This window comes from Spea bombifrons, chromosome 1 (genome assembly GCF_027358695.1).
Source record: "Spea bombifrons isolate aSpeBom1 chromosome 1, aSpeBom1.2.pri, whole genome shotgun sequence".
Classification (NCBI taxonomy): Eukaryota; Metazoa; Chordata; class Amphibia; order Anura; family Pelobatidae; genus Spea; species Spea bombifrons.
Window position 1 is genome coordinate 45,741,370 of NC_071087.1, and position 69,623 is coordinate 45,810,992.

Here is a 69,623-nt window from a genome sequence, read left to right on the forward strand (position 1 = left end):
AAGGGGGGTGAGAGAGGGGGGGGGAGAGAGAGTGTGTGTGTGTGTGTGTGTGTTAAATGGGGGCATAGGGCATTTCTGGAGTGGCGTTAAGGGGGCATTTAATAGAGCACTCTGCCTCCTGAAATGCCTTATACCTCCCTTTATGCCACTCTGCCCCATAATATGCCTTTTAACCCCCTAAATGCCAGAATGGGATATAGGGGAATAAGACATTTCTGGAGGCAGAGTGGCACATAGGGGGTCAAAAGGCATACCATGGGGCACAGTGGCATATAGAGGGTTAAAAGGCATATCATGGGCCACAGTGCCATATTGGAGTGGCAAGCCTGGGGCAGATGTGCGTAACTGGGGGACAGGTTGGAAAATACAAGAAATAAAAACAAAAAAAATATTTTTCTCAATCATAGCTTTTATTAAAAGAAATAGTTTACATGAATTAACATTTACTGGTAAAACTTTTTTCCTTTGGGGGTCGTCTTATATTCAGGCTTTTTCTTTTTTCCTAAGTTAATAATCAGATTTTGGGGAGTCGTCTTATAATCAGGGTCTTCTTATAATCGAGCAAATACGGTACTTTAAATTTGGGAAGAAATTCAGTGTCCTGTATGGCAGTGCTGGATATTTGCCAGTATATACCCACTTCCAGTGACCTGCTACTGCTTCTGCTTTATTACCTTCCTTACTTTGAGAAATCAATTAATCAAAATGGTCCAATATTTGGAGAAATAGCAGTCCCAAAGCATGCTGCTGGATGTGTGTATCCATTGGTACAGTGCCGCTGTTGCTGGTGGTGGTGGTGGTCCTGCAATGCAAAATCGAGTCCGGATCTCTTCCTAAGCATTAAGATGCTGCTGCTGTAAGGAAAAGGTCAGCCTAGAAGGTGTCAGGGTCCTCACTCTTTGGAATTACCCCCTGAATTTAATTTCCAAATAAAAACAGGTCTCAAAATTCCATCCAAACCGGAATGTAAAGCCAATTTCCACTGCACAGGGCAACCAACAAACCCCAGACGTACATTTTGGCTTTCATTGGCCTCATCAGTAGGGAACGGTTGGTGAAAGAAGTTGACTATACTCAATTAACCCTTATTCTAACAACAAACTAGAATGGGTGAATGGTTGTTATCTGCCATGACACGCACACTAACAAACACACAAACAAACCCATACACACACGCAATCTCCACACTAACAAATTTAGACACACACACAATCAGCACACAAACCCACACACACTAACACCCACACTAATATACCCTAACATACACAATAAGAACTAAAATACCTAGACACAGATACTGAGACACACACATACACACTAACAAACACACAAACTAACATACTGAGGTAACAATAACATATCCAGACACCCATACACAGTCACAACAAACCCACACACACATAAGCAGACATACACGAACATAACCCCCACACACTAACAGAAACACAGACTAACATACCCACACACAGACACCCACACAAAAATAACTAGACACACAGTAACATACCCGGTCACACACAGTCACACACACTAAGATATCCAAACAAACACAAACAACCATACAAACTAACAAACAGACACACAGTCAGCACACTAACATACCAAACACACACAGTCACATACAACAGTAGGGGCAAGCAAGCCTTTTCTCTGGTTTTGTAGAATGAATATTAAACTACTCACATCGTACTTCTCTGTACTTGAATATGCATTCATTTTTAGTGGGGCTGTCAGGGACATTAAACTATCCCTTTAAGAGGAATTACATTATGAAGAGCCATAAGTAATCGTAAGTTTGTTAGAGCTTAAAAAGAAGCCTTTTGTTCTTGACTTTATTAAAGTATATTCAAGGTCAATATGACATTGAGCATAAAACACCCATAGGGTGCGAGAATATCAAGAGCTCAATTAAGATCAAAGTAAAATTGGTTTTAGCTTGAGCAGGGAAGATATTCTTTGTAATGAGAGGACCTTATGAGATTCTGTCTGATCCACTACCGAAAGTAGTAATATCAGATAGAGTGATTATGTTTTAAGAAACGTGAGATACATTTGCTGGCATGGTAAGCACTAACCAATGGAAGTAAATCAACACGAGTCATAGAGATATACAAAGCCTTTTGAACTTATATGTAGTGGTTTTACAGAAGAAATAATACCTGGACAGCATTTAAGGCTGATATTTAGTTGGCAACAATGATGGTCTCCAAATAATTCTTGTAGCTATGAGCATTTTGTCCCTGTCTGCTGACAGTTTCTGTGTCTCTGCTTTGGTTTTGTCTGTCCTTAGACTGCTTTCCAAGAAAGATTGCAGTATCACTGGGTAAGTTTTGACAAAGGTAAGTCACGCCTTTTTATGTTCTGCTTTCAGCAGCGAGGTCTTCCTCGGCTTTTGCTCATAAAGCCCATCTTGGTTTAGTGTGCCGCACATGGCACGGGTTGAAACCATCAGTCTAGATTGTTCCAGGGCAGCCTTAAGCTACGGGGATGTCTTATGTGTTGTTTTTACCACAGTTCACACCAACCTTTGCAGACCTTTCTGATCAATTTCCTCTTGCCAACACAGCCCAGGTGGTTCTTGACAGTTCCATGATCATCAAACTTCTTCATAATAATGTTTCTGATGCTCTCAGACACTGGCGTAACTACAGGGGCCCATGCCTTTAGGGGGCCCGGTGCAACCCCTTCTTCTCCTCGTACCGGTATAAAATTGTTGAGAAAGGGCCCTTCTGACCAGGACTGCACCGATACAGGTCGGAAGGGCCTTTTCTAAACTATTTTGAGACAGAAACGTATCAGGGTCGCATGACGTCATGTGACCTCACAGTGAAACCGAGGCTGCCCGCACATATGTGTTTCTGTATGTATGTATGTATATATAGTGTACTTGTGTGTGAGAAAGCATGGGTGCGTAATTGTGTAAGTGGGGTGAGATGGAGTGTCTGCGAGTATGAGTGTGTGTGGTTTGTGTAAGTGTGTTTGAATATGTTGTATGTTGGAAGGGGGGGGCAAAGAAGGCACGGACCAATTGTCTGGGGGGCAATGATGGCACACACTAGCTGTTGAAGATGGGGGCCCGGGGCAGGGGCATAACTAGAAACCTCAGGGCCCCGGTGCGAGAATCTCTTAAGGGCCCCCCCAACCCATCTATCCCTTTCTCACAATCTCCCCTCTCCCTCCCTCCCTCCCTTCTCACGATCTACCCTCTCCCTCCCTACCCCCCCTTCTCACGATCTACCCACTCCCTCCCTACCCCCCCCTTTGTAGGTCACTTACCGTCAACTCCTGTGTTTGGAGTGTGAGGCGTTTGTCTCGGGTGCCGGCGCTTCACTGCTGAGGCGTTCAGCGTGAAGCGCCGGCAACCGAGACAAACGCCTCACGCTCCCAACACTGCACTATGTGCAGCACAGCGGCGGCGGCGGGGAGCAGAGGCACCCTGGATTTCTGTCAGTCAGGGGGGCCCAAGAGTTACCGAGCGGTCGTTTTCAGCAACCGCTCGGCACCCCTTGGGCCCCCCCTGACTGGCAGAACTCCAGGGCCCGGTCGCAGTTGACCCCGGTAGTTCCGCCACTGGCCCGGGGCATTTTTTTTGCACCGGGGCCCCGTGGTTTCTAGTAACGCCCCTGCTCTCATCTTCACCATTGTGAGAAAAGGGAATAAAAGTTTAAGCATTAAACATGTAGATCAAAGAGCACTATACATTGTAAATAATGCAACGTTATAAAGTTCAAAGAAGCTCCGCTCAGCCTGGAGCAACAAAGTAAGCATGAACCGACACTCGCATAATCCATTGTGTATAATGCTGAGGAACTCGTATATGAAACAAATTTATCTGCAGTCCACATATTAAAGTGATGGAATCAGCAACCCTCCAATTTATTATTTTTATCCTGTGCTGTTTTGTATCAATCCTATGAGTATACATAGACCAAAGCACGATGTACAAAATATTCAAAGGCGCCAGAACTAGTGTCGACCAGAACTTTGTATGCACGCTCAAAAAATAAATAAAAACAAATTTAAAAAAATCAAATCTGGTAAAAAATTCACTAATTTCTATCATCATTGAGACTGCATGAAAAGAAACTAAGTCTGACCACATTGGCATTGTTGGAATCTGTACTGCTGCTCCATGAAGAAAATGGGGTTGATTCCATGACTCACTTATAGAGCACCAGCAGATTCCGTAACGATACGGGACAGTGAAAAAGTTTGGATATGTAAGGTAGGAGGGGAACAAAAGAGCAGAAATAAGGCGGTGCAGAGTTTTCTTTAGCTCAGAGTCTTAAATTGGATTCTGGATAGTATGGGTGCGCCAGTGGAAGGACTGGCACACTGAGGTAGCAGATGAACGATGATGGCACAAGAAAAATAGTCTGGCAGCTGTGCTTAGAACGGATGCAGCGGTACAAAGCAGGAGAGGGGGAGGCTGATTTCTGCAATAATCCAGAAAGGATATCGCAAGGGAATGGGTTACTGTAAAATCTTACATATAATACACACAATTTAACCCCTTTTTCAAGAGTCTGGGGGGGGGGGTGTATTATATCCTTACCTTTTTTCGTTGCAATGCGGCCTGCATCTGGTCTCTTGCAGTCCTCACATGCAGACCGAGTCCGAGCTCCAGGAAAGAGCCATGTTGTGGATGCCATGAGAGTGACAGGCTTGCAAGAGAATGTGGTGGTACATATGTATCCGATTTAATAATTCTGTTCTGCACAATATTGCTTCAAGAGTAACCACATCACCAACTTTTTTGCATGTTTTTATAAATAATGAGTTTTCAGCATGAAGATTGACAGTCAGGCTAAGCAAAACTAATGAACGTCATGAGTTAAAAAGAAGAAAAAAAAAAAAAAAGATATCGTAACTGGGTATTTAACACTTTTTTTAAGAATAAATACTGGCCGTTATTAATGGATTAACCCCTTAAGGACAAGGATGTTTTTACATTTTTGTACCCTTTGCGACCATTTCATGGTGCTAGTTTTTAGCGGTAACTTTCTCCTCACCTATTTAGTGAACCCACACAAGTTATATGTTAGTTTTTTGCAGGACAAGAAGGGCTTTCTTCAGATATAGGATGAAAAATTTAAAAAAGCACGTTTTCTGAATTTGAAAACGTACAAAAGATAAAGAAAAAAAAAACCTGCTAAATAGATTCTAATATTAGTCCTGAATTTAGAAATACCCAATGTTTTTATGTTTTTTTTTTTTTTTTTGCAAGTTATTGGGCAATAAGTACATGCAGCGTTTTGCTATTTCAAAACCATTTTCTCCAAATCTGGTCATTCTGCCCCATGTGTTATTTGGGACATCTTTGAAGCCAGCCAATGCAATTAACCCCATCAAACCATATGTTTTTGAAAACTAGACACTCCAAATGCTGGTATTTTAACCAATTCCATGCGCTAATTCTATTACCACCCTTTGTCAACGGTGAAGATACAAATGTATTCTCTGCAAGACCAGGTGCAAAATGAAGTTGAAAATGAAATTTAACCAAACCAAATCTAACAACCACCCCTGATCTTAGTTATTCAAGAAGTCTAAAGTAGCATCATTAAAAGCTAATTTATCTAAATAAAAAATAAAATCCTCCATATTGAGCTCCCATATATTTATAAGTCTATAAAGCCCATTAAAGTAAATAGAAGATGCCATGGGAGCATCTAACACAGAGGGTCACTGGTGCGCAGGAGAATATAAACACACTCCCGTTCAACACAAACAATTGATAATTACGCTGGAAAAACTTGGCAAATCTAATTCCTTTCATGAAATCACTAGGTTTCAAAACAATATAATCAAAGAAATACGTCACAATAATAAAGAATGATCATTTGAGTTATTTTTTATTTAAACAAATATTTCTAGTCCACTTATCGTAATCTCTCCAATTATTCTTCACTTGATACAACCTGAAAAAGGGCAGATAAGAATTTGCTAATCAAGTCCCAGGAAACTATGATAAGTTTTAATATGACAAGCAAACTTATTCGGATTTTTGTTCCTCTAAAAACCTTTTAAAAACTGCCGCTCTGTATCAACTTTTAGAATCCTACCTGAGTGAATTGTCCCCAGAGAAGGAAGATGTGTTTTACAAAGGATTCATAAAAAGAAGATTGAATGTTTTGATTTTAAAAGCACACTAAATGTTTAATAAAGTTTAATACGGTTCAGAGGTTAGTTTACCTAAGCAAACTGGTTTGTTTGTATATGATGCCAGGATAAAGAGTCGATAAGGATACGCTGTAGTACTGTAACCGGCTGTAACGCACACCTTTATTTAAAACTTAGAAAATAAATTAACTTACTAGCATACAAATGTAATATTTTCAGAAGTTCTGCAGCATTCTACATGATAAATAAACTTTGATTTGCAAGGCTTTTCACAATGTGTTACATTTTACAAGTTTTTGTTTTTTTTAGGGGCACAATGCAAGACGCAGGATAAAATGTATATAAAACATGACATTAAACATGCTGGCTGGAAATTTGATGTCAGATGTCAAGACGTAACAAAACAAGCACCAGTGAATGAAGTCAACAAACCTGCTATTAACTCCAAAAACTGGACCTGCCAGTGACACACAGGGTGAAGCTTTAAATTTTTTCCTTTTCAGTTAACAAGTTCCAGCAAGTCATGGGTCTATACAGTTAGATGTTGGTTTCTAAAATAGATATTGCTCATATAAGTATAAAAACACATCATGAAGCAAAATATGTTTAATTAGTATGCAAGTCATAAATAAATCCACGTAACACATAACACAAAAAGTAAAACTGTTTCTGTGACGAACTTTGCAGTTACCCGCAAACCCCAATCAACTTCAAACAGTTCCACATTCATCACGGCTTCACACTTTAGCATTCATTTCCTGTAGTTACATTTTTACACATAGTTTACAAATGCATTACATAATGTACACATTATATTTGTATCCCTCTACTAAATATATGTAATTTCTAGTCTTCCAGGTCAAGAACGCCAAACGTTGCAAAGGATTCTGTTAAAATCTAGATATAAAGGTGTGTGTAACACTACTCTTTGGCATCTCATCATATCTGGAAGATACAATATAGGAGTAACAAAAGGTTTCTAATTGTTCTGAAAGCCAAGAACCTCTGAATCTGTTGTCCCACACACACACACACACACAACCACAACACCACACAAATACACACACAAACCTGCAGAAACCCTAAGCTATACAGGGTTGTTGCTTCTGTATATCTGCCTCCAACTGAAACATTGTTTAAAAAATGAACAAAAAGGTCAGTGCCCACTGTTATGTCATTATCTTTTTTAAATCCATCTTCATACTCAATGGTGTCAGAGTGTGGGAATGGGTGCAGTGTTTTGTCCTCCACGTCATTTGTTTTCTACTTGCAAACTTGTTGCTGAATGTGCAGCAAGAACTCATAATAGGAGAAGGCTGCCTCTGTCCGGTCTTCTACTAAATGCTGGAAAAATTCAGTCTTCGCTGAGCTATCGTCCCTGAAATAACAAAAAAAAATTAGCAATACCACACAATATTTTTACTTGAAACCAGCTGAATTCTTTTCTGTAGACAGGGTGTCACTACATATGCAGAGCAGAGGAAGGATAGAAAGAGAAAAAGGCACACCACACCATGTTAAGAATGCTCAACTCTGGAGACCTTCTCCAGCAAGAAGCAGAGAACCTGACAAATACAATACATTGAAGTAACTTCATGGAGGTTTGCAATTCAAAATGTTCTGTTAAGTTGAAATATTTCAACTCCCGTAGCAACAAAGTTTGGTTAAAAAACCCATAAGTGGTGTTGGGTATAGTGGGTTAGGAATGCAGCCGCATTTCAGAAACTAATACAGTACACATACAGACGATTGGTTTTATGGTTGGTTTTGTGACCAATCAATCACAGAAGCCTGTTTCATTCCCCATACTGGAATAGGTATATAGGTATAAATTATGCTGTGATTTATACATGGAATATAAATACAGAAAATATTGCATAACATCCTCCGTGCAGCTTGAAAAAGAACAACGAGTAATATACGGACACAACGAGTAATATAAAATATGAAATTAAATACTTACTTTATGACATAAAGAATGGGGTTTAAAGGGCTATCTTGTTTCAACCACGATATAAAGTTTCTCATTCTTTCTGAAGCCAGAGTATTCAACTCGGGAAGAGATGTCTATATAAAAGAAAAAAAAAAAGATACGGAAATAATGAAAAGTAAATCATTGCTATAAGCAACATATTGAATGTTTGAACCGGAAGAGGTCTTCAAAAGTATAACTAGAATGGCAACCCTTTACCTGAAAACTGGGAAGACTTTAACAAGCCTCCTCCTGCATTAAAGTAATTTAGCACATCCCTTATGGGTAAAACACACAACCTGTGAGCTCCCCAGGACTGGGCACACGAGGCTCGATGTTCTCCTCACTTAAGGCGACAGGAAGGGCATGTGAGAATGAGCAGGACTAATAAAATGATGTGTGCTTAACACCAATGCTGTCCCTGCCCTGAAAATGACGACATTAAACTGGAGAGCCTAAAAAGCACTGTTTCACCTGATGACTACATGGTGAAATGTCATCTACAAAGGGAGACCAGAAAAGTGAATTACAAGACACTTGGGTTGCCTTAAGGATGTTTCCTTCGAGGGGTGAATTCTCCAGAAATATTACTCTGGCTTATGTGCCAACAACATGGTAGAAACCATATTGTATTTCTTACAAACATTAATAATAGAGCTGGGTGCAAAGTTTACATAAAAAAGCCAAAAAGTGATTTACGCTCCAGCAGAAAAAAAGCAATTGCATTACAAGTCTAACAATATTATGCAAATGCTGGAATTGTCACAATAAACACAATGTTTCTGGAAAAGTTGCATATGCGCCAATATGACTGTTCCTAGCCTGTATTCACAAAATGTAACTATATTAAATTATTCAGCCTACTTACCATCCTTTGTGGCACTGATGCATAGTTGGGAAATCCTAGCACATCCATCAAAAAATTAGCATCACAATTTCTTCCAACCCAGAGATAGAGAGACTGTAAAAAAGGCAAAAGCCAAACACCACAGATTACTAGAAGTGATAAGACAAAGCCTGGGCGCAGCTTCTAACACCATCTTCAGTTTACATATTGGGCCACAGATAACATTTGCACTAAATACGAAAACCAAACATTTATCACTAGAGCATGATAGTATTCTTGCCTCGTCCTATAGCTATTTTTGTATTGTATTATTTATATTCTTGATGGCAAGCATTAACATTACATCATTGTAAAGTAAGAATCGTTGCATCACGAATGTGCTTTCATTGACATTATGTTATTTCCATATAAAACAGTGCATTTTAGAGAAAGAGTGGGTTATAATAAACGTACTGTGCCCGCATCCATCAGGAAGGCACCTTCTCTTGACAGTTTTTCTGCAGACAGGGACTGAAAGGAAGGCTGTGGTACGGCACAGTCATTGACAAGGATGGAAACCTATAAAACAAACAGATAAGGATCACCTCCTGCTCTGCCATTATGTGTAGCACAACAATATAACCACCACTTCTAACAAATACAGTTAAATACTGAATGCAGGTGTGTGTGTGTATATTATATATATATATATATATATATATATATATATATATATATATATATATATATATATGTTAATTAAATTTGTTGGAAGATGAAGTCATGCTTTGTTTTCCGAGGCAGGAAACTCTATGTAGTTGTAACGATCCACGAGATTAATACCTTTCATTGGGTCAGAGAAAGATCCGTAGAGTTACAACATAAGCTTTAAAGGCCACATAGGTCTCTGCTTCAAATAGAAAGAACAGAGCTTTTTATGAAAATAATGGGTTATAAGCACACATACAGAGCCACCATCCATCTGAAGTGGAGACCTCTCAGGTCCCAAAAGCATCTTTAATGCTATTTCCTTGTATGTGTTGGCCCAAAATAAGATATTGACTTTGACTAAAAAATTCCACTTTCTAAGGCAACAACAATTACCAAGCATGATTTCAAATAATTGTTGGTCAATTACTATATAAAATACATTTTTTAATAAGGGCTTTAAAGCAAATATATGCTGAAAAGTGCAGCAATGAAAATGTGGCATCAGGAAGTACCTGCATAAATAGTTATTATGGTACATCTCAAGGTCTAAAGGTGTGAACAAAGACAAGACCATTTAAGAAATACTGCTGGGAGGTTCATACCAGTTTGTTTTCTTAGTTTCTGAACGATCTAGAAAGTTTTGTAATTATGACTCGAATAGAATTATATTAAGCAATCCAATTAATGATCATATAGCTTCTGAAACATGCAAAATATGCACCAATACCAAGTCAGAATTGCGACATGGAGACACATCCAGAATTATGGTTTACTAAAATTGTATGCGAGATGCAGCGGCTTCACTGTGACAATAGATGAACTCATTTACCACAGCTGAGAGAGGACCGGGCTACCCACAAAGCAACATTTTAGAGAAAAGCTGTAATTGCAACTGAAACAACCAGATGGGGTATTTAAAAACAACCGTTATGCCACTGAGCGCTCATTCAGCATAGAATTGCCTCATTTTTCATGCAGATGTTTCCATACCTCGTGAGTGAGCCGGTCTACTCTGTAGAGATTTGGATGAATCATTTTCATTAGATGAACCAGAGGCTGATACTTCATCTGGCACATAGCAAAGACTCGATCATCCAGTCGTGTACTGGTACCGGTCCTGAAAGCTTTCTACATAGAGAGCATCGATAAGATTATATCATTCAATACTTTTAAAATACAGCAGGTATAAAGCAAACTTTTTTTTTTTTTTCAATAAACTCGAGATACGTGCATATCAAAAACTTGTTACTGTGCTTTCACATCATGTATGAAAGAAAAGTTAATAGAATAATGAAAGAATAATTACAGGAAACCAGTCACAAAACATTGTGCTTAAACAATACTCATTGTGCTTTTCATACTGCAGAAGGTTCACAAAACTTCTCCATGTGTATCTCCCAGCAACTCTAACAGATGAGATGTAGCTCCTCCTACAGGTAGGGCATTAAACCAATAAAAGTTACCCCCTCTCAACCTTCCGCAGGATAGGCTTCCTGGATTGTCTGAAATATACACCTGCTGATGGATCTCATAGAAATCTTAAGTCTCTTCTGGGGACAGTCAAACAAAACAAAGAGTTGTCCTTTCCACATAAATCAAGAGAGATTTAATATAATATAATATATATAATATAATTCAATATATTTAGCATTAGGAAAATCTCTTGGGATCGAGGCTTAAGTCTGGCTAATGCTGACATGAATTGCCGGACCAGGGGCCAAATCAAAGTCCAGAAAAGAGTTGAGGACCAAGTGTTGGGGGCACAGACCCTTGAAGTACCCCAAATGAAGAAAGTCCAGAACTTGGATAACTGATAGATGAAACGGGAGGAGTCCCTGAGGGAGTACCATTCTGGCATGTCTCTTCTTGGTGACTGCTTTCCAACATAAAGTCTACAGTCTATGATTCAGCAGGAGAGCCCCTTCAATCTCCTGGCCTTTAGCTGACGGAGTGCCAATGACGGATGGAAGATGGGGCACATGGATTTCTATTTAACTTTCCTGATGACTCTGAACAGAAGTGCTAATGGAGGAAAGCAGTCTACGGGACCAACTTTGGGAGAAAGGGGGTTTCTTTCCAAGAATAGGTTAATTCCTTATAGTCTATCCTTAGAGGTAGACTCAGCAGACCATGGTTTTAGCCAGAGAGCTCTGTGAGCCACATTAGTTAAGGCAGTCCTGGACCCCAATACTCGATTAGACTCAATAACTGAGTCACAAAGAAAGTTGTATGCAACTTCATGGGATACTACCCTGCAGTCAGTGCAGGATTTCAAATGAAGGTAGACACTCACCTACCATTTAAAGCAATTTGGAAATTAAGGTATCCCACTTATGCAAAACAAATGAAGCATGAAGCAAAAAGACTCAAAATTTGGGTTGTCAAGATGAATCCAGCTCTAACATTTAGAAACCACTCACCAGGCTGGACCTACACTTCTGGACAAAAAGTCCACACCAGCTGAAATATCTGCAAGTGTTTGGCCAACATCTTCCCTCCCTGGTACTAGGGTCAGGTCCTCTTCTACTTGCTGAACCCACAATTTAACAGAAAGAAAAACTAATGCAGAAGTGATCCCAGTACAGAAGCCAGCCACAGCAGACACAGATACTCTCCTTACTGCCCCCGTCCATGCTTCCTATCCATGGAATCAGAAAAGGTGAGAGGTGTGCTCCAGGGGAGTAGTGGATTTCCTTGTGGCCTTGGCCACAGCCGCATCACCTCTAAAGACTGGCCATATTTTGTCACATCTTCGAAGGGAAAAAGGAGTTCAATCCTTCTAGAGGTGGAAAGTCTCTTTTCAGGTTGACTCCACTGGTCCAAGATCATCTGCTAGAGAGCTTCATGTACAGGACATTTAGAATAGCTAGCAAAAACATATCCAATTTCTTGTCCTATCGATCATCCGCTACCCCGCTGACTCGCAGACTATGCTGCGATGCCTCACGCACGTGCGTCTGACAGGTGTTACACTGGCCATGAGTCTGTTCTGTCCTTCGTAAAGGACCTCCAAGCCTCATTTTCACCCCATTGGCGGGAATTGTTTTGGAGGGCTAGTTAAGCCCTCAGTAGATTGCCTGTGACAGTGCCTTGCGGCTTCCAGTTTATTCTGTGTGTTCGTTATTCTGACCTACTACCATCCTCTCTGTACTTCCTTCTGTTGTTTGAGAGACATTTACACTTGTCCATCATTAACCAACACAGACAACAAAGGGACGCCAATTGCAGTACAGGCTTCTATTTCCACATCTCTACCACTGTTTACGGATATCTGTGAGAATTGCTCAAACAACCTCTGGCCTCTCCCTACAGCTATCTTGTTACTGCCAATTGTCCTGTGGTACCGAGGGTGATTATTTCACCATCATCATATACACCCTCCCCAGGTTGCTGCATTGCTGGTCCGTCGAGCGTGATACAGCTATAGTTGGGGAAGCAAGAGGAATCTGGTTCCTGAAAACCACAAAAGGTGTTCTGGAGCTCAGAATGGAACATTTAAAAAAATGAAATGCCAACATCCTCTCCAGGTCTGGAACAGGAAGAACAGATCTTGGACTTGGATTTACTCGGGCAACTTCTTGCACAGGGAACATGACAAAGGCTTAGTTTTGGAAGAGGCCTTATTCCTTTCAGTTTGGCCAAATGGTTTAAAGAGGTTGGCTTCCAATATAAGGTTAATTGGTAACTAGGTTTTAATTGCCTTGTAACACAACTTGACATTCGTGTACGGCACAATGTTGTAATTCAAAGTGATAAACTATCACTTTTTCCACATTTCATAACCACTTCAAATACTAGCAGGAAACATGCTAGATACAATTCCATATAGTTTAATAATTAAAAAGAATATTATTTAATATTAAATGCAACACTACTTGCCCCTTCTCTATTGTGTGTGCTCACTGAATACTCTGTAGACTAAACCCCCCAATCTAATGTGTCTATTTTAATACTACGTCAGTGACAAGGAGGGCAGTTTATTTCACCTCTATTCCAAGCATAAAAAAAAAATAAAAAAAAAAAAATACTTTTTTAACTGAACATACCTGTTTCAGAAGAGCCAGAATGTAGAGAGGGAAAAGTCTCAGAGAATGTGGTGCTATCAGGGTAGTTTGCTGGAGGTTTGACAGTGTTGAATTGTAGGACGACAGAGAATCCACCACAGCGTTTACTAATGCATCCCTGGCATCTGAAAGGCTTGAGGCGACTGATCGATCTACAGCTGGAACGATAAAATACAGACAACTTAAAATCACTTTAGTATAAATAAATCAATTCTAACCATGCCCGGCAATTATGTTTCATTAGATAGGCGGGGGTAGCTTTCCAGGATTTGAGTCAGAAATCCATAGCATGCAACAAGGTACTTTGTGACATCTATTGTTGGAAACATGTTCTAAAGATATATATATATTTTTTTTTTTTAAACAATATGTTTGGCGTGCAGTGATTGCACATTATTTTCACATATGCTGAAATATATTTCTGCAAAGTTGGTCTACCTGTACAACCGTTACTGTAGAAACTCAGTCTTAATGATACTTCACGTATAGCTGAATAAAGTGTATTATAAAACTTTCAAAATTGGCTTGTGGGAGACAATGTTTTCATATAAAATTGCTCACATGCCAATGTTTTTATACTACAGTCAATATAACAAGATAGTTCACTTTAAGTAATCTTGTGTTAAATGTAGTACAATGGAATTGTTTAGCGGGCACTATGCATTTGGACAGCCAAAAACTTACTGAGAATCACAAAGGTTTTTAAGGTCTACATACCCATGTTGGCAAGAAGGCATGTCACAGCTTGGACGTCCGCTCCTGCAAAAACCTCAGGCAGTGAGTTTACTACAGGCAAGCACAACGTGTGCACCCGGATCCTCCTCTGACCTGTTAAATTAGGAGGAACATTTTGTTATGCCTCATATTTAATTTACTAAATGGCTGTAATATAAAAGTTTTGCTTACTTTAAAGTATATCAATAACTTAAGAATTACCTTTGCTAGAAGTGTACAGTAGTGCCACCTGAAAGCATGCCAGAGATGTGTCTGTTAAGCTTTCTTCAATAGACATTTGTACTGCAAAGCCAGCATCTTCATTAATGTTGGCGAGAGACAGGAGGTCCGTGGAACGTACAAACAAGTTCCCATAAAACGTGTGTATTGAGAGGCCTGAAAAAGGAAATTAAATAATGTACACATACTCAACACCAACAACATATAAACATACAATGTGCAGTATGATATATTTAACAGATGGTCAGTCATATCACTTATATCAGCCCTGAGGAAAGATCCCAAGCTTTGCTCGTTTCTCATTTTGGGTAAAAAGCCAAGAACCTATCGATTAAACCAAAGAACCGGTTTTCATTAAAAAGAAATTCTAGAATCTCCATGATTCTACCTCGAAGGATAGACAATGAGGAATTAACCTATTCTTGGAAAGAAACCCCCTTTCTCCCAAAGTTGGTCCATGGATTTCTACGGTGAGGTTAACTACTGTTATTTAGGTCACTGTCAAGTAAATTACTTTTCAAGTAGACTACCACATATATATAAAAGCACAAAATGAACCGCAGCCTTTGAAATGAGCACAGGCCACTTTCATCTTCCGACAGAAGGATTGCATACCTTTGGTGCACCGTATTCTCATTACAGCTTCAAATCCAATCTTTCGGGTGAGATAACGATCAAGATCATGCTTCAACTTTTCAGCAAGCACTGCATTGTGAGTGTGATGGAAGGATGGATAATAATACATACATCCTGCAGAGTACTTTGACACGCAAGCTGTGGAAAGCAAACACACGCATTAATACAAATATAAATCCAGAAAGGACTGTTAATTAGGTACCTAGAGTTACCAGTTATCTTTTAGAAAATGTTACTGAAACATTATTTTTAATGAAGGTACATATGTAACATTTCATACAGACATTTTGGTGCATGTTTCCAGGTTCTGACCAAACCTTAGGGTTGAGCAGACCCCACCTGCCACACAGATGCCTCATTAATGGTGTCCAGAGAGGGTTTTAAATTGCATGAGAGTCCCAGTGGGTTAAAATGCAGGCAGTCCCACTGATACTTTGGTAAGCAATATAGCCATATAGTGTGATGGTGTTTTTCGAATGGTATTCGCTGTTTTATTATTTTATGCTTTTATTATTTGAGCAGCAGCCCAGGAATCTGAATGTGTAGGCTTCTAAAACTTTGTAAGATGCTCCCCCTTTCTGTATATATTTATTTCTGTCATATACAGAATATTGAATATACTAATACAGCTGCACACAAAAGAACTGTGGGTGGGCAAACATGTTTTGTCTCCTGCCTGGGCAAGTTATCCAAATATGTTAAATAAGACTAGGCCCGGGATTTTGCATATCCCAACCGGTGACAAGGGAAAATGACTTATTTATACATACCTAGCGAAGCAAGGTCTGAATACTGAGAACTCAACAAAAACAAATCAACAGCGGTTTGCTGGCCGGAGCAATCCAAGGCCAACTTCTTATAAAAGTCTGTGGCGGGACCCAAATGCTGCACTCCCTGGAAGAAATGGAAGAAGCCAGGTAATCTTTATATCTATAACTTAAATGTAAAGTTAATATTTCTGGAATATAAAGAAAAAACAAATGTCTAAAACACATGCTTTGTAACTGGATAGGTTACATCCACACCCCATACATCCAAGACCTGCTAAGAAGCACAGTCGGTATAACTTTTGCTATCAATAACTAAACTTCTTTCATACGCTGTAGATAAGCGAATAACTGTTTTAAGGTGAAAACAAATCCAAAAAGGAAAAACTATGGATTGCTGCACCCGTCCATTTAAAAAAAAAATAATAATGTAATATCACTGTCTATGTCGAATGCAGTTTTATTTCTAAACATACTCAGATAAGTTGTATGGAGATTGTACCTTAGTGCTTGACCGTTGATTTGGATCTTCTCTAGACTGTAGAAGCCCTGCTCCCACAGATGGCAGCTGACTCTGAAACACTGAAATCCGTCCACCCGTGGATGACATTAGTTTAAAAGCTCCTTGAAGAGCAGGGCCCAGAGCGCTGTGGGTTTCTCTAGTATTGTTAAACATACTGGGCAGAGCAGTTAAAAGATCTTTGATGAGCTAAAAGAAAAAAAATGGAAACCATGTCTTGTGCAGTAAGAAGACTCTATGACAATAATATCCATACATGAAAGCAGTGCTTACACATGCATTCCTGAATGTGACTGTCCCTACCTGTAAGCAAAGCACACTTTACACATAAACCAATAAAATCATCTTGAAAATCAGCAATTTAAATATGAATAAACACATTAAAATGACATTCCAGCCATTACATGCACTTTAATATCTGTGCCGGCACTGGTAACGCAAACACTGCAGGAAGGGGGCTGTTCAGACCATAGTGTGCACGGAATCTTAAACCACCCATATAAGTTGTTCTAAGTAAACACACAAAACAGTTAAAATATTACCTCCATGCTTTCATGTAGGTTTACAAGTAAGCCATCAGGTGTAGGTAAGAAAATATCTGAAAGGAGAACAAAAAAAAAGTTATATTACTAAACACAGCAAAGTTATTATGATGTCCCAAATTTTCTGGTGATTTAAATAGACCTTGCTGAATTCCTTACATCAACTATATGTAAGACTAGGTGAAAGGCAGCCAATGTGAACATACATATGAAGCATCTTTGGTAACTACTGTATATTTATGATTATATGATATATTTTACATAGAATAGTTTGTTTTTTTAATATTTTGCATACAGGAACTGGCTTCCTTTGCCAATGTGGGGTCACAAGCCATGTTTCTTGGCACTTCATGTACTAACTTTGCACAGCAGTTGGCAGGAACGCAGTTGGCTCCTATTAAATATCCAAAATGGCTAAGAAATTGAATAGTTAAAACATAAGATATCCATCATAAGCAGGTGGATGTTACCCTAGCTAAAGGAGCTGCATTATTATTACAGTGATTTGTTATTTGAGAGGCACAACCGTCAGTCCAAGGCTTGGCACCGTATGCCAACAGATTGATTGCTTCAACAGATTTCCTGTTAAACATATGTTTCCTAAATAAAATGGGAACGCTCTTATTTTGTGTTTAGAGAACTTACCATCTATATCTGAAACAACCAGCATTTGGGGCTGAGAGAGGCCTTCTTGCAAATTGTAAAAGTGGACAGTGCTATCAAACGTAATGAAGCCCATCTTTGTTCGGGAATCTCCAGGCAACCTTAGGACATAAAAATAAATATATGTCATGCAGAGCTTCCATTTCACTGGCCTGCTGTCAAAGGCTTCCCAGTAGCTTTTAGTAGCTTTCAAGAAAGGAAGTTTCAGGCAGTAATTAAAACGTGTAACAATGAGGCCATTGGCTATAAACAGATTATGGCATTATTAGAGTCACCCTTAGTACAATTACGAGTAACATGGCAGCATAGACCAGATCAGGTAAAAAAAAAAAAAAAAAAAAAAAAAAAAATGAATTGCTATGTAAATTATAAAAAAACACACGCAAAATTATACTATTCAGAATAACCAATAATAAAGAAATATATATTTTCCCCTCTAAATACTGAGCACACTTACTCACTTACTAGTTTAAGGCACAGGGCTCATAAACCAGGATTACAAGTAAATAATAAGCCTATGCTGTATTTCTCTTCTCTTGTAGCTATGGTACATTGCTGCAAATGTCAGCACTATATTTATTAATCAGCAAAAAAAAGGACTGTAAACTGTAAACACAAAGCTTACTAAATTTAGTAAGAGCCGAGTTGTGGTCAAACGGAAATTTCAAACACTTGACATCTGCCTATACGGCATCAAAGATGGCAGTAGAGATAAAAATCCAGATAATGGCTGCCATATATTGGGAACATTTTTCAGCTAAAGATTGGCTGCTTCAAGCGGCCATTCAGTGACAATAGTCAGGAGCCTTTAAGGAGGGCAGCAGTTGCTGCAGAGCATCCTCAAGTTCAAATTAAATTATTTGTCATAAAAGTGAGCAAAGTGGCAGTCCTATTGAGGTCTTACTACGTTAAAACACCTTGAATACAAAGTGTAGACAAAATGAAGATTCTTTACGAGAGAAAATAAAATGCATACTTGTTTAGGTTATCCAGGAGCGCTTGAGAGAAAATCTTTAAATATCCAGACTCGACAGCATTGTAGGATACATCCAGAACAAAGAGATATACGGCTGGTGGAGGAGGCCTCAGCTTCACAACAAAGAAAAATAAAACAGAATTCAAAGTTATCTACTTGCAATGAACTATAAAAGTTACTTTGTGAAGACCTTTCTATCCAATACACTGCAATCTCATACTCTGGGTTTTGATTTTTTTTTTTTTTTTTTTATCTACCTAAAATGAACCGATATTCACAATTGTGCATAACGTTTTGGTTTAAATGGTATTAAAATGTTGAGGGATCAGAAAAAAAAAAAAGCATGAAGTTTTGATGGAGTGTAGTGAAATGATACTGGGGTCTGATTAAAAATATGAACACAATTATATCTAGAGGGGGATATAGTTATTCACACATATTACAAAGGAAAAGCCAAAACTAAAATAATAATATTTGAATTTTACCATGTAATCAGACGAAGCTATAAACTCCACAGAAGCATTCAGAACTTCCGGCCGCTTATGAGGCTCCCCATAAGAGCGCGTCACCGGATTATACATAAATTCCTCGGGTACTAGAAATGAAATTGGATTACAGTCAATAACAGTATATATGGAAGTCAAAACAAGCATTGAACTCATAACCTCTAAATATCCATTTTTTACCTTTACTTACAATGCTATCCAGTTAAAACAAGACAAAATGCCATAATAAGCTCATATAGATATATATATTCAAATATGAATACTGTATAAAAAGTGAAACATGTCAAAATGATACAGTAAATATTTCAATCAGCATAGAATCAGAAGCAATGCACCAACTTAAGATACATCACACAGTGCTCCTTATCTACAGAGGAGAACCCATGTGGGCGAATTTGTATTAAGAAAGAACATATGTATGACATACCATCGTTTACTCTGTAGCAAAGGTTGCATTTCCACCTCCTTTGGTCAATAAAAGAAACAAAGGGGTTTATGTATGTTCTGCAAGACCTACACCTTACAATACTGCTGGGAGATATCACAGGGATGTTCTGAAAGAAACGAAAACAGACATAGAAACATGGAATTTGAGTGGTAAGAACTATTCAGCCCACCTACTCTCCCCGTATTTCCCAATGTGAACTTCATCAGTCCTGGGTTTTGTTGTAAGTTCGGGATAGCTTTATGCCTAACCCTTGCATGTTTACATTCCCTCTCTGTATTGGCATCTACCACTTCTACTGGGAGGCAGTCCCACTTGTCTATCACCCTCTCATTAAGTGCATCTCACTTACATTCCATCTTAACCTCTGACCCTCTAGTTTTAGATTATGACCTCTTGTTCTAGCATTGCTCCTCCTTTGAAGTAAACTGCTCTTTTGTACTTTAATGTTTTTATTACATCTCCCCTCTCTGTTCCTTACTCCAGGCTACACATATTGAGATCTATATACCATTTTAGTAGACCCCCCATGCTCTGTCCAACATGACAATATTCTTCTGGAGATGGGTTCTCCAGAACCGTACACAAGTCTCTAGATAAGGTCTGCCAGAGACATGTATAGTGGCAGAACTCTCACTTCCCGCTACTAATGCCTCCCGCTATACAACCCAGCACCCTGTTTACCTTTTTCATATGCTTTTTGCATTGACTGGTTATCTTTAGATACTCAGAAATAAATACTCCCAAGTCTGGACAGAACAGTGCCCCAATGCTTACTTTGGGCAGGCCTATGTTTCGTATATGGGCCAAATTGGCTTAAATGTCATGTGATGTGATGTCATATAGCAACAATTATAATAGACAAAATAGGTAATTATATCCCCATATTCACAATCAATAGTAAGAACAAACATTACATTTCCATATTCTACAAAGTAAGCATCATAATACATACAATTAAATAGTTATGTCCTGTCTACCCACTGTACAGCACTATGGAATATATGGTCACAATATAAAACAGCCTTTCAAGATATATTCCCTTTAGTACACTTACTATTAAAGAAGGTGGGCAACAGACAAACAGAAACTGGCATACAGTGAACTTGTTCCCCTTACCGGTTTGCTTTGAAAGGGATGAAGTAGTAATCCTAAAGGAAGCTTAGCTTTGTTCAACAGCGCCTGGGTTTGTGGAATGTTAGTAAGCGTACACCGAAAAGCACTGGAGGGAAGAAAAAAAATCAATTAAAAGGACAGAAAACGTCATAATAAACATAGTAAACAATTCAGCTAAAAGGGTACAGCTGCCATTTTTGATTTTGTGGAGTTTATCAGTCATTCTTGGCATCTCTCAATTTCAACATACATCCTTCACATTCTGGAAGTGGTCTAAAGGCTTAGAATAAGACCAGTCCAGGGGTTAAATGCCACCCTTGCCAGCCCACCCATGGAAATTTTTGTGTGTGGGGATGGAATACTTCTTATGTGGGTTTAAAGCCAAAAAGGGCTTTTTACAAAAAACACTAGTTACATTTTAGCGTGTAGCAAATGTAAAGCCTACAAATAAACACTTATCAGAGCAGTGTTGTCCTAAAACTGGAAGTTTAAATGTGACGAGCTTTATAGCATTCAGAAGCTTAGCTACAACATATAGATTACAAAAGGGCTCATGAAGAAACCTTGAGGACCTCCAGCTGAGTAACAATGATTTGGAGGATTAACAAAATATATAATTAACTCCAGAAAACCATGCCCGCATGGGCAAAAACATGACATGTCCATATTCTTTCATCATTTCTATGTTCTGTAATTGATAGTTACAGCAACACTGTGTGCCGTGCACAATAATCCCACGAGGACAGAGAGAGATGAGCGCCAAAAAAGGATGCTAAAGGTGCTATATAGTATATCGGCGATCACATCACAACCCTTTATTAAAAATGAAAACCTACTCTGGGCTGCAATTTAATCTTCTAAGGTCTGAATTCAGGTTAGGAGCCGGGGCTGGCAGCGCAGTCGCAGGGAGGAGGTTTCTATCCTGTATCAGGTTCACAGGTCGTAGGCCTTCTGGCTGCTGTGCCTGATGAAGGCTTAATCCACCCAGGGAAGCTGGCAGTTGGTTGTAATGCTGTCACGCAGGAAGGGAGACAAAGAAGAATGAGCACACCAGCGAAAGATCCGAGGACATGCCAATGTCAGACCCCTTGGGAAAGATCTATCAATGAACGTCAAAGTAAAGGCACATAAAAGCAAACTAGGGAACAAACAGACACAACGCTTCCGTGAGATACTGTGCTTACTTTCTTATCCTAATAAAAGTAAAGACATTCCCTTACGCAGGGAATCGAATAATCAGGCAGAAGTGAAAAATAGTAGCGGCGGTAGTTGGCAAAATCAGATACAGAAACCCAAGTCTCGCAGATGCCTGTCTGCTATTTAAGGAGATTCATAGCTCAGCCTGGATAATCCATAACGAGGAAACAAAGCCATATGCCACTGTGCGAGATAATAAAGTGACAAGTTCCTTTTTAAATGACCTACTTTAGAGAAGATAGAAGGAAAACGCGTCGGGCTCAGGGCTGGGCTGCACAGGGAAGGCATATGTGGCTACACACATTTCCCAGGGGCTTGTAGCTGTCCAGGTTTTTTGTCTTGAATCTCCATACTGTCCTGTAGTTTTCAGTTGGCAAGACATAACACTAACTAATATCCTTGCACCAACAACACTATATTCATTTTCCTGTTATATTCTCAAGAATCTTCTACATGACATCCTAGGTTGGAAAATATTCTTCACCTTTGCATTTATTTAAAATTATTACATATACGAGAAACATTTTTGCACTATTTTTTTTAAATACTGTTGGATGCCAAACATTCCCCACAAATAATGAATCAAATAAAAAGTACAATGAAAGAAACACTTAATCTTCATATATCATACATAAGGAGGCATTTAAACATGAATAAAATATGTTTAAACTTTTGGGGTTATGTGATTTGGGGTTATGGTTAATATTCACATAAAATGACAGATCTGCTAAATTGTATTAGCTTAACATAGGAGAGGGTGCAATTAAAGTCGTGATCTAAGTAGAAAAGCACCTTTAAATGAATGATAAAGCTATCGTCATACAATTAAAACAGGTCAGGTAGTAAAGGAAATTCTATTAGTCAAGGAAAGCAGTGTTTTGTTTTTTTTGTCATTTTGAACAGAGTAATGTTTGAGGGCTGTGACTTCATTTCATAGATCATGGTAGAACGTTTTCTATCAACTAATACACGTAATGAATGTCTTTTGCCAACTTACTGAAGAATACTGTGAATAGCCAGGATGGTGTACGGGGGTGCTGGACTGGGAGCTCGGCTGGGGTGCAGAATTCTGGTAGCCAGGCTGAAGGCTTGGGTATCCGTGGCCAAAGGGCTTTGCAGGTTTGGAGCTTTGTGAAGTAGCGTTTATAAGAGCTGGGCTACTTGCTGGGGGCGTATCTAAAATATAAAACAAATATATATATCAGGAAATAACAGAAAGGAAATCAAAACGTATAAACACTTAAAATAGACTAATCTATGTGTATGCGATTACTTCATTCAACAGAGTGATTCCTGTGACAGTCCTCATTAACCATATACTGCCTCATTCCCAGTGGGCACCCTCTTCAACTTAAACGGGACACTTGCATTTCGTGACTCGTTTAGCAGCCATTGAGTTAGGGTTTCTTATGAAAACATTACTAAGTTAATAGGGGATGCAAAATGAATAATGTCACTAGTAAAACATATTTAGCCACCATATCACTATAGAGAACAAAATATCCCTGCAGGCAATGAATAAATAATGATTGCAACTTTCATGCAAATGGTACAATGATTTCAGATCTAGGAACAGACACCTGTATAGCCTCCCCCTTCCAGAACATCATAGTTTTTCGGCTCTGACGATGCACTACTGGTGGTAGAGGAGCTTTCGTCAATACCTAGGGATACAAGGACATCAAACGATTGAGTGTTGTATTCCAGTTATCAAGTTAACATATTTATAGAACATTTGGTTATTTTTTCCAATATGAAATGAGCCACAAGCTATGAAAAAAGAATTTGAGTAACACGCCTGCGCTGCGTGAAGTGATATAAGCCGATCTTACACAATAATGAAGATAACAGTGCTGATGAGCATTATCTTTACAGGTGAGTTTGTACACAATTATATATACTCTGAGACACAGGGTATGAAGGACCCTGCTTGCTGGAGGTGGTTGAACCAACTAAAGAGTGCCTGTGTCACTCACTGGATACCAAGGTCCCAAAACCCACAACAGGTGTAACCATCTTAGATGCACTCCTCTCATTCCGCGCAAGGTAGGATCATCAACTTCTAGCTACAGTTTACAATAAAGGTGCAACTCCCTCTCCTCTCCAGATTTATGAACTGCTATAAAATTAGTTACATAAAATAAAAGGATATTTAATCAGACAAGAGAAGGTGGTTAAGTGTGCTCTGTTACTAAGGGCAAAGAATGTGCAAACATGTACAACATGCAAATAGTGTGATGCAAACATTCATTCCCACACACCATCCTACGCTAAAATTATGAACTACAACCTTACCATAACTCATGGTAGAAGAAAGAACATCTATACAACATCACATGAGACGTATAGCCTAAAAGCCTTAAGGTTTAGCTATAGTACATATTATTCAAGTTACATGCACAAATAGAGCATCCCGCTCCCATGAACGGCTCATATCATGTTACATCATTACTGCTATAGAAGCAATGTAACTTTATATAAGATGTTCATGGGAGTGCGACGCCTTAACTACTGCTTAATCTCCCTTGAAATCACATTTAAATAATGAATGAACTGTAGTGTTGAACCATATCTTGGTCGGTTTGGGCCTGGGAGGACTACGATTCATTCATTACTTCAATCTGATTTTCAGTGTGAACTTTATAACACGCCTATTAGGTGTTTTATGGGGTTATGTGTCATTCTTTTGTTGGGTTATTGGCTTGTATTTTTGTAGGCAGCAGTTTATGTACTATTGTCACCTGTGTTGCAGGTGTCTACACTCTTCAGTGGCCACTCTTGGTCCCTCAGATACACTCGAAATGAAGAAAAACTCACTTGTGCACTGCTTAGTGGAGTAACATTTATTTATCCTCTCCCCCTAGACTGCATTAAAGTCTACATTACTCTTTTGCCGCTCTCATGCATCACAATCAGCACTCAAAATCCTTTTACTTTCAAACTGAATTACTTTCTCAGCCAAAGTGATGCGCACAAAGATGCAGCCAAAATGATGTACAAGCACACAAACCATTTAAATAAATGAATTAACTTATAGATGAATCATTAACATTTATGGTGTTTATTATTCTTACTCTAGAATTATCCAGGGGAAAAGAGGGTAAATGTATATGCAGGGATTCTTCAGAACACCCCATGCACTGAGCAATCATATGCAAAAAAAAAAAAAAGGCATTCAATGGCTGGTGTTTCCATTAGTAAAGGATTTCTCCAAGTATGAATCCAAATGGGAGTTTGATTGTTAGAAATGGCAACACTTACTAGGAGTTCAAAAATGCAATAATTACTTTAAGAAAAAAAGTAATTTAGTTAGAAAGTATCAGTTCCCAAGTGGCCACACTTATTATATTTAAATACTCGAGACTGTCAAAGCTCAAAGTCCCATCAGCAAAAACTAAATTTTACTAAGGCTCAGCGGGGCTACTGAAAAGGAGCTCAAAACATGAGAATTGATCTGCTCACTCACTATTTTTTTCTCATTACAGACTAGAATAAAATAAAAAGGAAAGCCTACTTTTCTCTCTAGAAATCTAAGATCTACAAGTCCAAAGAGGTCAAGGAGAAGCAGAATGCATTTTAGTAGCACATAGACAGACTGTAATGCCAGTAGGACAGCGAAGAAAGAGGGCATTGTTTGTGTAAGTACTGGTTATTTCTTTTGCTGCCCACTCATTCATAGAAATGCACAGGCCATGGTATTGTTGCCTCTTGGGTAACCAGCCTACTGTACTTGCAATTGTCTTAATCGCAATGTTAGCTTTTCATTTTCCAATATTTTCAGATCATCCAAAAATTAGTATTGTGGTTTTGTGAAAAAGAGAAGATGAGTGAATTAGAGAAAGGTCTGGTGTTCATAACTACCTTTTCCTGGACTGCATGGATTTAAAGAACAAAATAGAGAGATAATACCCAAGTAAAACACAAAAAAAGATTATATTTTTAGCGGAGTTAGCTAGTAATGCAGAAGGTTGGCTGCAACATCTGTCTTTTCTGTCTGTAGAAAAGAAGCAAGGTTAAGAGCAAAGATATACAGGGGAGTCATGCTAGCCACAGTAAAATAGCTAAAGCAGACCTGCTTCCTCATCATCCTCCTCCTCTTCCTCATCATCTGAGCTGGATGACAAGGGAGTTGGTGCAGAGTTAGCTTGATTATTGACATATCCAGCAAACTGCATGCCTGCAAATCATAGAAAGCACAAGAAACAAGAATAGTCAGGTTGACAGGAAAGCAGAGAAACCCGTGTTCGTACTCCATATGCTGAGTGAAGAATATGGATCATCACAAGCCACCCCCTGGCATGCAGCATTGAACAAAAGAACATACACTACCAGGTCAGCAACCTCATTTCAGAGGCTTCATGACATCATTAGAAACGCAAGCAAATACACAACACTACATTCCTCAGGATGCAATCTAATGGTTTATTTATTGGAAAGATTACAGTTTGGAAACCATGGCACAAGAGTTGGAGAAACTATGCTATAGAGGGGAAAATGTTGTTCAGCTTGCTCATGGGCCCACGGATATCACCTGGAGTAAAGAGAATAAGTAAAGAAAAACCAAGACAGAAAAAAAATGGGGAAACAATGAGTACTGGAAACGGCATTCACCTATTTTGTTTTAATCCTGGGAAAAATAATGGATGTAACAGTTAATACTAAGTTCACTACTTTTGTAAGTGGGTTTATAGTTTAACCTCAGATGATTTGCTTGGTTTTACATACTGCCAATATGTCTAGTTATAGAGCATCCTCATGAGAAACCATTACCTTACTTACTGTTAAAGTTTCACTCAAGCAACTGCAAGTGTCCTTTAATCAACTGATGCCTCTTCTCTTCAGTAGACCTATTGCTAATACTATACACCCAATTTCATAATCAGTTTATTAATAAAGATGGAAAGAACATCAACACACAGTCTTATTAAGCCAACCCTGGCGATGTGCTATACAGTCTGTTATATGTTATATTTATGCAATGCAAGTTGATATCTCAACATAAAATGGCATCATACTGCACAGCCTGTTCCCAGCTTGACTTGTGTAGGAGTAGAGATTTTACAGAGAGTTTATAGAACAACCGGGGCTGAGGGTATTGATCCAGCCGGCCACAAACGCAGTGTTTATATTACCTTCTCGCCCTGAAGGATTGGACGATTGCGCATGAGACATAACAGCTCCCGGCCCGTGTGACTGGTTATCGGGAAGAGGTTGCTGTGATAGGGAGGTAACAGAAGGTACTCCAACACCGGACTGCACATAGGTATTTGGTCCTTGCATATGGAACGCAGCAGACACTGAAAAAAGAAAGAAGCGCACAAAGAAATGATTTCAGAAGCCAACAGCAGCGCAGGTTCACATCGTTTCGGGGCATATAGATCAGCATTAAAGTGAATACGACTTCTGAATGATTTGCACCGAGAGACAAACTAAATAAGGATGGATAATGGCAGTCTCTCAGATATTTGGAGTACACAGAATAACAGGAGCTGTACAGATATAAACATAAAGGCAGGCAGAACTGAAACGACAACTCCCTAAAAACCTTCTATCTACCCTATTAAAGAGGTAGGAAAAGACCTGGCACTTGGCATGGATTTTATAATTAGTCTCATACTAGAATGTAGCTAAACAGATAAACAAAAACGGTTTTTTCTGTTCCCTTCCAATTATTTTGTAGCAGAATTTACAAATACAAGGACAGTTCTGGGTCACTCTTTCCTCCTGTCACCTGGTCAGTTGGGAATACAATCATTATCAGCGTGTAGTATTGCGTCCTAGAACCCCAGATATGCCATAGCATTGGTGAGGGCACACAGTGCTCGGCAAACGGAGGCATACCATGCCAGCTGAACTGAACGTGCCATGTTTCTGGTGCTTTTTATATTAAACACTTTTTATATACACCAACCGACTTTTTTTGTGGACAGTTGACTGATACAAAAGGCAAATGGATGAAAGCACCTCAGTGAATGAATGGGTACAATGGACAGTAAGGGACACTGGGAGAAAGGGACAGCTGGCAGAGGTTAGAAAGGTCAACATTAGTGGGTAACAGATGTGGACACATCAATGAGTGAATTTATAATAGAGATGTGAAGCCTCTTTCCACCTGAGCCCAAACGCGCACACGCACACAAGCACATGTAAAGATACCAGATAGTTTGTTTTCACAATCATATGGGTTCCTTCATTAGACTGTGCTGTTGGTGAGATTAAATAGTTTGTCCTATCAGTTTACCTACATATTATTGCAACCTCAATCTGGAACTCCTTTAAGGAGAAACAGAAGAACAGACGAGTTACAAAGATTACATTTTTCAACACATACTGTATGTCACAAAATGTCAGTTAAATACAATTATAAATAATGGAAGACTGAAAAACCCAACTAGGGCAGTGTGATCCACAGACAGGAATGAGAGTGTGTATACATAAATTATATATAAAAACAATCCTTAATATCTGCAAGTTAAACATACCTGTGGCAGACTGAATATGTTTTGGAGCCAAAGACATGCCATGGTTCTGTAGATGACCATCATTTGGATGTTGCTGTACTACAGCTGGCGTTGGGGTTGCGCTCTGCAGATGTAAATCCCGATGAAGCATTGAAGGGCCACCGGCTACATGCACTTTCTGCACACTGTTATTCACCTGAGGGATGGCCTGGAGGCTTTGAGAGGGCATAGTTTGTCCATAGTTACTGTTGACGGGCATGGACGAGTATGTTGATCCTGGATATGGAGGGCTACATTTTGCAGAAGAATATTGACCAGAAGGAGTAGATAATCCCTGAGGTGGACATGAAGAGGCAGGATATGACATGTAAGCATATTCAGCAAATGAAGGGTATGGCTGCTGAAGACCAGAAGGAACGTGAGCTGCGGAAGGACCCATAGTTGTACCTGGTCCTTGTGACCCTGCGATATGATGACCTTGAGGGTGGCTCTGGTACAAGGGTTGTGAATCTTGATTTGTGTTCACAACAGAAGCTTGCATGGGTTGCGGCAGTGGGTTTTGCGAAGATGCTGCATAGCTGCTGGAGTAATAATCTGCTCCATATTGGCTATTTGAGTATGTTGGAGCGACTTTACTCGGCACTTGGGAGTAGAAAGCAGGGTGTGCAGTGTGAGCTGATGGATATAGCCTGTATCCGGGTGATGGCTGAGGCTGGGGTGGTCCTAAAACAAAAAAAAAAATCAGATGCTTTTAGTCCAACTAGTCAATATGAAACATGAAAGACACAACAACAAGCAATACATGCATACTGCATGCAACTGCATTACAGCTAGATATTATAAATGAGAAATCTTTATATTATAGCAATAAATGTACAAAACAGTATGCTTATGCCACTCAAAGAGGTCTCAAAGTAACAAATTAGATGACACATATTAATGATATACAAAATGCGCTAGAATGAATATCTAGAACAATCTAGAACGTCAAAACAGCCCAGGTAACGGTGGTGAGATGATTGCGTCTCAAGGTAACCCTTTAAATTTAGAGAGAAAACTAGAAGCTTTGACATATTTCTTCGTTCCATCATTTAAACATTTTATACAAATTATGTACACGCCAGCAGGCCAAATACAAATAGTTACTTTTCACAACGTTGCCATTGTGACAATTTTGCATAATGTCTCTGGCTCCAACCAAAAAACCTAATTTCCTTGACAACCGCACTCGGCCCCGGATTTCACAACCACAAACTGGCCCTTTACACTCGAGGTAACTATGATGTTTGGACTAGCCCTTCATTAAATAATAATAATAAGTTTTGTATCTGTATATAACAAAAAACAACAGACAAGCTATACAAAATAGTTACTATTAAATATATGCCAAACAGGATGTGACAGTACGACTCAAGACCCCACAACTAATTTCCTTTACTCTGATTTTAAATATAAATCTTGAAATTAATTATAGTAAATTGTAGTTATCGCAAGTGCTAAAGGGATAAAAGCTAAGAAGGGACAAATGCTTATTTTCAAGAACTACACTAACATCTGAATGATATAACACATACATCACAGATCTATACGTTACATAAACTATTCCCGACAACAAGTGAAGTAGCTTGATTTTTTTTTCCAGATTTTCCCTAGAATTTGGAACAATGGGCACACAGCTGCTGCCTCCAAAAACAGGATACAAAAAATGCTGTGTTTCAGAACAATTTATTAACGTAACCAAAGCAACTTCTAATGTGTCAGATAAAACATTGGCCCAAGATACTACATTTTTTTTAAGTTGTTCTTCAAATTTGGCTAAGAAACGATATTATAAAAGGAATTAAAAGATACATATACACTATATGGGCTCCCCTTTGTACTCCACTACAAGCTTAATCCTTCTCCATGGATAATATATATTATATATGTGCCGGGAGGTAACGCACACAGGGATAAGGCACTTCTGCTATAAGGAGCTTACACTGTGTAATATTATTTAAAGACACCAGTGGGGTATGAGGGCCGGTCTGCGTGTGGCAGGGATGCACCATATGTATAAAGACAGCTCAGCTGGCTGTCAGGGCCTCTATGCCCGTCTGCGCCCGGTCTTACCGTTGTGCTGTGCTGTCGGGGGCCCTTGGGCGGACATAGCGTCTTTGTGCGGGTCACTGACTTCGTTGCGTCACACACAATCTTTAGCCCCCTGGTCCGGGATACCCCTAGCGTCACCACCGCAACCACCGGCTTGTGGGCGGTAACCCCCTAGAGCCGCGAAGGGTTCTGGAACCTCACGTGACCGGCAGCAGCCTATCCCCTGGACAAAATTTGGGACATTGATAGACCGGGGGTGGGTGAGGAGAGCGCCCTCTAACGCTCGGAGGGAGGAATTGATGAAAACAACGTACACTCTGATTTCTGTCAATATGTTGCGTCATTTGCGTTGCGTTACCGGAGTATGTCGCGGTTCCAGTGGAACTCGGCTCTGTAGTGCAAGTCCTGGTTACCTTGCACTTCGTATCTAGTGCTTGTTATGGAAGACTTAAAAAATATCATGAGCTTTATAAGCTCTATATATTACTTAACGTTAACAATAATTATGTTGCATGCTATGACAAACAACGCTCTATTTTTTCGGCATAAACTATTTCGCTTTGCTGCCGTTTCAATTGATTCAGCACAGTTATTAAAAAGTCACTCCCAAATGAGAGCATTACTTGCATGAGTAGGGGATGTAGCTCAGTGGTAGAGCGCATGCTTTGCATGTATGAGGCCCCGGGTTCAATCCCCGGCATCTCCACTCCCTTTTTTTTTTTTTTTTTTCTAAAAAATGACAATTTACAATTTGATTTTTTTCATATAATCATATTAAGCACCACAGAATAGTCACGTACTAAATTATTTAATGTGTGGTGAGGAGCAGGAAAGTAATTAGACTAATTGAGCGCACTCTTAAAAGGTAAAACCAACACACAGCACTTGCACAGAGGAGTCCAAAGACTTTTTTTTAATCACAGTTAAATTAATTTCATTAAATTATTGCCAGCAAAAATGTAATATATGTTTTTTTAACAATTGAACACACATTATATTCCGGTTCCCATAAACCCCTGCAATGCTAAGTAGACAAGGTAGGCTAGAGGCAGTGGGAAGGGACCAGGGAGATTAGCTAGGAGATATTACTGAAGACAAACACGAAGATTCTTTTTCGTCTCTGTGTACGTTTACCCGCCATATTAGTTTCGGCATTCGGTTTGAACAACGAAAAAGCACCATTTGCGTTGATTTCCATGTTCTCCAGAATACGAATGCACAAGTCTAATTTGTATACTGTAAAAAACCTACAGTATACCTAAACCAGAAAGTCAAGCAAAATACAGACAAGCGTCAGTAATCACATCACACATTTAAGATTTTTCCAGGGGCACAGAGATGACTTTGCAGCAGGTGTAACACCTGAGGATGAGGATCAGGAGAGGGAGGACTGGGGATTAACCCTCCTTCTGGAGACTGTCAATAATCGAGCTGTTCCTGGCAAACAATAAAGCTTACTTAACACAACACATTAGGGACCACCCTTCTTCAATGGCAACTTCTGTGTGAGTTCCTGGAAAGAGTTCATACCAAACCGAATAGTAGGAGCGGAAGTTCCTTTCCAGTGAGTCTTTAAGCTTATTTTCCAAGGTTCTCAGTAAAGCCTGTTCAAAAGGACACTACCAGAACAAGTTTAGCGAGTTCTCCTCTGCTATGATGCACTGTGGGCAGTGTCTGAACCTACATAGTCTCTTAGCATGAATGTCTGTTATTGGCCATCGATGCCATGTCTTTATATCTATGGTCAGCCTGCTCAATGCCACATTTGTCCAAACTATCTCTGCTGTGGCACTGGGGAGCCCTGGAATCTGCTCCATTGTGTCCTTGGCCCTGATGAGTTTTTAGATCTTACTAGAAGTTCGGTATACCTCCCTTCAGTTGGTGTTCTTTCACAAACCTAGAAACATCCTGGTAAAACCAGGGTATGTGCCAGTTGTAAGGGATAAAGCTATCCTGCGTCAGGCTCCTCTAAAGGGGTAGCAAGTAAAAGCAGGACATGGAGTTACCAACAGAACCATTTGTATTCTCTTTCAAGGTCCTACACACACAGTTGCACACAAAGTATGCTCTTAGCAAGGTTGGTATATCATGCACTCTTTTGCTACTGTTGGAAGGGTCCTTGTACATGACTGTGAGCTTTACTCTGCTCTGTTTATTTTGAAGCCCCAGATGAAGGTGAAAGCTGTCCTGGTGATGGCTCGATTGACCGTGGCCAGGGGGAACATGTCTGAGCCATATACTGAAGCACAGGAAGAATCTCGTTGCACAAGATCAGAACTTTCCCCTTAATAGTAAGGCTTCTGAGGCTCCATTGTTCAATTTACTCAAAGGGTCCAATATCCGAAGAGTATGGTCTCTGACTTTACTCAGCTGACCTTTGTGCCTGAAGCTTTACCAAAGTATTTACTTGGCCTACAGGTTTGATGGTGTTGGCGACCCCTGCCAAAAATCTGTCTTGAACTGTTGGATCTGTAGCTTTAGCAGAATAGAGGTACTAGTAGCTATTATGACAGGAGTGACACCTGTGGTCGAGGAGATCAGATGAACATTAGTGTGAAGCTTAGTCTTCCTCTTTGAGACTGCCAATTATAGAGTACTCTTTAAGCAAGCTGTGGATCAACCTGCGACAGCTTCGGACAGTTTCTAGCAAACCACAAAGAGTCCTTAAGACAGCACATTAGGTGAGATGCTTGTTCAATGACACCCTCTGTGTGTTCCTAGAAACCTCCTCTCCACACAGTATTTGAGGTTTTTCTAGAATCCCAAGAAAGTCTGTGCAGAAGGATACTGCCATAACAAATGTAGGCTCCTCATCTAAAAATCTCTCATCGCATGCACTGTGGGCAGTTTCTATATCTGCCTAGTCCCATAGCATGCATGAATGTCCTTAAGTGGAAGCCTTCTTTGATGACCATCAATGCAATATCCTTGTGTCTATTAGTCAACCTGCTTGATGCCATAAAAAGTCTTTAATACCCTTTGAATATATGTACTGAAAGAAATGCTTTGTAAATTGTTGGTGCTGTATAAATGATATATAACAATAATAATAAAATAATATACAAATGTAAAATTTTAATGCAGAAGATATCATTAAATTAATACACAACTGTAACCACTAGATGGTGCTATTACTTTGCATGTAATAATACAGGTAAAGCCAATTTGAAACATTAAGGACAGGGGGGGGCATGGCCACTAGACATGTGCAAATGGGCCAAAAATGATTTGGACCACTTTTTTTGTTAGTTTGTGACCCAGGAATATGCAAGACACGGAAGCGAAGATGCGAGACATGGGAGCAGAAGTGGTCGGCAGAGAAGGCAGAGACATTTAGAGAACATGAGAGAGTGGTAGTGAAAGGGCTTTGAATTTCTAATGAAAATTGCTGAGCAAGTCCTATGGATGCTGGGCAGCCCTGTGGATGCAATCTTCATACTGGGTCAAGTCCTATGTGTGCCATCTGGGTGCTGAGCAAGTCCTATGTGTGCAATATGGGTGCCAGGCCTGCAACCAGTGATCTATGTCTGCAATGTAGGAGTCATCAAGGGACAGGGGTCATGTGTATGATGAGTTCATATGACTCCACCCCCAAGGGGGGTATACAAGGGAGCAGCAAAATTTGCTAGACTTGTGCATTAGTTTTTGGACAAATGCGTTTTTGTGCCAAATTTTACCGTTTTGTCCATTCATCCGAATAACGAATGAGTAAATGTTACATTGGACGAAAGAAAAGAATGTGCACAATATAAAAATCTTCGTTCAGAGAAGGAGAATCTCGGCATTTTGCCTGCACTAAGAGGAGGGACATTGAGTGAGCTGATCTTCGTTTGTCTAATCAGCTCACTCCTGTCACATCATGCTTAGGGCTTGTCCAATGGCTGTGCTGCATCTTTCAAAGAAAAATAAAAAAGCAGACTAGTAATGAGCCTATATAAGAGCAGAGCAGACAGGGGATCCGTTCATTTCACTATGACTGCTTTATATGACACTGCTGTGCTGCATTTGAGCATTTTACAGAGTGAGATTCTTCTGTGTCAGATACATTACTGCAAGATGTGCCAATTGACTCCTTCACCTCTGGCTCATAATCTAAATCCAGGTCATTGTCATCAACAACATTGTCGTTTCTTTTCCAGTTTGGCAGAATATGGAATAAGGCCCACTCTTGCTGCAACAGCAGACCTTCCCTCTTCTTCCTCATTTTCTTCCGGACCAAAAATAGATCTTTCAGCATCATCTGACAGTGTCAGTCTGTCTTTGCTCTGGAGAGTGCTGGCAGTGTTTGTGGTAGTGGTTGACCCAATGGCAGTTGAGGTGGCACTGGTAGCAGTTTTATTCCGTGCTTCACTATAGAATAGCTTACAAACAATCTTCGCCCTGGATTCCACCCAGGCACCAGCACATGACCCCCCCATGAGTCCTTGGTAGTAACTAATTTCGGGCCAGTGGCGGAACTTCCGGGGTCGCAGGGGTCGCGACTGCGACCGGGCCCTGGCGGCAGGGGGGCCCAAGCCAAGGGGCCGCCCGAAATCAGGCAGGGGCGTCCAACATGCGGCCCGTGTAAGATCGGCAGCCAGGGCAACCGATCTTACGCGAGCCGCACCTCAAGCCCTGCTACTTACTTGTGGGAGGGTCTTCTGGACTGCACAGAGGAAGCGGAGTTCACGTGACATCCTACTTCCTCTGTGCTTTAGCAGAGAAGGCAGAGGGAGGCCGTGCCCCCTGCTGAAGTCTGTGAGTGGCATCGAGGAGCTGCAGTGCAGGTAAGGGGGTGGGGAGGGTGTTTGAATGAGTGTGTGTGATTGAGGGAATGAATCTATGAATGAATGATTATATGAATAAATGAGTGTGTGTGTGATCGCATGGATGTGTAAGTGCTGGAACCTAGGCATGATGGGACTGTGATTGCTGTTAGCAATCACACTCCTATCATGCCAAGTCAGCCAGTACATGCTGAAACCTGGCCAGCTGCCCCCCTTGTGTAGTGATGCTGCCAGCAGTATGGGGTCTGCACTTACAGCCACCCTGTACCAGCATGTACTGGCTGACTTGGCATGATAGGAGTGTGATTGCTAACAGCAATCACAGTCCCATAATGCCTAGGTTCCAGCATTTACTGGATGGATGTGTAAGTGCTGGAACCTAGGCATGATGGGACTGTGATTGCTGTTAGCAATCACACTCCTATCATGCCAAGTCAGCCAGTACATGCTGAAACCTGGCTAGCTGCCCCCCTTGTGTATTGAGGCTGCCAGCAGTATGGGGTCTGCACATCACTTACAGCCACCCTGTACCAGCGTGTATTGGCTGACTTGGCATGATAGGAGTGTGATTGCTAAGAGCAATCACAGTCCCATCATGCCTAGGTTCCAGCATTTACTGGATGGATGTGTAAGTGCTGGAACCTAGGCATGATGGGACTGTGACTACTGTTAGCAATCACACTCCTATCATGCCAAGTCAGCCAGTACATGCTGAAACCTAGCTAGCTGCCCCCCTTGTGTAGTGATGCTGCCAGCAGTATGGGGTCTGCACATCACTTACAGCCACCCTGTACCAGCATGTACTGGCTGACTTGGCATGATAGGAGTGTGATTGCTAACAGCAATCACAGCGAGCACAGTCCCATCATGCCTAGGTACCAGCATTTACTGGTTGCCTGGGTATGTTAGGAGTGTGATTGCTGTTAGCAATCACACTCCTATCATGCCAAGTCATATTGCTAATTTTGTCCAATTGTGTGTTACCTACTTTTATTAAAAATGTGAGTTTTTATTATTATTTTTAAAGGTGTGGGTCATTTTCGGTTTTGGCTAAGTGAACCCTGAATGTTTTGGTCCAGAATTTTCATTTTAGTTCATCCCTAGAATAAATCTAGGGAATCCTGAATTTGTAGTCGCAAAAGTTTCTAGGCCCAGAAATCAGTGAGAGGAAGAGTAAAGGTTTTGTGTCATTTTACTTTATTTTAATCTGCATATTTTATTAAAGGCCATATTTTTTTGTCACAGTGAAAAATGAGTACGGCCCGCGCACGTATACAATTCTGATGAAGTGGCCCACTGCAGAAAAAACTTGGACACCCCTGGATTATGCCCTTTGTACATGCGCCCCTTTTTTTGATTTTTTTACAGATATGATTTAATATGTAAATTGAATTTGTTGAATTTGTTGAAAAAAAATTGTTGGGTAAAAATCATGTTTTTTTGGGGGGGGTGAGGGGGTGTTTGGGCCCTTAACAGATTCTCGCACCCAGGCCCTGAGGCGTCTAGTTACGCCCCTGTTTCGGGCCTTACTTTGGTAGGTGGGGTGAACAAGATTTCAGCACTGCTAGAGCGAGGATGTTCAAAACCATTTGTGCTGCATATGGCTTGTGGTACTTCTGGCTCCAAACAAGGGGGATTCAGCCTACTTTGGGCTAGTATCCCAGGGATCACCTCACTTGTTCGTGCACATCTGCTGCAAGCTCTACCTGAGCCATGAAAACTGGAATCACTCCTTCTCACAGACATTTCCAAATGTACACGACAGTAAAAATGGGGAAAACATTTAAATGTATAGCTGTACTCAGGAACAGTATTTCACACAGTCCAACACTTAATTTTGTCACCAATATTTATAAATAATTTGTTTTGTGTGGTCCACAAACTAGAGGTTCTGCTGGTTGTATAAATGTGCAACTGTCAAGAACTGCAACACACTCCGCACTGCTGCAGTCCCTGTGAATCAATAATGAACTAATACTAAATAAACTAAAGCTTCTTCATCCCACCCCACTCCAATACTTTCTCTGCACTACATTATTGACACTTGCAGTATGGGTTGATCAGCCTCAACACTGTCACTGACTGTCTCACACCCCAACTCTCATCAGTCTGTACCTGCTACAATGGCGTCAGAACCTTTATATATCTAATGCTTCCCCTTGTAAGCATTGACTGGCCAGAGTGAAAAAGGTAAGGAAAAACCCACACAAGTTGTTGGACCCATCAATCGCAGACATCAATGAGACCCCCGTATCAAAGCATGGCAAACTAATGAACAAATCTTAACGAAATTTCAGAGATTTTGCCTTTTATTGACGAAATTGGCAAATTGCATTAAAAATAAAGTTCACATGAATCTGAATGCAGACGTCTAATATGGATACATAAGATGATTGTTTCAGATCGTACACTTTGTTGGAAAGAATTTCATTCCAGTATGTTAATTCAATCCAGGGGACAGAATGAAAGTTACAGTAAGTGCAGTAGACTTTCATCCACATTAGTTGCACAAAAAGAGCAACATTGATGCATGCAATAGGTGTGAAGACCCCCCTTCGGAAAGAGCTTACAGCCTAAATGGATGCTGTAATGACAGTTCCAAAATAACTGTGTAAAAAACCTCTTGGAACTGAATATTTTGTTGCTAGTGGTAAGACGCTCAACGGTAAGCGGTTCCTTGTATTTTTACATTGTTTTTTTAAGACGCAGCTGTCGGTGGACAGACGTGTTCACACTCCAGCGACCTCACACAGCCCCTAAACATTTGAAATTTGAGCATGTGACAAAATGTAGTGTACAAATATGCAGTGAAATAATAGATATCCATTCTAGTTCCCTAGATGGAATTTTCTTTCAAATATTCATATCTGAGATGTAGAAAACAGCAATGTTCTCACCATTTCCAAATACCAGTAGCAACATAAGCATACCAATAAATATACATAGCCTCTTAATAGCTCAACAATAAACCTGTGGGTAGGGAGATCAAAATAATGCTTTGTTTAGTTCCTTATTATAGATTCATGTGGGTACTATGTATCGTAACCGCTACTGATCATATACATTTATGGATAGGCAACAAAATCATAGATTATTGTAAACAGACAAATGTTAACCCCTTAAGGACAATAGGGGTTTTTACTCGTAGTATATTGCGGGACAATGGCTCTTTTAACGTTTTTCAGTGTTACTGTTTAGCTGTGATTTTCTTCTCTCTCATTTCATGCTCCCACACCTATTATATATTGTTTTTTTCAGGATAAACAGGGCTTTCTTTAGATACCATTCATTTTATCATATCATCTAATTTACTATAAAAAAATGATAAAATATGGGGATTTTTTGTTAAAAAATTAGTTTTTCTCACTTTTTAAAAAGAAAACTTTTACTCATCTGCAAAAACTAATGAAAAAACCTGCTAAATAGATTCTACTATTTGTCCTGAGTTTAGAAATACCCAATGTTTTTATGTTTTTTTGCTTTTTTCTACACATTATGGGGCAATAAGTACAGGTAGCGTTTTGCCATTTCAAAACCTTTTTTTCCAAATCTGGTAATTCTTCCCCCCATGTGCCATTTCGGGTATCTTTGAAGCCGGCCAATGCAATTTACCCCATCAAATCATATATTTTTAAAAACTAGACACCCCAAGGTATTTGAAATGCTGGTATTTTAACCCTTTCAATGCACTAATTTTACCACTACCCTTTGTGAAACTTTATGGTAGTAAATTTTTTTGTATTTTTTTCACACATGTTGTACTTCAGTTATAAATTTATCGCTCCTGGTATATGTCCGTGTCACACAACACCACAATATGTGTTCAGTAACATCTCCTGAGCGCAGCGATACCCCCCATGCATGGGTTTGTAGGGCTATTTGGGAGGTAAAAGGCCGCCTTTGTGAGGTGTGTATTTTTTTGCCATTTACACATCTGCCCCATGTCCCATATATGGGACATCTTTGAACCCGGCCAATTCAATTTACCCCATCAACTCATATATTTTTTAATACTAGACACCCTATGGGCATTTGTAATGCCAATATTTTAACTCTTTCCATGATGGAATTTTTGTAAAGATAAAAAATTTTAGGACTTGCTTATTAAAAACTTTTTTTTTTTTCTTTGCTGACAGTGGGGATTTTTACATGTTACCATATTTTTAACATTTTTTTTTAAACATTTTTGACCATTTTTTTTTTAAACATTTTTGACCATTTTTTTTTTTTTTAATTTTTTTTTTTTACACTAGTCACTCGTTAGTAAGCTGAGCTCCATTGACCTTGCATGGTTGGATGCAGTACCTGCATTCAACCTGCAGGAGGAGCTCGAGAGTTCTCAAGAGGGTCTGGATAGACCCTCTGTGAACTCAAATCTCTTGTTAATGCCATCCTGTGAATGACGGCAACATCATTCACAGGATGGCACTTGTGGTTGCTCCTCGGAGCAATCACAAGGCGATCGGGGGTCGGGGGGTTGTGTTGCTACATGCCTCGATACTGAGGCATGTCAGCAACACAGTTTATGCTTAGGAAGCGATTCCGATCGCTTCCTAAGCAGTTTTAGCCGGGCGCCGCCGCGATCTTTGATGATCGGTGCGGCGGCGGCCATTTTTCCTCCGGGGAGGGCTGCCGAGGGCTGCCCTCCCCGGATCCACGGTCAGCCTCACTTGTGAGGCTTCCGTGGATGCTGCAAAGCCGCCGATCGCGGCGAAAACGATGCAGCTATTTAACGGCAGCCCGTACATGTACGGGCATTGTCGTTAACCCGTTGCACGGCAACCCCGTACATGTACGGGGATTGTCGTTAAGGGGTTAAGCACAGAAATAGCTTTTATTGACAATAGAGTATTTAGGTCATGATCAAAGGGTTATTTTTTGTTTTCTTTGTCACCTAACTTGGAGTTCTCACATTTTTTTATGCTAGGGATATCTTTTATACAGACAATGGACCTCAAAGACCACCTACCTGTGTGTGTGCTTCTTAAATAAAATATAACCTAAAGATCAATTAAACCTGAAAACGGTGTCCTAATACTTGTGCGAAGTCCACTTACTTGCAGAGGTACTTGAAGTATCCCACTAAATCAAGAATGTAAATTACATTACAATACATTGTAAGTACTTTAATATGAATTATTCAACCTGTGGGGAAAAAATAAGTACTTTCCCTGTGGGGACGTATGGTCACCGTTACTCACCACTTCTGGCTGCTTGAAGCAGGCAATCAGTGACAGGAATGTGGTCCCATTTTTGCACATGTCTGCAAGGGGTTTTAGTAGACCCATTGGCACTCTTTGCAAGCCAGCTCCAAACACGTCTCCAACAAGTATTTGCCACTGTTTAGACCCCAATGAGCATGCGCAAAGTCTTTCCACTAGTTTCAAGGGGAACACTTTCCTTCCACTGATTGGCTGCCTCGGCATAAATAGTAACGCTCCCGTTGATTACATTTCAAGTACATTACTTCTACTGATTGACAGCTTAAGCAGCCAATCAGTGGCAAGAAATTTCAGGTAAGGATTTTTTGGGGGGGTTTGGATGAATAGATATTAACAGGTTAAAGCACTCACAAAGGGTTCGGGTTACTCACAGAGTACTTTAGTATGTATTCTTCTATAGTAGGAATGTCAGGGACATTAAAGTGTCCCTTTAAGTATTTTTTTTAGTATTTTTCATTGTTCTTTAGTCAAGGCAGTTAAATAAAGCTTCCATTTCCATAAAAAACGATTACATTTTTTTATCAATGCTGATATCATCTCCATATGTAAAGCTAATGATATATTTTCCCTTCCGTGCGTTAAACTTAAATTGGATTCATCTACGCAGCTGTGAGATACAGTTTTAATTGGTGTCAGAGCCAGAAAGTCTGGCAGTTTCATTTGATTTGTGGGTAAGGAAATATCTTTGTCCATAATTCCAAGGATGACGGTTTTTCCCTTGTCAGAATGAGTTTCATGTTAAAAATGTTAATTTAGCATTTAACGTTTTCCTAAAATACATTCGCTATGCTGCAATTATCTGAAGTGTGTAAGTTCTGTGTCCGGAGACTTATATTAACAGCAATCGGTTCACGAGAATGTTTGTGACATGACACACGTGTTGTGTAAAGGCCTGTAAAGCCTGATGGAAGTAGATAATATCTGAGATTTGCATTTCCTTTGAAATGGAGGCAATATTTTGACTAGAGCTGTCTGCAAGGAAATGCTTTGTACGCAGTTTAGCCCATTACAATGGAAATATTTTTATATATTAAGGAGGCTAAAGATTGTGTATTTATGTCATGAAATTGAGTAATGGCGTAACATTTCTTGACAAATTGTTGCTGTGTTGACATATTTATCTTGCGATGTGATGTGATTTGTGCTCAGGTCCTACCAAGTTTCTATGCATGGAGGTTGTGATGTGATGAACTTTGATGCATAAGAGCACCTAGATGTGAATCACAGTCCACGAAACAAGTCTAATTAGGGTTTATTAACTAGGATTTAGAAAGCCTTGCCTACAATCCAAGTTTGGACTGCTCACTATTTTCATATCTTATAATATAACTTATATAGAGCAAGCTCTTGAGTTACATAAGACTATAGATCATAATCCAAAGTATAGTAAATTGATCCCTGTTCTTTAAACGGTTTCTTGGTTTAGGATTCTTTTACTTCAAACGTTAACTGTGTGCAACCAGAGATGTAGCTAGGTGGAGGGGGACTCCATCTCTGCGCCTGATTCCTGCCGTAGCTCCGGTTTCAGTTCTTGTCCCAGCAGTGGTTAGAAGATGTAGCTCAGAGATCTAAGCCACCAGTGGAAAGAAGAGGCGTGTGGATGTAGAGTTGCTGCTAGTGTGACAGATCCCATCGTTTAGTGTCCTGCCACCAGCTAGTGTAAGAACGTAGCATGTGTCCATGTGTATCAAGCAGGTGGCTGGATTGATTTAAGGCCTCGGTATGGCTCTGACATGATAGATGTAGCTTTGAATTATGGGCCAGGCTCAGCCCAGTTACCAAAGTGAATAAAAACACAACCACAAAATATGGGTTTGAAAAGGTCCAGAGCCATTTTATTTAACACTCGCAGTAATTGTCATGTAAAACCTGAAATAGTAAACATAGATGGGTTAACCAAGACAATTACTACCAACATACTAAGGTAAGTATATACTGTATATACACACAGCAAAACCTGCCTAGCTTCCCAATTTATCCAGGTACTATGCCACACACCAATTTTGGGAAGAGACTTACCCAGATGCCCCAAACAACCTTCCACCGCATTAACCCCTTGGAAACCTGGCAAGCTACCCCCCACGACTGTGATAAACACAGTAACGCTCACCCAAAATTCAAGCACATAAGGGAAGGGTGGGACAAACAACACAGGTAAGGTTATACAAAAGTGGCTCCTTAACCCTGTGACCACCAACTTTAAATAACCCGCCCCCAAAATGCCTCCCCTAAATCCCCCAATTACCGCCTAAACTTAGCCCTGCTCTGCATTCTTTGACGACCCACTCTAGCCCATTCTGGCCCCTGTCATTACTATAACTGGGTTATGGTACTAAGCCAGTAACTATTAATATGGAAATATTTCTATTAAATTACTTTTATTTGTCAATGGATAGTTATGTTTCTGTGTGTTCCAGGTGACCAAAAACGTGTTGCACCCAAAAGAATATCTTGGTGAATAACTATGCACAAAAAAATATACAGAAAGCAGAGTACAAAAGTACTAAAGTAATAATGACCAAAAAGTACACAAAACGGTGCATACCCAACAAAAACCAAATATGTAAGGCATAATTATTAGACATTATGTCACACTATATTGCCATATATTGCTTAGCCCACCACCATGTGACTAACCGCAATCATACACGTGCAGGACAACACACATACTAACCCAGCAGAATAGTTGGTCAGAGTATATTATACACAGCATTGTATACACCGAGACCAGCACAATTAATTAAGCACTAAAAGATTAGCATTGGCTTAACGTCCAGGTCAAATATCTCACAGCATTACACTAAAGGATCCCAAAACATGAGCTGTGGGCTGTCACATACAGTTAATGCAACAAGCCAAACCTGGACAGACTGCCAGTTTTGTAAAGCTGCCAAATTGGCTTAACTTGGCTAATATTGCATTTTTCTGTGGAATAAGCAAATTGTACGCTCTGCATTCTATTCTTCGCGATTGATGGTAGGGTAAAGTCTTTTTCCTTACACTAAATTGTTTCTCAGAAAATCTAATACGTGTTTTATTAAATGTCTATGATGTAGGTTATTCTCCAAGCCTTATTCTCTGTTATTTCTAGATCGCCTGCATGATAATACCCCCGACTTCCTGAAGATTTTGCTTGTCTAGCAAATTCAAACAGAATTTCTAAACCAGAAATTGGAATAACAATACTTGAAAATTGTGCACTGCTCTATATAAGGATAAGATACATTGAATATATCCAGACACAGATCACTATTTCTGAAAAGTATATGTATAGCTTGGAGGAGAGAAGAGAGAGGGGTGATGTAATACAAACATTTAAATACCAAAATGATCTAACAAAGATACAGAAGGGAGAAATGATAGAACAGGAAGCCATAGTCTAAAACTAGAGCGTCAGAGATTTAGATGTAATGTAAAAAAGTTTCATTTTCCTGAGTGGATGGTCAATAAATGGAACAGCTTCCTATCAGATGTGGCAGAGGCTTAAATAGTGAGGGACAGTCATAGAAACGTAGAAAGTGACGGCAGATAAGAACCATTCTGCCCATCTCGTCTGCCCATCAAGTCATAGGGCTGGCCTACATCTAAGACAAGACCGAGGAATAATTAAGATCTGAGTCTCTTCGTCTGGGAATGAGTCTTATCTCCCGTCAAATTCTATTCATCTATGTATGTTTACTACAAGGCCACTAGGGGGCGCTCCTGTGTCAACATTACTCTGCATCAACACAATTTCCATCTGTGGATGACGCATGTAAACTAATATGCTATAATGGTACAGTATCTTTTTATTGCAAACAATAATATGTCACTTTTGCTTAATTGTTTCCCCAAGACAACTGAGCCTTGGCTGATGTGATCTCCATAAAAGATGATGTTGGATCTGAGTCCTGTGCTTCTGTCTGCTAAATTATAAAACAAAATTAGTTACGAGTAATTGAAGACCGTTCAGTACAGTAGCTCCAAGAGGCAAGCAATCATTCACCCATTAAACTGAGGCATTCCTTCATGGGAAATGTAGAGTTTTTGTACTGGAGGAGATTGTCCGTGGCCTTGATCCAAGTCTGCTTGGCTAGATGACATGAGTTGAACTTTGCGTTAATGGTTAAGGATCTTTGTGGTGTCATTTCCTTTATTTTAATGAATAAGATTGCTCTTGTGGCTCAGTTTTGATTTTATTTCACAGCGAGCCCAGCAAACTAGATTTCCTGCTGGTTTTATACAGTATATTTCCATTAACTATTTCATATATGTTCATGAGCGGATAATTCTGTAGCTTTTAAGAATCTGATTCCATGCAGTAACCAATAAACATCTGAACCTAGCCTAAAACCCCCCCAGATGTCCTGTGCACGCCACTAACTTTTGGAGATGTACCAACAAAAAGCTACCTTGAGCTAGTCAAGGTAGGCAAGTGTCACATTTTAAGGTGTTCACAGTTTTTGGACTTGACAAAACTTTAGCTCTGTATGTCACTGAACTAAAATCTTTTTGTAGAGATCTTTATAGCAATTCAATGTTTTCTTTTAGTTCCATCTACGTTTTTAATAAAGAGATGATAATGGGAGATGCCTGCAGGGATAAAATGTGTCAACCCAGACCTGAGTACATCTATTGATTCAGCCATTTCAGTCTAGAACATTTATTTTCTTCCGATACTTTAGTAATATGTTAATGTTTATTTCTAAATAAGGCTCAGTTCTGAGGTTGCAGAAGGGACCAGAGGCATCTTTAATGATCATGGGGCCCTGGACAACCTCCCCCTCCAGATCAGTCGTAACAGCTGCCGGCAGTCCACTATCACGATCACCCGGCCACCAGGCACACCAGAAGAATACCAGAAAAATTACAGAGCATCTGTTGATGGGTAAAGACTAGAGCTGCCACCCATCATGAAATTTGCAATAAATTTTGCACAGTACTCTCAGCCACAAAAATCATACTCTACCATTAACACCACCATCAGCCATACTAACCATACTCGACCATGCTCGCCACTCTTAGCCGCACATATCATACTCAACCAAACACCACTCTTGGCCACACAAATCACAATCAGTCACAATCAGTCATACACACCACTCACATCTACACATACAGTCACACAAACCACAAATCAGACTCAGTGACATAGACACTACTCACAGACACCCTTCACAGCCTCAAAGATCCCACTACTACACACTGTACATAGCCACACATATCACAATCGGCCGCACAGATAACATTCAGCCACTCATGTGACATACACATATTTAACTGTTTGGGGGTCTTTTTGTAGAAAATGTTTTTAATACAAAACATTATAACATTATATTATACATACATACATGTATAAAAAAGGATTGTAGAAATTTGGTACAAATTGACTCTCTCTGATGACCATCTGACCATCCAGATGGTATAAAGTAGCAAAAATGTCTATAATTTGCTCCCTCTCTTAGCTGCACTGGGCAGAACCATGGATATGCCATCATGTCCTGGTGCACAGAACTGGCTACCCACCAAAAGGAGCGGAGAGGTTAGTGGTCGTGCAAACTCACAAGGAAACCAATGTAAATTACAGCGACCTCACATACTTTGAAGTGAAGAGTGTTTTTGGGGTGTCACTTGGTCCCCCTATTTGAAGTCATACCTTGTTTGCAGATCTAAATACATTCTTGCATTGAGGTTAAGAAGGTACTATTACTACTAGATCTCCAGTACAGATCTCGGTCAAACCTAAGGATCTTACTTTGAGCTAATTTACCTTTTCCTTTTTTGGGGGCATTATTAACAACAATCTGACATATTCTGCAGAGGAATGGGTAAAGAAGTAGATGTGGACAACTGGTTACGTGTCCTGATTTTCCTAATTTAAGACAAGCTATGGAGAATGACTTTTTTCAGTTTACATTATGTATGTTTTCAAGGAGCTTTGGTTTGGGGATCACTGTCCTTGTGATGTCACCAGTGATTGATGGTTCTCCTTTTACATTAACTACTCCACGCTGGTCCTCACTATAATGAATAGAATAAAATAATATTCATAAAGTAACCAAGCTAGACATTGTTACTAAACCCTCTTTTGAGATGGCTGAGTAAGCAAAACCTCTCTTATAGTAATCTTAGTGTATTCCCCAAACAATAAAGACATTTCAGTTCAGTGGCTACATTTGTAGGGAACTCTCGAATGTAGTCAGCAACATATGTTCAGAAACACATATAGATGTGCAGTAAGGCAAAACTGGTCTACAGTTTAAGCTCAAGCTAAAGCTTTGTGCAAACTCTACCAGGGAAACAGAGGGTAATCACTACCAGTGTCTAGACAGAGATACGTTTCTCTGCTTCTGAAATCACTGCGTTGAGTACCAAAAATTAGAAAACGAATTGGTTTATATTTGTCTAGGTTACCTCTATTACTCCGCTGTCACTACAAGTTAAACTTAAGAGGAGATTATGGCATCTTGTTTACTCCTACCAGAAAGACTTCAGATACCACTCAACGTGACATAATCTGGTTGCTGTTACCAGCTAGAGTGCAACAGAAGTTAGTTGTCATTCACACTCTGCTTGAGCCAACCAGACAGATATATGGTTTATATCTTAATGTTTCCTGCTTATTTTTGTCTTCGCTTCCAGAGACACCTCTGGTTAATTTCTACATGTCCTTGCTTATTGTAGCTGACGCTTTCAGTTTATTTGTAGGTTACCTTTGATTGGCTGCCACGAGGTAATGATGACTTTAGGGGGTCCTTTGGGTGTGTGCAGCAGTTACTTCTAAATAAGGGGGATGAGCAGACTGGAGCTGATGAACTTTCAAATTTTTATCTAAGCATCTAGAAAATTGCCTTATAAGGTCACACTCTGCACAAACAGGCAAAATGTATAAGCGCAGTGTCATGCCACAAGCGAGCTGAGAATAATTCACCTTTAAATTTACCCATAAGCCCTCCATACTTTTTGTTTCTATAGGTCCAAACAGTTATGCATTACCTATTATGCCCTGTGTACCAATTGTATCATGCTGTAGAATATGATAAATAAACCAATAAGTAATAATTAAAGTCAACATAGGGTGTTTGGAGAGGACTACTCACAGTTTTCCTTCAAGACCCTAAAAACACGTGGGTACAGTATATCTTACACTCGTAATCCAGCAAGACAAATGTTCTTGCTTGAGCAAATCACAGAGGAGAAAAATGTATGCAAGACAGGACTTTACTGATGTCATCTCGGCTTTAGATTTCTCGCGTAACTGTTTTGCTTGCAGGCACTGGTATGATGTATATTTCAGCCTGTCAGCAAATAACATATTTTATCCTGTTTTTTTTTTTTTTTAGAACACTTTTGGGGAAGCTATAACACCTTTTTTTAGAAATGCAATGTGTTCTTTTATTAAGTGCGTGTTTGGCTTCACACTCTGAACTCTAAGTGCTCTGTATATCCCCCTTATGGGAACATGCTACTAATTCTAGTATAGTTTATATACCTAGTCTATTATAATACGGATTTCATCTCCGGAAAATAAGTTGTTCCGAAAAATGACCACGCTCTGTTTCAAGTTTCAAAAAGTAATCTGCTGTCCGGAATATAGTTTTTAATCGAAAAGCTTTCGTATATGTCCATTACTAAGCCTTCATTTGCACCTGGGAAGACCCTTCATCTTCAGCCTCCCCTAGTTGCATAGAGGCCAACGCTGCCTAGTTCGTCAAGAAAGGATAAACATTTAAAAAACAGATATATTTCTTATACTAGATACTTTTAAATATCGTTATTTTGCATCATTCGACAACACACGTGCTTGTCCAAGCTGCTCATCACTTGAAAGTACAAATTTTTGGATTAATGCCTAGAATTCTGTTGGAATTAGTTTAATTAAATATACATTTCGGTGTCTGCTACAGGGGATTAAAAACATAAAAGCTAGTAATTGTGTGTACTATGTCTATGCTTATGTTTAAACAGGTGTGAAAAGGGACGTGTATATTTTTAAGTTGTCTGGCCCCAGACGTTCTGGTTTAGATTGAAACGCCATATCATTGTGTATGCCATTTGTTAGTATTGTGGGCATCTTTCAAAGAACTCTGTGGTTTGCTGCTTTGGCTCCCATCCAAAATGAATGTAAATGTAGAATTCCCTACCTGAGGATTCAAAGCATGATGTTAGCTCTCCGTCCACATCGCTCAGTTCTGTGATACTATTCTGGCTTTGTGGCTAGAGAATCTGATCACACATACCGTCACATGCGTCTTTGTAAACTATCTCGCATCTCAGTTCATTATCCCTTCTGCACCTGCCCTGGAGCCCATTACTCACTTTTTGTACAGTGAAGAGATTACGGAACAGGTGCAAATTAAACACATTCGTGCGATCCTGACATTTTAATCACACTGGAGTTTTATTTAGATGTGCGCTCATCCCAGTTAGCAGTTCAGTTTCATTTTTAAAAAAAATGTTTTTGTATTATAATATTATCTAATAATCCATAATAACGCTAACAAAATTGCATGTGTTATAAATGAACAAACCCCCAAAACATGTCTCACAAACAGTGATCCAGCTCTGCTCTGGATAACCATTGTTGGGTAGCTGGTAGGACTTTTATTCTATTCCCCCAAACTGTGTCTTTATTTTTTAATGCAAGTTGGAGTTGATTTTGTATATGGACTTTCATGTATTATAACAAAATTATAGTTCACAATTGAGTAATTTGAGTTAGGAAATTAAACTTCCATGTCATTTTCCAACTCCTTTGACTGATTCAATGGAAACCAGGAACTATTAGTAGTTTTCTTGCACATGCTCAGTAGCACTGAAGTCACAGAACAATCAGCCAATCACACAAATGCTAGCAAAAGATCAGCGTGCGGATTGTATACATGTGATTAACTGCCGCAGCTCGCATTGATTTCAATTGACTACAATGGATGTGCTACTGAGCGTGTGCAAAAAGCATACCTCCCCGCTTTCAGTGTAGGCAGCTGGATGAGAAGTCAAAGCAGAAAGTCTCATATTTTAACTCCAATGGCTGAAGAAGGCCTGCACCAATGTGTGTAAGAGCCTTGCTAGCTTTTACGAAGGCAAGGTCAAATTTGCCTTTTGGTAAAGCATTGAAACACTGTAGCAAGTGTTACTTTAACAAGCGTTTAACAATAATTCCATTGTCTTGGGGGCACAACTAGGCACAACAGAACAGCCATCTGACTGGTACCTATGTGATCAGGATGTAGAGGCAGGTCTTCACCAGGGTGACCACATTTCCTAATTGCCATTCAACAACTTTCTTACTTTGACACGTGCATTGCATTAAAGTTATTCATCCATCTTGGAAACTGTTAGCACCAGTTGTGTGATTCAGGTCACAGATGCGTGATCCTATGGTGCTGATAGGACAACCAGTTTGTATCTGCCATTTCTGCCCCAAGCAGCTTGTCACTTGCCAATGCCATCATGGGCTACAAACAGCTTATCAGTGCCATCTTTACACCCATGCAGCTTATTAGTGCCATCATTGTTCAAAAAAAAAACCCAGCTTGCCTCTTCCATCTTTGTCCCCAAACAGCTTAACAGTGCCATCTTTGTCCCCAGCTTCCCAGTGCCATATTTGTCCCTTTCAGTGTCCCATCGTCAACTTTGTACCCAGTTTCCCATTGCTAACCTTGGCCCAAAAAACTGTGTTCAGCAGAGTTACATAACATCATGTTGCGTGACCCTGTGGTAGTAGTAAAGCTGCTCTCACTCTGTGCAAGCTGCATCGAAGAGAATCTTCATGCAGGGTGAGTGAGTGTCTGGGTGTGTGTGGATATGTGTGAGTGTCAGGGTGTGTGTAAGTGACTGTGTGTGTATGTATTAATGTGAGTGTCTTTGTGTTATTGTGTGTGTTAGTATGAGTGTCTGTGTCTCACTTGTCTCTCCCCTCCTGTCATTTTTCTCTATTCTGTCTTTTTCTCTTCCCTTCTTTCTTCTTTTCTCTCATTCTACCCATCTCCGTTTTCTCTTCTCTTTCTTTATCTCATGTCCCCTTCTTTTTTTGCTTGTTTGTCTCTCTTTAATTTCATCCCATTTCTTCTTACTCTTATCTCATTCTCTTCACTTGTCCCTCTCTTCTTTCTTTTCTTTCTTTTCCATCTCATCTTCTTTATTTTTTGTAATTATTTTTTTCTCTTGCTGTCTCTTTTCTCTCCAATTAACAAAATGCATTTTTTGTAGTGAATTACAAAACCACTCCCTTGGCCACACCCAACCACACCATGACCACACCCTGATTGCACCCTGGTCACTTTCCTGGGAGCAACCCTTAAACAATGTCTATGAAATGGCTCAGTAAAGGTTGGCAACCCTACTCTGGATGGATCCCTTCCTAGCTCCTTCCAAAAAGGACTCCCAAATATATATATATATATATATTATCTCTGGCTTCTAAGTTCTGCATAGAATTGCCCTGCGCTGGCATAACACTTAAAAGTACAGAACTAATGGACTGGTGCAAGTTGTTAATTTGGACCAGGAAAATTGATGTGTTTCTGAGGTCCTCCTCCAGGCGTCATGGTGGTCAGGTAGGGGCCATCAGCCACCGGCCAACTGGGTATGACTAGTCCATAGAATACATTTTCATGATCAGTAATGATCATTTATTGACATCTATGCATTTTTTAAATATTATAATGCCCATTTAAATTTCAAAGAAGCCACATTATTTTGTTGCAGACAGATAAATTGGAAATATGATGGTGTTATGCGTAAGATGAGTAACTTCTGTTGTCAATTAACAATACCTAGTAAATAAAAAATACATTACCACAGCTGCTGCCTTTGTATTGTGGTTTGAATTCCAACCACAAAACATTTGCATCAAGTCCATTAGATGTTGCATTCTGGAGTAAGTCCAGTTAATTCCATTTTTACAGCTCTAGTTTCCAAGAGCAGGCAAGATTTTGCAGTAGGAGACTGACAAGAGAGACAGGTGTATTAGCTCTGACATAGTGACAAGTTTGTAGGCTTAGTAATACTTTGACAGTGGCAATACAACAACTGGCAGCTAAAGGACTGTTTCAAAGAAAGACAAGTCACATGCTGGTGTAGCCATAATAGTTTCTAAGTGCTTCATGGGTGAAAAAGGTGAAATTTATTTAACCACTAGCATATGTGTCTGTCATTAAAATTATGTGCCAAAAGAACAACTTTTCCTGTTAAATGTTTCCCCTCTTACCCATTATTCCCTAGGATGTGTGTCTGTTTTTCTCTCTCTCTTTCTCTTTCATTATAAACTGACCCCCTCCCCTTCTCCTCTCTTGTTACACACTCTCCATATCTCCATTACAAACTTTCCATACCTCCCATGATACCACCTTTTCCGTTGACCATGAACCAGCTTCATTGAGTGGGAACTGAAATGATGAGCGGGTCTATCCTTCATGACTTACCATTCCCATGTTCTCAGCTTTAATATGCATAGAGGTGTGCAGAAATATACAGTGGCAGACTGATCTAGTTTTGAGGCCATAACTTAAAATGTTCTCTTTAAGTCATGAAGCAGTCATATTGGATTGTGTTAGGAACGTCAGTAACTTAACCAACCAAGCAGTTCTAGATGATTGATAGATCCTGACATACACCTAAGTGATGCCACACTATGGGCAGGCAGCAGATGACTTCCTAACAATCTGTTCTCCTATCTTTGTATCACTGAACAATACCACTGTTGAACCAAAAATGCATTTGAGTGACCTGGGATGTTTTTTTAGGTCATTTAATCACTTATGTGTATATACTGTATTAATTATCTTTTAAAAAAGTTTGCTTCCTAGCAAAAGAGCAATATACATGGCATTTAATTATTAGGGTGAAAATTGAAGTTCAAAAACGAAACATAAGAGAGGTTATCATCACGCATCTTGGTAAAGACTGAAAAATAACTTAATGTGTTGCTTACAAAGAAGCTATTATAAAAATAATAAAGACAGTGTATGGAAACACAGACTGCCTTATTCAGATAGGTGTTTAATGTTAGGCAGACAAAAAAAATCATATGTGCTAAATCAAAACAAAATAGCCCAGAACTTCTTTTAGTTCTAGCACTTAAAAGGCAAAATGGCACACGTCCACATAGGTAAGTTTATAGAGGTCCAATTATACTGTATATTTTTTGCTGCACTGTTGCTTTTTTAAAATGGAAATTAAGATTTATATTTGGAAAAAGAATAAATAAAGAGTTGATGTAATTATTTTAGGTTTTAATACCTCATGTGTGGGTGGGCCAGATAGAGTGTGGTACTAACAAGACCAGACCTCCAGCCTGGTTCACTACGCCTTTAGATAAATTGCAATGGACTAACACACATACACAGATTCTTTAGGAGTCCTTCCAGATACCCGGAGATGGAAAAAGAGGATGCATTTTAGCCAGCTCAACTCCAGCTCACAATCCTCATGAATGGGTTCTTGGACCACACCAGCAGAGACACATTGGGCTCTATTAAATGGACCTGACTAGTCGAAGTCAGAAAATACAGAACAGTCATTCTATACACAGTATGAAGATAACAATTTAATGCCCCTGACCAATGTTCCCTCTAATTTTTCTTAGGTGGTGTGCGCAGAAAATTTCTCTTGTGCAAAATTTTTCCCAGAGCCATAATTTTGTGCGCACAATATGCTTCTGCAAATGTTAAATTTAAATTGTTATTCTATATTTTTGGTATAGCTCGCTCATGGTTAATAACACTACATTATAGTGTGAGAATGTAGTATTAGTTATACAACAGTATTACTTACTGTAATGTTTTTTTAAAGGTGAAATTCTCACTGCATAAGTAAATTATGAGCGAATCACAAGTGGAGGCTCCAGGCCGCATAAAGGATAAAAAAAATTGAGAATTACTGTTGTCCGCAGGGGCGTACCTAGAGTATTTGGCACCTGGGGCGGGTTCCTGTACGTGGGACCCCCACACACACACTTTAAAACTGCATAGCTTCTATCATTAGGCAAACATTGACAGGGATACAGCATAACTGTTTTCATTATTTACTAAGGCAGACATTGACGGTGGTACAACAAAACACCTATCACTATATACTGAGGCAGACATTGACGGTGTTACAGCATAACTGCTATCATTATATACTGAGGCAAACACTGACAGCGGTACAGCAGAACATCTATCACTATATACTGAGGCACACACTGACGGTGGTACAACATATCACTATACATTGACCCAGACATTGACAATAATGCAGCATAACCCCAATCACTATATACTAAGCCAAACATTGATGTGGTGTAGGCCTACCACTTCAGTGTCTGGCCTAGTATCTATATATACATATATATATATATATACCGTATTGGCTCGAATATAGGCCGCACTTTTTTCCCCCACTTTAAGTTTTTAAAGTGGGGGTGCGGCCTATATTCGGGGTCTAGCGCCCGACGCCCGGGACATGCAGTCCCGGGCGCCGGGCAGGCAGCGGGGTTAAGATACAGATCCCCCGCAGCGGTGCAGGGGACCTGCATCCTACTCCCCGATACGCTCAGACAGCCTCCCCTGCCAGCACTTCCCACGGGGGGGGGGTGCCGGCACGGGAGGTTATCTAAGCGTTTTACCTCTGCCCACCCCCGACTTACCGGAGCAGACTCCCGGGTGTCTTGCGGGGCCGGCGGGAGACATTTACGCAATACGCAAATGCAACTTCCGGTAACGGTACCGGAAGTTGCATACGCGTATTGCGTAGATGTCCCTCGCCGGCCCCGCAAGACACCCGGGAGTCTGCTCCGGTAAGTCGAGGAGGGGGGGCAGAGGAGGACAGCGGCAGCGTATCGCAGGGAGGGAGGACAGCGGCAGCGTATCGCGGGGAGGGAGGACAGCGGCAGCGTATCGCGGGGAGGGAGGGCAGCGGATCTCGGGGAGGGAGGGCAGCGGATCTCGGGGAGGGAGGGCAGCGGATCTCGGGGAGGGAGGGCAGCGGATCTCGGGGAGGGAGGGCAGCGGATCGCGGGGAGGGAGGACAGCGGCAGCGTATCTCGGGGAGGGAGGACAGTGGCAGCGTATCTCGGGGAGGGAGGACAGTGGCAGCATATCTCGGGGAGGGAGGACAGTGGCAGCGTATCTCGGGGAGGGAGGACAGTGGCAGCATATCTCGGGGGGGAGGACAGTGGTAGCATATCTCGGGGGGGAGGACAGTGGCAGCATGTTTTTTTTGGTGCTTTTTTAAAGAAAAAAAACTTTTTCTTTAAAAAAGCACCAAACTTTTAGGGTGCGGCCTATATACGGGGGCGGCCTATATCCGAGCCAATACGGTATATATATATATATATACATACATATATACATACATATATATACACATATATATATACATATATATATATATATATATATATATATATATATACACACATATATATATATATATACACATATATATTATATATATATCTATATAGGGGTGCACCAAAATGAAAATTTGACAACAATATTAATATATATATATGATTGCTAACAGCAATCACACTCCTATCATGCCCAGGTTCTAGCATGTACTGGTTGCTTCGGCATGATAGGAGTGGGATTGCTGTTAGCAATCATATATATATATTAATATTGTTATCAAATTTTTCTGTCCAATTTTGGTGTGTTACTTACTTTTAATAAAGGTGTGATTAACACACCAAAATTGAACAAAAAAATATATAATTGCTAACAGCAATCCTATCATGCTCAGGCAGTCAGTACATACTGGAACCTGAGCATGATAGGAATATGATTACAGCCTCACTATGCCATGCTATCCCCCCCACACACTTACACATCCAAGCTATCACACACACACTCATTCGCAAACATTCAGTTTAAACTACAGCATAACACCCATCACTCTCACACACTTACTAATTCACTCTCACAGAATGTTTTCCTACCTGTCACTTTTCCTCCTGTTCGTTCTTCCTCTTCTGTGTCCTCTCCTTCCTTTGCAGTTGAGGCAGTGGGCGTGGCTTCAGTGCTGTGCGCCGGGATATGACATCAATCCCGACGCACAGCATCAGTTGCCGTGCGCATCGGAAGGGAGCAGGATCGGAGGTCTGCATTAACAGACCTCCAGCTCCCTTGATTTTTTTAAAGACGGTTAGAGGGAGATCCTTGATCTCCCCAACCGAGCTTGCTCCTCTAGCGGCGGACATTACTGTCCGTCTCTGGAGGGGTGCCGTGCGCACAACCAGTAGCGGACCGCCTCCCTTCGGTACGCTACTGGTTGCGCGCACAATTTTTGTTCGTGTGCGCTCCCTCTGAAAGCTATGTGCGCGCGCACAAGCACACAGCTTAGAGGGAACACTGCACATGACTAAAAGTAAATGAAAGTGCCGTCAGATTCTGCAGCGCTGTTACAGTCAGTAGAACAGTTTAGAAACACATACAATAACAAACTGGTGCAAAGGAGAGGAGGGCCCTGCTCTTGCAAGATTACAATCTAGTCGGCGGTTGAGACAATAGGAGAGGACTTCTTGGATGGGGATGAGTTGATCTGGTTCCGATGATGTGTTGAAGCTGTTGATTGTTCAGATGGCTTGATTATGATGACGGTTGGTGGGAAGAGGACATGGTAATATGTACGGGTTCATAGTAAGGATGGAGGTGAAGCAAGCAAGTATGGCGTTTCCCTCCACTTTAACTCCAGTGCAACTCTTAAATAGCCACTTATGAAGAGTCCACTAGGGAAGAGACCACAGCAGCTACATTTCCAAGCAAGCTTGTTTCCAAGTGAGGCCTAGGAATTTATAGGGCTGCATCACAATTGGTCAGATAAGGTGATTGCATACAGGAGGCAGATGTTTCACACCTTGGCTTACAATTAAGATAGACTAGAGGAACCAAATTTAAACTGTAATTTTCACAGTGTTACTCGTGGTGTGACATGTATGTGCAAACACGTAGCACTGCATTTGACAAACATAATGGAATGAGGTTTGAGCATGCTTAGTAATGTGTAAGTAGTGCAGGAATAGTGGTGTGGTTGATATCTTATGGTACAAAACGTGTGACCGTTAAAAGAGTTAAACATCCTTGGTAAGGTTTATTTTTGGTTGACTGCACATGTGCAGTGTGTGGTTCCTGTATAGTGTCTACATTTAGTCTATGCCTAGTCAGGTCTAGTGGAGGTTAGATAAAATATTTGATGGTCAACACTGACATTCTAACACTACAAAGTAACACACACACTAACACCATAAAATAACACATAAGCATGGTAGTATCATATGCTGACACACACTCTAATAACATGCATTTAAATACACACCAGAAGCACACTCTAACACCATACACTAATACACATGCACACAGGGTCACTCCATCATACACTTATACATACATACTCAAACACTATACACTTACATATACATACACACATACATACATACTCACTAAAGCTCCCCTTCTACTCCTCTCCCATTATCTGTGCAACTCAAAACAGGTCTCTCCCTGTCCTTCCCTCCTCACCTTCTAGAGCCAGAAATTTCCTGGTACGCCACCTGCCATGGGGCAAGTCTTAAGGCTGTCTTCAAAATTCTTTAAAAAAGGGCTTGCACATCTTGGAAGTGAAAGCGTGGTGGGGTCACACAACCCTCCAGTGAAAGGAGCAAGCAGCAGAAAGAAGCCCCTGGGAAGGTCAGGACTCGAGGGACAGAGGGAGTATGTATTTATGCATGTTAGAGTGAACGTCTAAGTGTTAGTGTATAGTGTATATAGCTTGAGTGTGTAAGTGTGTGTTAGCATGAGGAAGTGTGTGTTAGGGGGAGTTTGTGTTAGCATGATTGTGTATGTATAAGTGTGTCTGTTAGCATGAGGAAGTGTGTGTTAGCATGGGTGTGTATGCATAAGTTTGTCTGCTGAGTGTGTGTGTTAGAGGGAGTGTGTGTAAACATGAGTGTATACAGTATGTAAACATGTGTAAGTTTGTTTTAGTGCACGAGTGTTCATGTAAATATGTGTGCCATAGGTGGTACGATATGTGCGATAATGGTAGGGGATGGAAATGATGGTGGTGTGGGGTGGGAATTAATTATGATATGGGTGGGTATGATGATGGTCAGGGGCAGCTCTACACTTACACAAACATACACATACACACACTCTAACATAATACACTTTTACATACATAGATACACACACTTTAGCACCATACACTTACCCTTATATACTGTACATCCATACACATACACCTACTCTCTGTTATCACCCATGCAGCTCTCACACTCAACCTTCCTCTTACATTTTTAGCTCTAATTTTTTTAGGAGAGCTACACGTGTATTTGCTCTGTTCATCATCTACTATGAAAGTTACTTCTGTGGTTTAAATAACTTTATTTTCACATATGTGTCATATCACAATATCGGCACGTATTGGCATGAAATATGGGGCTGCTACTCAATTTTTTCTGGGGCTGATATTCAATTATTTTCCCCCCATTTAATGTATTTTAATTTGTTTTTAATCCTTAAAATGGATGATGTCATTTTACAACAGTGGCCCTAACCAACTTATTTATCTCTGGTGGCACTGATTTCTCTTAACTTTGCTAGGGATTCAGGCATCATTTACAAATCCAGATCTTTAAGTCTCTAGCAAGGCGCACACTTCTAGAAGGTAGGTTGCCACTAATGCCCTCCCTCTACATCTCTATTAGACAACCGCTCCCCTTCCAAAACACACTGCCCAGCAGCTACTCACCCACCAAGCATCACACTATCCAGCAGCTGCTCACCCCCGTGCAATATACTATCCAGCAGCCGCTCGCCATCCCTGGTGCAACCTACTATCCAGCAGATGTTCACCCCTCATGCAACACACTATTCAGTAGCCACTCACTGCCACACAACACGCCATCCACCAACAGCTCACCCCTTGCACAACACACTACCCAACATCCACTCACTGGCAATGCAACACACTATCCAGGAGCCCTTCACCCCTTCAAACAACACAGCATCCAACAACTGCTCCCCCAAACAACACAGCATGCACCATCCAAACAAAACAGCTGCTCAACCCTTGCACTACACAATATCCAGCAGCCGCTCACCCCCACGCAACACATTATCCAGCAGCTAATCACTCCCAATGCAACACACTGTCCAGCAGGCACTCACACACTGTACAACACACTATCCAGCAGATATTCACTCCCCGACACACACACACCACAACACACTATTCAAAGAAAAGAGGAAGAGAGCCCTAGATAGGACTCACCAACATTGGGGTAATGGTATTTCATTTGTGTCAAAAACAGCTATTAAATAAGAGGAAATTTTAGGATTAAAATGTGTAGCCAAGAACAATACAAATGCAGATCTTTCAAATGAACTAGGTCATTAATATTAAATATGTGGTTAAAATGCTGGAAATTAATTTCGCCTTTACCTGGAGCAACTCCTGTTAATGTGTCTCTAGAGACACAATTCACATGTCCCATTCTTCATTATAAATTTCCTCGAGCTATGTACAATCCTGCAAATAGATTTGGGACTGCAAATGTTTTGGTGACGAGCTAGTGTCTCTTTGGAGACTGCTACATGCGCTGGGAAAAAATAAATATTGTTATATATATTTACAGGTTAACTTGCATTGAGAGAAAAAGCTACTTCCTCCTTTCAAAGCTGCCTGAAAATATATTCGCATATAAAGCATAATCTCCAGGTTAGCTATATTTACTACGCTATTTTTTTCAGGTGATTCTAGTAGCAGCTGCAGCTCCAGAGCTACAGAACACTACTTTCTCATTGGACCACCTGAAAAAGTCTCGTCCCCCAAGTAAGTGTTTGAGCTGGCTAGGAGTGAGTAGCTTTTTTCTTACACGTGACAAATTAATTTTAAAGTACCTACAAAGTTAGATGCAATCTTCATTGGTAGGACTGTATGTAACACTAGGCTGTCACCTTAACCACCAGTAAGCAGGTACCACCTGTCCTGCAAGACTACGTGCCAACAAGACTGCTCCAATCCCAACAAGGTAATTCCTAGCAACATAACTTTCTGGAACTCAAAAGCATACGGTTCAGAGGACCCACTAATGGGGCCATGAGAAAACAAAAAGCACTTGGTGTGTTTCTGGCCACTTCTACTTCTTCCTTTGACACAGCCGCAACAATCTCAGTTAAGGTTTCAACTTCCAAAATATGAGGATTAGTAGGATCAGGAAAAGCTAAAACATGTGCAGTTTAAAGCTCCTTTTACAGAATACTTAGATTATCCTTACCCTGGAGCATTCCATACACAGACCTATATTCTATAATATTACTAGAAAGTGTGTAATACTTGGGGGGGTAACACTTGGAGCGCAGGGCTTCAGGAAGCATTTTCTCTGTTGGAGGCTGGGACAACTCTCATAATTTTGCTTTTGCTAGATGCTTTTGCTTATAAAGAGCTCACACTTTACCTACACAAAACCTTTTTTTCCCTTTTCCGGACAACTTAAATTATTTTGTAACCATACACCCTAAAATGTCACCAATCAAAATAGCAAAACTAACAGAAACTTAATGTTTTTATTCTTTGGTCTTCACAATGGACCACCTCCACCACAAACCACGACAGACACCTCCTGGTCTTCTTTCATCTGTACTGCCTCCCATTTCTGAAATAACCACTTTTGATCACCACCTTCTAACCTCCAGCTTTGTCTTTACTCCACCTCAAAGGCCTTCACAAACCTACATGGCCTGCTACAGCACTTCTAACTAATGCCTCTACCTCTTTGTTCCATCTTCCTTTTGCCACAGTGTTGCCAAGGCACAGTACAACCATATGCTAGCCTCAGTCATAGATGAGGTTGCTCCTTCTTTTGTATACAACCCCCTATTCCTTCTACCCCAGTCATGGAGCTCCAAACAGACCAGGTACGTTCATAGGTGCTCCTGTACTGTTAAGCACCTGTGGAGGAAATTATGATTACCCAAAAACTTTTTAGACTGCAAATGGTTCCACACATCTGTTTACTTGATCCTATTCCCTCACCTCTCCTATCTTCTCTTTCCAGGGTGATTACACCTATCCTAACTCATCTATTCAACCACTTTCCACTGGCATATTCCTATTCTCCTTCTTAAATGCTCTCACCTGTCTGATTTTAAAGAAACCTTGCCACATCACTGACTCCCTCCTCCTGGCCTCTAAACTACAGTTGCCAAACCCAGTATTCTTCCTCTAACGTTCTGCTTCACCCTTTCCAATCCAGTTTGTGTCCATAACAGTCTACTAGTCAACCCTAAAGAAAATGTTTCTTCTCCTTACTTATCCTCTTAGATCTTTCTACAGCCTTTGACACTGTAGAACATCTACTTCTCCTTTAAAATCTTTATTCTTATGACATCTTTGATAGACTTATGCATTCGGATTCATACATTGTTATTTTAACGAATTTCGGCAAATTCATGCATTTGTAGGAATCTCTGAAAAGGAGAAGGAGTGCTGAGCGAAAAATGAAAACGAAAGAGAAAGCTCCAAATTTTCATTGTAAATTTGTTCATTTGTTTGTATGTTGTGCGTGTATTTTTGAATTTTTTGGTGTATAGGGTAGCCTAAGGCTATTTGTGAAAACCAAGTATTTTAGGTCGACGAGGAAACAAATGTCAGCTCTGCTGCACATCATGTGTGATGTGTTGAAATGAGAAAGTGATAGATTTTTGCAAAGCTGGAAGTGGGTGCTGCAGACAAATAAAGCATGATGACAGACAAAAAGCAGATCCAAAAGGTAGCACACGACAGTATAGAGCCAGGGATTATGCTAACAGTAACAGTTCAGCCGACAAACTCACAACCAAAGGCTTATTTTAATCAGAGATCCCAAAACCTGAGTGACCACCAGAGGCTGTAAGTGCACATAGCAATAACTGGTATAAGGTCAGACAGAGTCCCATCATGCAGGGTGGAACAGTGACAGCCTTTCCTATGTGATATACTAAGCCTACTGTGTGCGATTGGCAGTAAGTATATGGTACTTACTATTGGCTATTTTGCTATTGGCTGGTTTGTGTCAGTTGACATTGTGTCAGTGATTGTATTGCCTTTCAGGGGAGGGTGAACAAGATTGTGGGGAATGGGAGTGTCAGTGGAGAAATTGTGGGGAGATGAAGTGAGTGTAGTATTGGCTGTTGAGAATATCAGTGTCGAAAGTGAATCTGCAGTAGGGGGAGCCTAGCATACATATTTCCTGGTACATAAGAGGTGATCATCATCTGACCACTTCCATGTTGATGACATCATCTTATTATGCTATCAGTATAGTATTTGTATTTGTATTGTATTTTTTACAAATTAACATGTTAATATTGATTTTATTAATTTATATTCTCGTAACATAAACCAGAGATTAACCCCTTAAGGACAATGGGCGGTCCCTAAACCCATTGAAAACCATGCATTTTGAGCCCGTACATGTACGGGCTTTGTCATTAAGGGGTTAAAATGTAATGTGGAACCTCTCATTGTCTCAAAGCTGAGCAATACTAATTTCAACATGAGATGGCACCTGGCTGTATTGGCATGCAGGAGACAACATTTTCCACAATTCCAATAAATTCCAATAAGTTTTTTGGACTCCTAAGGTAACAATTTTAACTGTGTTTAATTATTTCATTAAAAATTTTTTTTGACATTGTCTGCTTCTTACTACCCTGGAGACAGGATTTGGCTCTCTATGTGAAGAATACATACTAAGACCCTACTAGGTAACCTAGAATTTCGGCAGATTATCACAATGTGTTGTTCCACAAATTATTAAATTACTATGTGGATTAGTACGTTAATTTTGTTGTTAGATCTAATATAAGGACTTTTTACTTTATTGAGAAGGTGGTAAATAAATTATTTTTGCTTTTAGATGTAGTATAAGGAAGTTTTACTTTAATTAGAGTATGGTAGATAAATGGAACAGCCTCCCATCGGGAGTGGTAGAGGCTAACACAGGAAAGGAAATGTAAACATGCGTGGGATAGCTTACTTCCTAACTGTCCTGAATTTCCATTAATGGGGGTAACAAGAAAGGGGGGGATATAAGAGAAATAGGCAAAGATAAAAGTAAATAAGAGAGATAAAGAAAAAGGGGAGAGAGAGAGTGTGTGTATTTTAAAAGTGCATGTATGTTAGGGCACATAACTGTTTACAAGGGTAAATTTGTAGCTGCAAGGGCAAGTCTAAGCCAGTATGTTTGTGTATAACGGCAAGCGTGAATCTGTATGGGTAGGTGTTTGTAAGTGCAGTGTACATGGGCAGTGGATACAGTCGTGTTTACAAATTCTATGGTTTTACATATCAGGGCATTATAACAGTCACCTTAGCAGGTACCTTTAGCGGAAAGAGACTTTCTCCTGGCAACCATACCATAATCAGACCTTTTTTCTAATTGTACTGACATGGCTTTTCCATTTTGGCTTTATTTTTATGGAATAAATAATGACATGGTATAATATGTCATGTGTTGTTCATCTGATCTAAATTATTCTAATTATGTGGGTTGGCAGAGTGGGTAGAGCTTTGGGGCAGCAAAGTGTCCCTGGAAATGTTTTTTTTCACATACAGTAACCTGTTCTAAATCTAAGCCAAAATCAAGGACTAATTAAGATCTGAGACTGACTTCCTCCTGGACCTGTCACTCTAGGTCTAGTCGGCCTAAGAAAAGATACGTCAATGCTTAGATGAGTCTTTAGAGAACACAGCTCCACCATATGAAGCATCATCTTATAGATTGAAAAAAAGCAATTTTGGTAAAGATGATGATGGCCTAATTAACTGAAAACAGTATGAGCCGCACCACTATAGTTGTACTTGGTTACTTGATGTACACACTGCAATAGTGTGGAAGTGAAGATGACCCTTGTGATGCCATTTTTGTGTAGATGGAAAACTTAAAGTAGTTTCAAATAATTGTGTCTTTTTTTTGCAACATTAACATTAACAACTCTACCTAGAATGAGATATAGCACCCTCATTTAAGTACCCTGCTCCCCTACTTTTCGTATCACTGTATAGTCTTAATCACTCACTAGGATCTTGACGTCCACTACTCCAACAGCTGCAGACTTACAGAAATTTCATTTTTCTGTGTGATGTCAGCTTACAACAGCTGCTTCTAAAATTGGGCAGCCCCTAATAACATATATTGAAACAAAGGAATGTATATGTGGGAGCTATTTGGAGTGTTTGTGTAAAAGAAGGGTACATGTATTAGCTAAAAATGGTATGTTGCGCTGGCACAAGTTTGTTCTTTTCGATGCTTTTAGAAATCAACCAGCAGGGGGAGCCCTGTAAACAGAAAAAATATATATTTTCATACAACAAAAAACATAGGTACTTAGATCGGGAAAGGCTCAGATGTTGACATACATATAGCTAGCTTTCTTTATTCATAGCAATGTATTTATTGCATTAGAGTGATGAAGATGACTTTAAGAGTATTAATGGAAATAAGGGAAACAAGTGTGCATGTTTTATATGTGCATATGATTACTGCATATGTTCATGGCTTATGGAAAGTAAGAGAGTTTGGCTGAAGATGGCGTATAGGCCAGGGGTGGCTGTAGGTTTTTGGTGGCCATAAGCAAAAACATATAAGGGTGCCCCATCAGTAAATGACATAATGGACATAATAAGTGTATATAAACAAAGACATTCAAAACTTTTGCTCTGAAGTTTAGTTTGCTAAACATGCATCACAATGAGTGTTCTATCTCCTATCCCCTCTATATAGTCTGTGGAGGCCCTTAGACCATTCTGGGCTATAAGCGCCACATATGACAGCGCCATATCTCTGTTAGACTCCTCAGATTCTTGAAGCGTTTAGCCATGCATCTGGTGACACCAAATAAAAGTATGTAGATTTAAACCACAGCCGAGTCTCTTGTTAGATAGCTGTCCCTAATTGTGGTCGGTTATCTATAACTGGTTACATTTACACCATGAATGCAAAATGACAAAAAAAGCTAAGAAATAGAAATTAAAATTCAAAACCAATACCGGCTGAACACTCAGTAACAGCTCACATAGATTTTTCTACAATGTAAGTCTGGTAAAAAGCTACATACTGACAGTCTATCTTTATCTTAATTTGTAACGTGACTCTTTTCCTACTTTAACTCAATATTTTAAGTGAGCAAGGCAACAAAAGGAGTCTATGAATACATCCATTATTTGCTCCATTTGATTTAGTTATGCAGCAATATACATCTACTTATTCTCTAAAGATATATGCTTTATATTCTATTACTCACAGTACAGATGGGATAATTCTGAGTAAAATCACATAAAGATTTGTAAGCGTGAAAGGCTAAACTCAGTAAATGCATGTTTCTAAAAAATCTGCTTTTTCTAAACTATGTCTTGTAACTATAGCATGCCATGCTTTGTACAGAAATAATGATTTTATTAATAGCGAAAAGATCTTGCGTCACTCATGCTTCTATCTGGAAAAATAGAGAATAAAACAATGGATTTCTTTTTCGGAAGAATTTTTTTTAACACAATTTTTTTTTTACATTCTTTACTGTTTTATATTATGACAATAGGCATACAGTACATGAGAGACACTGTCAGAAGTCTTGTCGTCAACATCCCACATTAGGATTTCAATACATGAAATTTTAAAGACAATGTGACATTTTTATTACTATTATTCATATTTTGGTATAAATATAATAATTTAATGTAGTAATAATAATAATAATATAGGGAACTGTAGGAAATATACCACAAGGGAATATTTATACATGGCACAAATGTTTTTAGAATGATAGTAATGCCAGCCCTGTATTTCCTATCTTCAATGGAAGGGAAAAGATAAACTTTTTTTTGCATGATGCCTGTGAGGTCCAAATGCATATAAACATTTTTTACAATCCGCATGTCTTTTAGGCGAACTCCATTGTCTACTATTTGTTGAACTGAAATGTATCTAATAGGTTTGAGACTTTAAAATGGTACTATGCACAGCCTATCTCACAAGCCTTAAATGTTTGGAAACAGTTATATAGCAGTAAACCATATCCCAAAAATGGATCTGGTTCCTCAAAGCTGTTTTAATGAGCATTCCATTGACTTGTCTCATTCTCTCATTTCCCTCTGACCTTTATAGGACAAAGGGACAGCCACGGGCCTCTCGGAATGGCTATACTCTAGGTGGATTTCCCTTTTAGCCAGTGGCAAATGCAAATTTAACAAAAGGTGTTTTTTCTCTTTATTTGTAATCCATCAGACCTGGAATATATCTCGTATCCCCCCTTATAAAAATAAGATTAATAATATAAATATAATTTTTATATGTATGCCTTTGACAAACAGTAACAACTCCAAATATAGCTGTTCCTTGCCTCAGCACTGACACTGAATTGATTAATGCCTTCCAGCTACATGGGGTTAATAATCTATGAAAGGAATTTATAAACTGGAAGGCATCAGCTGTTTACATATCATATGAGTCCATACAACTGCTCTATATACAGGATCTTATTAATTAATGTCCACCTGCTCTATGCCTCTGCTGGACAGTCTTATCATGAAGAGTTTTCAAATTTAGCAGATATACCATGATGTTGGTACAAAAAGGAAATATTTTCAAAAATAAAGAAATACGAAAGTTGCAGACTCAGCAGAAAGATATTGAATAGCGCTACATTCGGATCAATGTAAGCCAGTAAGGAATTTGGCTTCATCCAAGCTGTCTTTGGCATTATGTGTCAGACTGATTTATAGCACCCTGGTCTAAAGTCGAGTCTGCAGAATCTCTGCCGTCCCAGTCGGTTGCTATTCCCGTTTTTCATGAGGAACTTACTTGTTGTTTACCATGAAAACATAGTTTTCCTGGCATTAGTGATGTATTTTTTGTGTGATGTTCAACAGCAACCCCACCTTTCTGCAAGGACCCCCCATTCCTACTATCCTTCTGTATCTTTTTAATGTGGAGGGGGCTCCTCCATGTTAACTCGACTGGGTGGAAGCTGGAGTACTCCCTTATGACCAAGGATCTTGTAGGTGACCTGCTGCCCCTTCTAAATGTGCTGTCCCATTCCTAATCTAGATACTTCTATACCTGGCATATTGAAGGTTGTTAATACGAAGCTGCATGTGAGCAACATCTATTAACCTTTTATTAGGCCAACATTAATGCAATATATATAGCTTTTACAAGGAATTACAAGACACAGATGACACTTTTGCCCACATTATTGGTTTCTAGTTTGGCTTCTTTGACATGGGCCATGAACATGTTCTCCTCAAATCAAAGTACATATCTCACCTAAGGTTGCAGTTGGCTTTGGACACCGATCATAAACATGTGTGACAAAGAAAGACTTGGAATTAAAAAAGGGCATTTTACTACCATAATGTTTGAAGGAACAGTGCCTAAATGCTCAACTACTGTGCCTGGTAATTTGTATCTGGAATGGGGGCCAAATCTGAAGAGAAGAGAACACCTGGCAACTGTGCATTCTCTGCATTGACAAAGCTGGTGTGACTAAAGTTCCATTTTCTTCACAGCCCATTGCTGTAATCATCTTCAGGAACAACTTTCTTCAGTCTTATGACTAAAATTAGTGTGAATGAACAATTAGAGTGTATCATCATTCTTGCTCTTTACAAAATTGAACTGAGCATCTATATTGGGGAAAGAAAGTTCTTATCACAAAATTTAAGCAACAAGTGTCACAAGTTCTTCCATGACATCTTTACTTTAAGATGATGAACAGTGGGAATATTTATCATTATATTTTCAGGGACGGCCATAGGTTTTCCCATACAGATGCCATCTTGACTTCTCTAATGACACAGAACCAAATGCTACTAACTGAGCTATGGAGACACTGTTCCATGGATCACAGCATTCACAGACAGCCGGCTTATTAAGCCTATGAAGCGTGGCCCCACAATACAGGACTGGTGACAGCTTATCCAAGAAAACTATTTTGCATTTTCTCGGTGACTGGCTTTCTAGATAAAATTATGATTGGCTCTCCTATACAAGAACATATTATGGGAAGAACAAAAACACACAAAAAAAGAACCTGGTCGCTGCCTAGCCAATATTTAAACAAATACAAAATAATAGTTATTGGATAAATAACATCATACGTAAGAAGAATATTGTAATCACTTTTGGTAATAAAATCTGAATTGTAATGGCTCCATAGTATTAACTTTAATGACTGCACCCTTCCCATATAACGGAAAGGCTGTAATAACAAGTGTAAGCTTTGGTACTAAAGCCTGGCTAAGGATACTAAAAGGATTATTTACATAATTTACCAAAAATGAAAATTATAAAAATGCCGTGAGCAAGGAAGCTTTTCTAATAGCAGCTGCATATTGAGGAATCATATTTGTCTAAAAAAAAATATTAAGAAATCCCAAATGAGTGCTAGACAAGTTCAGTGGATGAATTTCAGGTGAATGTGCAAGTTTTTTTTAATGCAGATTCTAATTGGATTAACAATATTATTCAGAAAATGTGTTTCTAAAGTAAATGTAAATACATATTGTCTCGTAAATACCATAGTCAGCTGCATAAATAACTTAATAGCTCACACAACAGCTTTCGTAAAGCCCCTCCATAGCCACACCTGGTAGGTATTTGCATTAGGACATAAACTTGAAGCAGTACTGGTGGCCAGAACTAAGACCACCAGGGTTGCCAAGAGTTTTGTACTGGTAGGGGGCTCCTTGAGGTTTTTTTTCTTATGTTAGTAAGCAACTGCATACAAGACGTCGGTGTTAAATACTGAAGTTCTAGGGGTGTAGAAAACCTAGGTCCTGCCCTAAAAAGGCACTAGTGGCCAGAGCAAAGCCACTCTCCTTCCACAGTGCTGTAATACTATATAATACTCTATTCATTTAAAAGGATCTGATGTTTAATGCATATTGGAGTCCATTTTTCCTGGGTCCCGGTGCATTTTACTGTATGCATATTAGTGGAGGAGCTCCTTAGTTATTGGAGTTGGAAAATGGGTATTCTGGTGTGTTTAAGTCCGCCCCCTGCTCTCTCCTCTGAAACAGCGGGCATATTGTGGTATGTTTCTCGCCCGTGCATGGTAGAGCTTCCATTCTAGTTGACGAGAGCAGAGAGATTCACATTCATTCACAGCTTATTCATTGCTGCCTGACTACCATTAAGAGAGTTTTGTCACTATTGTAAAGCGTTGCTGTTGTAATAATGTATTAGTCTCAGGGTAGCAAACCCAAAAATCCCCAAATGTCTTGTAGTTAGTTCAAATAAAATGTATTTTAATTAATACACACATAATATCACAAATCAGCAGCATGTGTTCATTCTCTTCGCAATTTAACTCTTCATAGAAGCTGTTCTTCTGTACTACATCCCATACCAAATCAGGGGAGGGCTGGTAAGGTTGGCAGGGGGGCAATTAACTCAATCTGTCGCTTAGATTTCAAAACTTGCAGAACATTGTGAGCTGGGTATGTGAGAGATGCAATGGAGCTGAAACAGCACACATCTTCATCCATTTTACAGCTACCTGGGGCAGTCAATAGAGATCAGAGGGTCTGCCATAACTTGCTCATGATCCCTACTGCCAAAAGCAGGACAGTGGGGCAGCTCGGTAAGACAGCACCTGAAAATCAGGACTTTCCTGCAGAGAATAAGACAGTTAGGGAGTGTGGTATAGCATGGTGTCCTACAAGAGTACATTTAACTTTTCTGAAAATAATATGATTAAAAAATGAAACAAATTAAAAATTCTTTATATAGCGCCTTCATATTCCACAGCGCTGTATTACGTGCAAAGGGTGAAGTGGCTTCTGCTGTAATAAGCTGACAATCTACTAGATGAATACATGTTCTAAATCTAGTAGTAGCCCTTCCTAAAGTTGATGAACTACAAATCTCATGACCCTCAGCACAGAATAATGGCACATCAGTAGCTGAAAATATCCAGGTTTCATCAACTAATCTCCATCATAACAGTCTGTGAATGAGAATGGTGAGCTGTAGTGGGCTATATGCCTGTATCCCATCAGAAAACCAGGAGTAAGTCCAAATGAACATGGAAGTGTAAAGTGCTGTCACACTGACAGTCCCACT

General features: G+C 39.8%; 1 protein-coding gene and 1 non-coding gene across 3 annotated transcripts; one reads left to right on the top strand and one right to left on the bottom strand.

Annotated features, from left to right (window-relative positions):
- Positions 1–5,839: 5,839 nt before the first annotated feature.
- On the bottom strand, positions 5,840–30,731 carry SEC24B (SEC24 homolog B, COPII coat complex component). Of its 2 annotated transcripts, XM_053461504.1 has the most exons (24): positions 30,592–30,731; positions 28,501–29,202; positions 27,151–27,315; positions 26,091–26,195; positions 23,599–23,682; positions 23,016–23,194; positions 21,658–21,833; positions 20,825–20,927; positions 19,688–19,814; positions 19,240–19,349; positions 18,755–18,867; positions 17,761–17,879; positions 17,116–17,171; positions 16,556–16,762; positions 16,057–16,180; positions 15,266–15,424; positions 14,633–14,806; positions 14,414–14,524; positions 13,679–13,854; positions 10,623–10,760; positions 9,396–9,500; positions 8,964–9,056; positions 8,087–8,190; positions 5,840–7,501 (listed from the first exon to the last, which is right to left on the bottom strand). In XM_053461504.1, the coding sequence occupies exons 1-24, from the start codon at positions 30,626–30,628 to the stop codon at positions 7,387–7,389; spliced, it is 3,582 nt and encodes a 1,193-aa protein (XP_053317479.1). In that variant the 5' UTR covers positions 30,629–30,731; the 3' UTR covers positions 5,840–7,386. The 2 variants fall into 2 exon arrangements, with proteins under 2 accessions (XP_053317479.1, XP_053317480.1); XM_053461505.1 differs by lacking the exon at positions 26,091–26,195.
- Positions 30,732–31,204: 473 nt separating this feature from the next.
- TRNAA-UGC (transfer RNA alanine (anticodon UGC)) lies at positions 31,205–31,276 on the top strand. The gene has a single exon. It is a non-coding gene; the product is annotated as a tRNA-Ala (tRNA).
- Positions 31,277–69,623: the final 38,347 nt, after the last annotated feature.

Coding starts and splice junctions, on each gene's coding strand:
- SEC24B (XM_053461504.1), bottom strand. CDS start 30,628: ATGTCCGCCCAAGGGCCCCCGACAGCACAGCACAACG. Junction 10,761..13,678: donor TTCTGGCTCTTCTGAAACAG/GTATGTTCAGTT, acceptor CTCTCTATGTAG/AAAGCTTTCAGGACCGGTAC. Junction 7,502..8,086: donor CCCATTCTTTATGTCATAAA/GTAAGTATTTAA, acceptor TTGTTATTTCAG/GGACGATAGCTCAGCGAAGA.